The sequence below is a fragment of the Camellia sinensis genome, chromosome 10 (genome assembly GCF_055761805.1).
Source record: "Camellia sinensis isolate YWXY chromosome 10, ASM5576180v1, whole genome shotgun sequence".
NCBI lineage: Eukaryota > Viridiplantae > Streptophyta > Magnoliopsida > Ericales > Theaceae > Camellia > Camellia sinensis.
In genome coordinates this window covers 163,555,422-163,627,510 of record NC_138970.1, presented here as the reverse complement: position 1 = coordinate 163,627,510, position 72,089 = coordinate 163,555,422, and the positions used below count along the sequence as shown (strand labels likewise).

The 72,089-nt window shown below is 38.1% G+C and overlaps 2 protein-coding genes and 1 long non-coding RNA gene across 3 annotated transcripts; 1 reads left to right on the top strand and 2 right to left on the bottom strand.

Moving 5' to 3' along the window:
* Positions 1–34,549: 34,549 nt before the first annotated feature.
* On the bottom strand, positions 34,550–36,568 carry LOC145801778 (potassium channel AKT1-like). Its single transcript, XM_082893467.1, has 2 exons — positions 35,909–36,568; positions 34,550–34,716 (listed from the first exon to the last, which is right to left on the bottom strand). The coding sequence occupies exons 1-2, from the start codon at positions 36,327–36,329 to the stop codon at positions 34,604–34,606; spliced, it is 534 nt and encodes a 177-aa protein (XP_082749593.1). The 5' UTR covers positions 36,330–36,568; the 3' UTR covers positions 34,550–34,603.
* A 5,112-nt stretch (positions 36,569–41,680) lies between these two features.
* LOC114271809 (G-type lectin S-receptor-like serine/threonine-protein kinase LECRK3) lies at positions 41,681–44,395 on the bottom strand. The gene has a single exon (XM_082892754.1). It carries the CDS (start codon positions 44,340–44,342, stop codon positions 41,958–41,960), a length of 2,385 nt encoding a protein of 794 aa, XP_082748880.1. The 5' UTR covers positions 44,343–44,395; the 3' UTR covers positions 41,681–41,957.
* Positions 44,396–53,620: 9,225 nt separating this feature from the next.
* On the top strand, positions 53,621–55,990 carry LOC145801777 (uncharacterized). Its single transcript, XR_014343432.1, has 3 exons — positions 53,621–55,115; positions 55,179–55,688; positions 55,800–55,990. It is a non-coding gene; the product is annotated as an uncharacterized LOC145801777 (long non-coding RNA).
* The last annotated feature ends 16,099 nt before the right edge of the window (positions 55,991–72,089 follow it).

The window sequence follows — 72,089 nt, the reverse complement described above, 5'->3', positions numbered from 1 at the left end:
AACTTAAACAATCCAACCTTCACCCACAGGCATTCAGGCAGTAATATCACATAAGCACATTGCCACATGGTAAGCATGTTGTCATGTTAACATTCACACTCATGCGAGATGCTAAGGCATAAATACTTACATCGTACTCTGTGCCAAAGCAATGAACTAGTTAGTAATCATGCATGATCCTAGTTCAAGTTAACAAATGGCTAATGCATCGCATACTGAATGTCATTACAACAGGCTCGGCTAATCTAAGGATGGCATGTGAAATGCGACAACTCGATGCACGTATTCAAGTTTGGAATTGAAATACTATGCGGTTAGCATGATGCACCGAGCCAGGTGCATACAAGACTGATGAATGATGCACGCATGCATAGCACAAGGTATGCTAAATTAAACATGTCCTAATACTAACCATCAAAGCAGGTAAGTAAAAGGGAGAAAGAAGTGGAGGTTGGAAGACATGCACACACGCACCCACACTTATTACAAATTCACCCTCGCTCAGAGGGACCAAAAGAATAATACACTTTAATTAACCTACAAGCTAATTAAATAATTTACAGACCACCTAATTAATTAACAAATCAATTAAGCTAAGGAAAATATTAAAAGGCCTCGGGAAGAGGGATGCACGCGTGCTCGGATTGGCTTCGCCTGGAAATCCAATGCCATGCACAAGCTACCTCTGTTTTCCCTGCTCTGCTCTTCTGAAAATGGCACAATTCCCAAGGTATACCTTATGAACACGGGGGAATGCCACCGGCCATAAGGAATGGTCACCAGCCAAATAGAAGTGGTCATCGACCATATATGGAGTTATTGGCCATCAATAATTGGTCAGTTGGCACTTGATTTAGTCGACTGGCCAAAGTTTCCTACAGAACCTGTTTTGATAGCAGCAGAGGGAAAAACAATGCATGGCGATGCATTTTCAAGCAAAATGTGTGCACCAATACACCCCTTATCATATTTATGACTCAAAGGGGGGGTAGTACTCGATTCTCGGACCACCAATCGCGCATTTCAATGCGTGATGGCCCAAGAAACCAAGTTGTGCACTTTCATGTCAAATGAAATGCAAACCAAATAAGCACATAAAGGGCCAACCTCTATCACTTGATTTCAAGAGGCAAGGCATGCATGTTCAATGCAATGCACCCTAGGCGTGGAAACTAAGTAGGCCACATGAACATGTGGCAAGCATGGAAAGCATATAACAAGTATGCAAGCTAATTGAGCATGCAAGATGCAATCCCAGCATGCAAATATGCAAAACATGTGGCATGTTAAGCAATCAAAACAAAGATGAGAATGCATGCCAAATGCACTATGATTCAAACATGCAACACATGCGGTAGGTTAAGTATTCAACAACACACAAGGCGAGCATGCAACAACACGCGAACAATGGACTCGTACCAATTTGGGCAGCTCTCAAATAAGCCCAAAACAGTGGCCAAATGCCAAAGAAATGAAGGCAAAAATGACATACAAACATGCATGCACACATGGTTCAACACTTAGGCATTAAAGAGCGACTTTTAAGCACACTTAAAAGAGGACAATCATGGACTAATGGCATGCATACTAAGCTCTGAAATCATGTTATAAAAGGTGCCAAACTAAGTAAACAAGACAAGCTAAGCATTCAATGATGTCCAAAACTCAAGGTAAGCCAAGGGGCTTAAACCATGGCCATGCCAACCAAGCCTCACAAGGCTAAGAGGACTTAGAATAGTCCCAAGGCAGACCTAAACAAAGCTAAGGACACACCTAGATAGCATCTAAGTGGCCTACACATGGAAGCATTCAAAAGAGGCCAAACATAGAGCGCAAGACTACAACCTTTTAAAGCATTAAAGGAGCATCAAATGCAAGCATACAAGCATACCATGGGGACTGAAATGATGCTATAAGTGGTGCCAAACCACTGAAACGAGCCAAGCAATGTATGCTCAACACTCACACACCCGAGGCTAGCAAGCCAAAATGCAAGGTGGCTATACAAAGCATGTCAAGCATGGCCAAAGCAATTAAAAATAGAGCTAAAGCATACTAAAACATGCATAAAAGCTTCACAAGGCTTTGCCAAAATCATGCTAGAACAAGGCTCAAAGCACAAAGCATGTTAAGGCAAATTCATGGCATTACATGACAAGTATGCTAAGCATGCATGGTGTGTCTAAACCAACTAAAAACAGTGCTATATCATAACAAAATAAGCACAAATAACACTTAAGACATGGCCAACATGAACTTAAAAATGGTGCCCACACATGAGGCTAAAATGGCACTTTTTGAAGGCAACAAGGAGAGGGGATGGCCCTCTCCTTCTTAGGACCTTAAAGCACCATCCCCACCACTGAAATCCCTCAAGATTTCAGTGGTGAGGAGGCCCAAACAAGATGGTCCTGGAGCTCACCAGAATAGCACAAAATGGGGGCCAAACAAGGCCTAAGAGGGGTCAAACAACCCCAAAGCTCGAAGCAACCTAAACAACTATTTTAAGCAAGTAAAAACAAGACTTTTATATGTTATACACTAAGCTCAAAAACAGATGCAAGGTAGGCAAAAAGACTATGCAAAAATGGGGTATTTAAAGGTAAAGTTCTTACCCTTGTAGACCCCTTCAAGAACAGCACTCCAGCTGCTTTCCTTAGCTCAAAACCAGCTCAAAACTTCAAGAACAACCTAATGCCTCCTCAGCAACCAAGGTTAGGTGTAAAACTAGGTGTTTGTGCACAAAAGTAAGGACAAACACACACTTATACACAAAGAGAGGGAGATATAGAGATAGAATAGATACACTATGGCTAACCCTAATCCAGACCTCTGGAACTCAACCCTCTAACCCTTGAGAAGGGAGGAGAAGCCCTCCTCTTATAGAGGATCACTCTTGCAAAGCTTACAAGACAAGCTAAACAAGACTGAAATCCCTCCATACACGTGTATAGAGGGGGTGCAAAGTGTATGCCAGCTAGCACAACTGGCATAAAAATATCTGCGAAAGCAGATGCACAGTGGTCGGCCAGCCAAAAATGATAAAATGGCAAAATACATGGTCGACCGACGACAAAGAGTGCCGACCGACCAAACATATGGCCGATGGCAACAAAACAATGGCCGGTGGCCTCAAGCCATGGCCGGTAAGGTGTGGGGGTGGCCCACAAGCCACTCTCTGCCCCTCAAAAGCAAAACACATGTGTTTGGTGAAAAATCAAACACAAAACAGTCGTATCGAGAGATCCTGAGGCAAGGCGAGTGGCCAAGACCTCCGGGAACTCAAGACGAACACAAACATGGATGATCACCGAGTGTTCAAATAGTGACGTCCAAGTCTTGAAGACGATAAAAAATGAGGTGTCTACAGTTGCCCCTCTTTGACATAACTCGAAAGTCATAATAATGACGGGAGTGAGTGTCAAAGCCTAGAGACGACCCATTTTTGACAAGGCCGAAGACTTAGACAAAGCATACAAGACAATAAAGATATGCGCCCGAAGGCAGGGGCAAAATGCAACTGACAATGCAAGAAGCCGAGCATAACTTATGATCATGCAAAGAAAGCTGTAACGAAGTATATACATACAATAAAAGCAACAGTTTAAGCAATCTAACGTAAATCCAACTACACTACAATGCAGAAACGATGTAAGAGAATTATGTAATTCTCGCTACGTTTCACGCGGAGAATACAATACCTGTCCGGTTCGTCTGGTTGCACCAGCTTCAAATGAACTGTACATGCAATATCGCGCCTGTAAAAGAGAGAAACTTAATAGGTACAATACTGTTAGTAACATGTACAACAATGCAATTGAAAGCTGCGTGACAACGCAATGCACTAACAAGTGCGAATGAGGTGCGCAAGATAGCGCGATGCGTAAAATAGCGCAATGGAAATGCACGCGAAATGCGAGCAAGGTGCACAAAACAGTGCGATGATATGCAAATGACATGCAAAATTACAAAACAATGTAAAAACAATGCAAATGATATGCAATGCGTTTGAAACATAATCAAATCACAAGCGGTTCAAAACCACACAAATGTCATAAGGATGATGGAGATACAAAGTCCGTCTACCATTGAAAAGGTGCCGCAACCCTCAAACTACAATACCAACAGTGGAATAGGCGCGTACACATGCAGAACTATGAGTAATGTAGACGGACACAAGAACAAGTAATTGGGTGGAATGACATAAGCGAGGCATGCTCTGCTGAGGAAAGACCATGATCCTAAATGCTGGACATAACAAATTACACTATAATATAATATATACAATGGATAAGGCCTACGGCCAAAACATATCTTGCCTAGGAAAGGCATGGACACATACAAACCATGTCTAACACAGAAAAAGTGCCGTCACCCTCAAACCACAATACCAGCAGTGGAATAGGCGCGTACACATAATATCATAACTGTGCTTCGATGTGAAAAATATGGGCACGTATCAAACCAAGCTCAACATGAAAAGGTGCAAGCCGTGGATGGAGGTGATGCAATGAATGCATGCAAGCTACAATGCAATATTTACAATATGCAATGGAATGTATGTAAATGCAAGTAATATGCACTATTTACAATGATGCATGACAATGCAATATATACAATGATGCATGACATATGCAAAGTTTTTTTTTTTTTTTTGTTTTTTTTTGAAGATGTATGAAACGTGCATGATGATGCATGTAAATATATATATTTTTTGCTCTCTTTTTTGAAATGCATGAAAAGTGCATGATGATGTATGTGATCTTGAATGCATGACAATGTGCGTCTTTTGAAAGGCATGACAATGCACATGACCTTGAATGCGCGACAACGCGCGTCTCTTGAAATGCATGACAATGCATGTGAACTTGAATGTGTGACGACACGAGTCACTCGAAATGCATGACAATACATGTGAACTCGAATGTGTGATGACACGACTCGCTCGAAATGCATGACAATGCACGTGAAGTGCGCATGACAATGCGACATAAAGAAGATGCATACTAATGCAAGTATGGCATGCGCATGACAATGCGAGTGGAATGACGCATAACTGAACGTGCATTTACGACAAAGCGTTGTAATGTATGCACGTGGGGCAACTTTTGAATCTCTCAGGAGACAAAAGGATACAAAAAGGATACGCTGCGCACGTATTCGGGTGCTACGCACAGAAAACACCGTTCGGGGTCAAAACGGAGTCCGATTGAGCTTTAGAAATGCACTCTCTTGCACTGTGTTGAGCAATGGGGGCCCTAAATCACATCAAAGACCCAAACAAAGGTGTAGGAGGTTCACCGGCCATCAGAGGAGGTCACCGGCCATCCATCGGCCACAAAAAAAGTATATCGGCCAAATATTTGGCCGACGGGCCAACAATGTGGCTGACTGGCCAAATCTACCTGAATCGGGGTAGTTTGGACATTTTGGCACAGGTCTTTTAAAATAGGGGTTTAAACCCTATTTTGTTCACTTCTCCTTGCTCGAAATTTCTTCCCCTCTCCCTCTAGGTGTTTTTTCAACCTTCGATCCACGCTTTTGTCGCGTTTTTTAGAGCCTGCTTCGTCGTTCAATTCGCTAACTCCTTCGCGTTTCGAATACTTTGAACCAAACAAATCTCTGTTTCGGTGTACTTTTCTCGATTTCCACCACTTGGGGTTTGTTTCCCCCAAGTTTTCCTTGGTCTTCGTGCCTTTTCCATACCCCAGCTTTTCCGGCCATTTTTCACCCTCCCGGGGTTGACTTTTCGGTTGACTTTTCATATTCTTGCCCGGTTTTCACTCTTCCGGCCATTTTCGCACCATTCTTGAGATGGCGAATGACATTCCAGGTGGTGGGGCTCCCCTGGAGATAGATATGGAGCCAGAGGCTGAGCTCTTGCCGCTTCACGTCTGGCCGTTCGATTCGGCAACCTACAGACCGGTGATTCATGTGCTGCCTCCTGACGGACTTCGCCAGTTCAGGAGTTTTGACAGGAGGGTGGCACTAGAGCTACTTCTGCGCGAGCCAGAGGCGCACCTTTCATATGGCGCTTCTGAGGTATATTCTTCCCCGTTTCATTTTCTACAAAGTAGAATACCTAACTGCCATAGTCGATTCTGCATTTAACTGTTTGATCCGGATACACCGATATACTATATGCTGTAGTTGACTGTGAACACACCTGCATTAGATATCTGTTTGAATTGAAACACGCGCATACACACTGTATTTGCCCTGAACCACTCAAACACCCTGACACATCATACACTGTAGTTCATTGCGAGAACACCGGCACTCGATATCTATTTGAATCTGAACACGTGCACACACGCTATATCTGCATCAATTTTGACTGTTCTTCAAAACTATATATTGAGTATTGCTTCGCAATTGTTTACTTTTGAATACAGGGGGGTTCTCATGCCTTTCGGGGGTATAGGAACTTCGCCGCCCGAGATTGGTACATGGAGCTACCGGACGCGGTCCGCCGTATTATTGATCAGGTCGGCTTCGTCACCTTTTGCAGAGGACTCTCGCGCCTTACTGCAAGCTGGACTTTGCTTGCCGCTCTAGTGGAGAGGTGGTGGGACACCACCGATTCCTTCCACTTCTCTGCCACGGGAGACATGAGGATGACTCCCTTCGACTTCTCGATGCTCATCAGCATTGGAGTAGGGGGTGATTTGATCCCCTTTGACACGAACATGGATGAGTGGGACGCTGCCCAGTTGTACTTGCTCGGCACTCAGTCGCCTCTCGCTCGGGCAGGGTTCGTCAGATATTCGTGGTTGGAGGACCACTTCAGGATTCAGTCGGCCTTAGCCGAGGAGGCACAGATGACTCAGGAGGAGGCAAAGCGGTATGCATGCGGCTTTCTCATGTTCTTGTTGGGGACGACCCTCTTCGCCGACCGGGCTAATACCGTGCCTCTCTGTTTGCTGAGCGCTTTGGTAGACGTCACACGGATCCGCATTTATAACTGGGGTGGCGCTGGCTTGGCCACCCTGTACGGCTATGTAAGTTCATCCTCTCACCTCAGCGGACAGTTGCTCGGAGGCTACTGGCGGGCTTGGGAGGTACGTTCTCTTTCTTTGTTTTACATTTCTACTCTACATTATCTGTATTCTGTACGTGGCACACACTACGGTCTGCCTCACACTGACTGTATACTGCACACACGGCACACATATAATCTGCTTTACACTGACTGTATACTGCACAATACTTCAAATACTGCACAATCTGATGCCAACTGACTATACACTGCACACATTGCAGACATGCAATGCTTTACACTGATTGTATACTGCGCACACTGTACACTCTACACAATACACTACACAATACATGGTTCTGCCATTTTTGCTTTATTCTGCATTCTGCTTTATCTGATAAGCACACTGGTATTTGCCCTGCAGTTGTGGGTCTACACCTACATCCCGAGGCTTGCCCCAGTACCCGATGAGGAGACCCCTCTCGGCGTTCCTTTCTCCCGCCGCTTTGATGTGAGATGTGTGCGGAGACCCCGGGAGTCGTTCATATTCTTCCGCCACTACTTCGACACCATCACCGCCGTAGAGGTATGTTCAACTTTAGAGTTTATTTCAAGCTTCACTTTGCACTGTATTTTCAATAACAGTGGATAACTGACTGCATATCACTTTCAGATCACCTGGCAGCCCTGGGCTCCATTGCCAGCTGCGGTTCGAGAGCGGTTTGCCGATGCTGAGGAGACCGCCCGGTTTAGGATCTTGCTGGAGGGCCCGGTCTATCGGGCCTGGTACTTGGGCAAGCGCTTCCTGCGCCAGACCCTGGGTTTACCAGAGCAAATAGTTCCAGGTCCCCCCCTGTCCATATGAGGGACACAGAGAGGTACACCTTGGAGGAGATGGCCGATTACACGATCGACTAGGATGCTGAGGGCTTTAGGGGCGAGGGCGACTACACAGAGTACGTCCAGACCTACATCATGCAGCCTTTGAGCAGTGGCCGTCGAGCTGAAAGAGAGAGGCCAGCGGCGCCGACGGCTATGGCAGGAGCGGGAGTAGGAGCGCCGAGGGTGGCTCGGGTCCGTGGCAGGAGTGGGGCCCGGAGAGGACGGGGGGCTAGTTGGCCAGCACTGCCCACGATGATGACATGCCGAGGGCAGGGTGGGGAAACCTATCAAATCTCCTTCGCTCCCCCTCCGGCTGATCACAAGCTAGTCAGTTTCTATGACTTGCCTCTGGTATGTACTACTGCATTTTGTACAGCCATTTCATTTCATTCCGTTTGATATTCCGCAGAATACTGATGCACACTTTTGCAGGCTTCCTCCGAGTATACTCGCCAGTCCCTCGAGTTGAACGCCTCCATGATGGGGATGCTACAGCGGAGCTTCGACCTGCTGGCCATTTACAGTATCCCGGTACATTCTTTCGACCATGATCTCAAACTTTGCATAATCTGATGCATCGCACCATCAACACAGTACTTGATATACGGCCCTCACGGCATTCGATACACTGTAACCCGCAGACTGTTCACAGCATTACTCACGGCATTCATACACTGCACTCCGTTACTGTATTCTATATTCGTACACTGCTCACAATATTCACACACTGTACTCACACACTGCATTCTGTACTGATACACTGCTCACAGTATTCATACTCTGTTTTGCGTAGCATACTGATGTGTTTGCCATTTGTGTTTTTCAGCCTCCATTCCAGATTCCGGCTGCTGGGGGTGCTCCAGCTGGACGTTTTGTTCCCGCTCGAGGGGGAGGTCGAGGTGGCGTAGTATATCCCCGCACCAAAGCGGGGCGCACTCATGTTGGGAGCAGCTCTCGAGCACCAGTCCTAGATGATGATAATGAGTCCGAGGAGGAGGCGGAGGCAGAGTCGTCCGAGGAGGAGACTGGCGATGGCTCAGACTTGGGCTCGGGCTCGGGCTCAGATGGTGGTGCTGATGATGATGCTCCTGGACCCTCATCCAGGAAGAGGAGGAGGATAGATCCTCAGGCTTGAGACCACTGATGCTGATCCAGATTTTTACTGCTTTTCTTCTTTTGTTTTGCTTTACTTTTTGTTGGTAGCTTGAGTACCTTGTACTGCCGCAGGCAGGTTTTTATTTTCTCCAAAGCTATGTACTTGAAAAATGATGAAATGAAACAAACTTTTTGTCTAAAAAAAAGTGTTACATTTGTAAATTTCATACTTCGCATTGCATTGCATCATATTACACCTCAATGTAAATAAGATTGATCTCCTATCTTAAAATCAAACACTTGCATCGTAATAATCAAACGAGGGACCAGCCAATGGCAAAACGACTCATACAACAAAACTGCTCATTCTGAACACTCGGCTCGTAACACAGTACTCGGTTTACTCGGCACACAGCTTATACACATAGTTCATACAACGCACCGCTTGTTCTGAAAACTGCTCATTCTGAACTCACAACCCATAACACAGTATTCTGTTTATTTGCACACGGCCCATTCTGAACAAACAATTGACTCTTGAAGAGATGGGAAGTTCACTGTTTTCAAGTGACTGGGGGGTCGAACCCCTGTAGTTTTTACAAAAGAAACAAATCTGTTTTATACAAATGTGGAGAATGGCACAGCACTCTGAGTACAAAACGATTTGAAAAGAGGGTTTTCAACCGGGTGTTGAGCCTACGACTGAACACAGCGAAAACGACTCAACAATGAAAAAAAAGGTAAACGACCTAAACATGATGAGACAAGCTCGGAACGACTCAAAACAAGAGTTGAGATAAACAAAACAAAACAAAAGACACGACACAGACGTGTTGCAAAGACGAGAGACCTCAGATCACGAGGAGCCAGTTTCTTCGAGTATTATTTCCCACCCTCTTCTCATTTGTGATTCCCACATCACTCAGCCCTCAGACTCGGTTTTTCTCTCAAAACCCATTTTTGCTCACTTTTCTCTCGACTTACACCTCTCTATTCTTCACTCTCTCATTTTTCATCCCTCCCCAAGTATGGTCGGTAGATAAACAAGAGGTTGTGGGTTCATGCCCAACATTGTTAGCTTGCGGCTATTTCCTCCGGTGACGTCTCGTCGATGTTCTTGATAAGGGAGTGGAGTATCTTGATCCATTCCGGTTTGTGCTTCGCACTTGGCTCGATACCTCGTTGCTCGGAGGTTAAGAGAGCTTTCAGCCCTTTAATGACAGCTTCAGCTGTGCCCTTTTTGGCAAGTATGCTGGCAATGGGGGAAAGACAGGAAGCCTGACTCAATTGTGCCCCTTAGTTCAATATTTTGACCATTTTTTGCTTTGATTTCTACTAAAACAAATTTAACCAAAATGAGAGTTAGATTAACATACTTGTTCGATTTTTGATTTAAAATCATTCAAGTCAGGCTATGAGCACTGAAAATTTTCCTTTTTTAGGCCCAAGAAAATGGTCCGGTTTTGGAAAAGATGGAATAATTTTCACGAAAATTAGTTAACCTCAGTAAAAATTCTCAAAAATCATTTTTTTGCAAAGGGCCACTGCTCAACGAGCGCGGAACCTACTCTCGAGATGCACAACCTCGGATCGGAGGCAATGGAAAATTGCCCCTTGTCTCAAAGGGCACAGCACGACAATGGAAAGTTGCCCCTGGTTTGGATGGCGACTCATGGCAACGGAAAGTTGCCCCTTGTTTGGATAACGCCGCAACATACTGTAGTCAGCTCTCATTAGTGATGATTGCAACCAAACTCTCGGATACAGAGAAGACAAAGACAAAGATGGTCAAAACCAATATATGGACACAGTCACTTCGAAAGTGCGTGGGGCTGGACTTCAGGATGAAGTTGCCTACGTATCCCAAACATGGGAATCAAGCCTTACGTAGTTCGGGTTAAGGTACACTCGTGTATTAACCCTCACTTTTTAGGTTCTAACTTTTGCCAACGCCGCCCTTTGCAGGTTTTCAACCTTGCGGGCTTTATTCTTCTTTTCTTTTCAATTCCTCTTTTTTTTTTTTGTCTTTTTTTTGCATTTTTTGTATTCTTTTCTTTTCTTTTTCTTGCTCTAACTTTTGCCTGGGTCGCCCTTCCGGGTTTTCGGCCCAGCGAGCCTCTCAAAGGGTAAAAGTGTAACAAGTCCATGCCAAATGGTTTTAAGATTTTGAAGCCATCCGTATCCAGGAGTGTGGCTGTTGTATTGACTTGCAGAAGGATCCATCTTTGGCTCTTCGAGCACATCGGACATTTTTTGCCCCTAATTCGAAGGGTGCTTTTGTTCTAGCTTCGTAAGCTTCTTCTAATGAGGTATGATCTTCTTGATTTGACTTTCTTGGCCTCTTGTTCGAGGGTTGCTTCAAATTTGGCCACGCAGGCCTCATGTTGTAGTTGACCGTTGAACATTCTGAACTAAGGTCCAAGGTTTGAAAGCAAGGGCTCAAGTCTTGAGGCTGAAAGCGATCCTAAGCTGCACAATCTCAAGAGCGATTCCACACAGGTCATCGCAGGACTGCGCAAAACATTTTGTTTTTGAAAGTTTTTAAGAAAGCGACAAATCGCTCGCGCTGAAGATAGTGCGGAACCAATCTGGATCAAGCTAGGGTCCTTCTCAGTACTCACGTTAACAAACATGATTTCAATCATTAAGGGCTTAGCATGCCTCTCTTTCTCTCAAATGATCAAAGTTTTGCAAATCCCGAGGAATTCCTTCCTCTTCGTTTTCATCACCATAGTATTAAAAAAGTTTTGAAAAACTTAGGTCAATGTAATGAATTCGAGGTGCAGAAGAGTAAGTGAGATGCTCTGCCGTTTTATTCAAATGCTTTGGCACAACTAGCTCAAAGTAGCAATAAGCACGGAAACATGATAGCCGCAGCCGTTTCATTCAGATTTCCTGGTTGCAACTGACTCTACAGCAGAGACAGACTTAAAAGAAAGCAAAAGGATAATTACAAAACAAAATAATGATATCCGAGGCAACAACCCTGGAATCACCTGATTTCTATACAGTGGGACTGACTCGACATAACAAGACAGACCCTTAAGCAAAAAGACTGACTCAAGACAATGAGACAGACCCAAAACAAAACAAAGAACTGACTCAACACCCAAGCTAGAAATTACAAAACTACATTCACAAATGCTCCCGACAGTGCGTGCCAAACGCCACATCTGAAATACGTCGAGCGCCGCCCGCAGGTGGTCCAACCCCTGATCACATACTTGCAGTATCCTCGAAGTCCAACAACTCAATGGTGACAGACTTTGCTGAGGTAGGTGGGAGGATGACCTCATTGTCGATCAAATCTTGCACTTTGTGGCGAAGGCAGAAACAACTGTCAGTGCTGTGACCGGTTTACTGGTGGTATGCGCTGTACAAAGCAGCATCATGTGTAAGAGGGAGATTTTTTGGGAGAGGTCGAGGTTCGAGGGGTTTAAGATGCCTCTTTTTAGCCAAAATTTGAAATGCCCTAGACAAAGGCATGTAGAGGGCATGAAAGACTCTACGCCCTCGAGGCAGGTACTTCAAAGTCTGAGGGTTCTTGCTAGACGCACTAGCGAAAGGGTCGGCAGGCACTGCCTTGGCTATCTGATCTTTTCTTGGTGCAGGGTTGGGAGCGAAAGGAACTGTTCTAGCATGACGGGGCCTATCCCGATTTTCCACCTGGCTTGAACTGCCCTCGGCTGGAGTGGGGAAAGCATCATCCACAGCTTTAGTCATGACTGCGAATACTTGGTGCTTATTCATCCCCCCGGCTTTCAAAGCCTTGACTGCCCACAGCAGTTGTTCAACGGGATCAGCATCTGTTCCCACTTTATTCTTACCTCTAGCCTCAGCCTGATCGCGGGTTTGGGTTGCTATATCAGAGCGGAACCTGGTTGTTGTTGACATGCCATTACCATAGCTTGGGACAGCCTCAGGCTGGCTGAGCTAGATCACAATTCGTCCCAGTAACGGGGGCTTTTGTGGTATGAAATTCCCGGCATATGGTGCGACTGGTGGCGAAGCTGACATTCTATAGGCTAGATCGGCCACAGATCTCTGGAGGTCACCGATCATTCCCATCAATTCAAACGTGGTGGGCTCATGAGCTTGAAACAACTGGGGCTCCCAGATCGGGCACGTGGCAGGCGACCTGGGCGGATGTGGTATTTCGACATTGGGCTCATCCCGCAAGATGGTTCCTCGGTCCAACGCGGCTACCATGACCACAATCTCCTCTGAATTTTGTGTCATCATAAGTATGCTGAACTTGAACGGTGACTGACGTAACCAGTTGATTGATGGATCAGATATCTGTCTTGCCTCAGTAAGTGAGAACACTGGTTATTCTGTACAAAATCTCTGAACTGAAAGGGAAAACACGCAGCATTTTAGCCCAAACGGAACAGACACAGACATAGCTAAATAACTGTACTCTACTACTGATCACTGTTCCCCAAAATCACTGCCCCAAAAAACTGAATCTGATACCCGTAGATATAACCGATTCCCCAAAACACTGATACTGATGCCCTTAGGCCTGGTACTAAACTTGCAAACTAACATGTGCGTTCCTTGTAGAGATACACTCTGAAAGCACATAGCAAGTAAATGAGAACCAAAACACCCCTATGTTGGGGTAGGGTTTCCCTGTCCTATTTTGTTAGGAGCTAGGGTTTCACTATGCATGCAGCGGTTTCAAACAACCTATAATAGGGTAGCAACCTGTCTTAGCTTGGAATGGTCACTACGGATTCTGAATATGCACTAGGTCGAATGGTCAAAAGGGTGCCCCGATAAAAATCGAGGTTTATGTCCCCATCGTGGCAGAGCCCGTAACCGGTCAGCCTTATGGTACGCTTAACAAAGCGAGCCTCCGGCAAACTGTTCAAGAATAGCAGACAGCAAACACGGTGTCCTAGGCGCACCAATGCAAATGCGATGCAAAGAAACACATAAGTGTAATCAAAACAAGATATCACGAGTTCGAGTCAAGCTCTATAAATGCTGGAAATTTGGTTATTATTGCCTTGATTTAGTCAATATTCTAGGATCTGTTTTTTCCTATGTAAATATGGAAAGTAAAGGCTGTATAGAATCAGGAAAAATAGGAAAGTAGAAGCTGTCAAATATTAGCTTTAATTAGTTTCCTTTTCTGTTGTAATTGCTCTCTTTATAAGAGAGAATCATGTTCTCATTCTTTAAGTGATTAAAAATATATTCCTTCCTCATATTTTCTGAGTTGGTATCAGAGCAAAAAACACAGCAGCCCTAAAACCATCGTAGCCATGTCGGAAGTCACGTCCAAAACCACTTCAACCCCTGCCGCTACCATTCCGGTGAAAATGTCCAACTCTCACTCTGTCCAAATCACCACCATCCGCCTAAATGGTGATAATTTTCTCCGCTGGTCACAATCTGTCCGGATGTATATCCGTGGGCATGGAAAGATCGGTTACATCACTGGTGACAAGAAGGCTCCTGCTGTTAATGATTCACTGTTCGACAGTTGGGACGCTGAAAACTCCATGGTTATAACATGGTTGGTCAATTCCATAGAGGAGGATATAAGCTCTAATTACATGTGCTATACTACTGCACAAGAGTTGTGGGATAATGTTAGTCAGATGTATTCTGACCTAGGAAATCAATCTCAAGTTTTCGAATTGACTTTGAAGTTGGGAGAGATTCGTCAAGGAGATGATTCCATCACAAAATATTTCAATTCGTTGAAAAGGTTGTGGCAGGATCTTGACATCTTCAACACATACGAATGGAAATTGGTTGACGACTGCAACCACCACAAGAAAACTGTGGAAGACAGCTGTATTTACAAGTTTCTTGCCGGCCTCAACATTGAGTTCGATGAAGTGCGAGGAAGAATTATTGGCAGACCTCCTCTCCCATCCATTGGTGAAGTATTTGCCGAAGTCAGAAGGGAAGAGAGCTGAAGGAGCGTCATGCTTAAGAAAAAAGGTACAGGTGAGTCAATTGAAATTTCTGCTTTAATTAGCGATGTTGCGGCCAACAAGGCTGCAAATTACCAGTGCAGGTTTGATGATAAGCCACGGGTCTGGTGTGATTTTTGCAACAAGCCTCGCCATACTCGAAACGTGTTGGAAGATCCATGGCAAACCTGTCAACTGGAAAAGCAGCAAACAAGGAGAGAAGAATCGTGGCTTTCCTACTGCTAATGAAGCCGATTCAGGTCCCTTCAACAAAGAGCAGATTGATCAACTCTTAAAGCTGATAAAATCCAACTCCTCATCTGGTACTCCTAGTGTTTTTTTGGCACAAACAGGTAGAAATCCTAAAGCCTTCTCTTGCCTAAACTTCTCTCCGTGGATCATAGATTCCGGTGCCTCCGATCACATGACTAGTTTTTCCTATTTATTTAGTACCTATTTCCCTTGTTCTGGTCATGACAAAATCAGAATAGCCGATGGTAGTTTTTCACCTATTGCAGGAAAAGGATTTATTAAACTAACTGAGAAAATTAATCTCAATTCTGTTCTTCACGTCCCCAACTTAGCTTGTAATCTTTTGTCTGTCAGTAAACTATCTAAGGATTCTAATTGTCGTGTTACATTTTTTGAATCCCATTGTGAATTTCAGGACCAGAACTCGGGGACGATGATTGGGCATGCTAGGATGCTTAAAGGTCTTTACTACTTTGATGAAGTACTTTTTAGTAATAAAAAAGCTCAGAGCTTTAATAGTACTAGTTCAATCTCTGTTCTAGAAAAAATAATGCTATGGCACTATAGGCTAGGACATCCAAGTTTTCTTTATCTGAAACATTTATTTCCAGAACTATTTAAAGGGATTGATTGTTCTTCTGAAAGTTGCATTTTTGCAAAATTTCATCGCTCTACTTATTTGCCAAAACATTATCAGGCTTCCAAACCTTTTTATTTGATTCATAGTGATGTTTGGGGCCCTTCTAAAATCACTACTCTTTCTGGTAAAAGATGGTTTGTTACATTTAATGATGACCATACCTGCTTATGTTGGATTTATTTGATGAATAAAAAATCTGACGTGAAAACTTTATTCACAAATTTTTACAATATGATTGAAAACCAATTTCAAACCAAAATTGGTATTTTACATTCTGATAATGGAACAGAATATTTCAATGAGCAGTTGGGTGAGTTTTTGGCAAAAAAGGGGATTTTTCATCAATCTACATGTCGGGATACCCCTCAACAAAATGGCATTGCAGAACGAAAAAATAAACATTTACTTGAAGTAGCACGTGCTATAATGTTTTACATGCATGTTCCTAAATATTTATGGGGTGAAGCAATTTTAACAGCCTCTTATTTGATAAACAGGATGCCTACAAAGGTGTTGACATACAAAACACCTTTTGATTGTCTCAAAACTTTTTTCCCTGACACGAGGTTGTTTTCTGATTTACCCGCCAAAGTTTTTGGATGTACTGCCTATGTTCATGTTCCCAGTCAATTTCGTTCAAAACTTGACCCCCGTGCTATAAAATGTGTTTTTTTGGGTTATTCCTCAAACCAAAAGGGATATAAGTGTTTCGATCCTCAAACCAAGAAATTTCATGTGAGTATGGATGTGTCATTTGTGGAAACAAAATCCTACTTCCCCAACAATTCTCTTCAGGGGGAGACAAGTGGAGTAGAAGACAATTTTTGGGATATTTCTATCCCACTCCCCAATGTCATTTATCCTACACAAAAACCACATCTGTCTGATAATGATCACTTAGGAGAACCAAGTTTTTTGGTGCCTAGTCAAGAAGATTCTTGTTTAGGGGGAGAAGTACTACAAAATGATCTAAATTCTGAGCTTCAGGTTTATACTAGGAAGCGATTTCATCTAAGGAATAATGACTCGAATGTTCATCCTAATGATTCGAATGTCCACCCGAGTTCTGGCATCGAAATTTTAGGTAATCCTATTCCTTCTATTTCCGACCTTGATGTTCCTATAGCAATTAGGAAAGGTGTCCGAAATTGCATTAAACATCCTATTGCAAATTACCTCTCCTATCAAAGACTGTCTAAAAACCATAGAGCTTTCACATCTAGGATTTCACACTTGTTTGTTCCAAGGAATATACAGGAAGCATTGGATGATCCGAATTGGAAATTAGCAGTCATGGAGGAGATGAATGCTTTAAGGAGAAGTGGTACTTGGGAGATAGTTGATCTACCCAAAGACAAGAAAACAGTTGGGTGTAAATGGGTGTTTACGATAAAATGTAATGCAGATGGAAGCGTTGAGAGATACAAGGCGAGACTGGTGGCTAAAGGCTTCACTCAAACTTATGGGATCGACTATCAGGAGACGTTTTCTCCTGTTGCTAAAATAAATTCCATCAGAGTACTGTTATCTCTTGAGTAAATTCAGATTGGCCTCTACATCAACTTGACATTAAAAATGCATTTCTCAATGGTGATCTTGAAGAGGAGGTGTTCATGAGCCTACCGCCGGGATTTGAGCAGCGACTTGGTAGCGACAAACTATGCAGATTGAACAAGTCATTATATGGACTCAAACAATCACCAAGAGCGTGGTTTGAACGCTTTGGAAAGGCAGTTATCAGTTGTGGCTTCTCGCAGAGTCAAGCAGATCACACAATATTTTATAAACATTCAAAAGACAGGTAAATTGCAATTTTGATTGTTTATGTTGATGACATCATTTTAACTGGTGATGATAAAGCAGAGTTAGCAGCCCTCAAAGAGAAACTCGCAAAAGAATTTCAAATTAAGGATCTGGGAGCCCTCAAGTATTTCCTCGGAATGGAATTTGCAAGATCCAAGGAAGGTATATTCGTTAATCAGAGAAAATATGTTCTTGATCTCCTTGGAGAAACAGGTATGCTTGGTTGTAAGATGGTGGAGACTTCGATCGAGCCTAACTTGAAGTTACAAGCTGCTAAGGCTGAAGAAGTCAAAGAGAGGGAACAATATTAGCGACTTGTAGGGAAATTGATTTACTTGTCTCATACGCGGCCTGATGTTGCCTTTACAGTCAGCATGGTAAGTCAGTTCATGCACTCACCAGGGGCAAAGCACTTTGAGGCCGTTTATAAGATCTTAAGATATCTGAAAGGAACTCCAGGGAGAGGCTTACTGTTCAAGAAACATGGACATCTTCAAGTTGAAGTATACACAGATGCAGACTGGGCAGGAAGTGTTACAGACAGGAGATCAACATCCGGATACTGCTCCTTTGTAGGTGGGAACCTAGTTACATGGCGAAGAAAAAAACAGAATGTGGTAGCTAGAAGTAGTGCAGAAGCAGAGTTCGGAGCTGTTGCCCATGGAATCTGTGAAGTAATGTGGATTAAAAGAATTCTTGAAGAATTAAAGCTTTCTCACCCGACTCCTATGAAGGTCTATTGTGACAACAAAGCAGCTATATCCATAGCTCATAATCCAGTTCTACATGATCGCACAAAACATTTAGAAGTGGATAAACATTTCATCAAGGAGAAAATCAATGCTAGCATAATATGTATGACCTACCTTCCAACAGGTGAACAATTAGCTGATGTGCTAACGAAGGGACTACACAAGAAGCAATTTGATAAGCTAACTAGCAAGCTGGCTATGGAAGATATCTTCAAACCAGCTTGAGGGGGAGTGCTGGAAATTTGGTTATTATTGCCTTGATTTAGTCAATATTCTAGGATCTGTTTTTTCCTATGTAAATATGGAAAGTAAAGGCTGTATAGAATCAAGAAAAATAGGAAAGTAGAAGCTGTCAAATATTAGCTTTAATTAGTTTCCTTTTCTGTTGTAATTGCTCTCTTTATAAGAGAGAATCATGTTCTCATTCTTTAAGTGACTAAAAATATATTCCTTCCTCATATTTCCTGAGTATAAACTCCTCAGCAGAGTCGCCAGAAACTGTAGACGTCCCCAGACGTCCCGGGAGGGAAATCCGTTTCGTTCGTTTGGGCTTACTACAGTTCGGACTCAAATTGTCACGGTTCTTAATCTGAACCAAATAGTCCAAATCCGGCAAATCATTTTGGAAAACAAATTTTTGTAAAGAAGTGCCAAACATGGACTACTTTGCCAGATACAGAGTCGCCACCTAAATATTTTAATTTGGGGGCATTTAGGAAACCTTGACTCGTTTGCCTAAGGCCACGTGTCCGTCATCACCAGAGCTACCTTGGCTCGGGAACTTGAGTACAATTGGGGAAGGTCAGCTATGAGCACCCCCTCTCGCCCGATCTGAATATCGGCCTCTACTAACCATGATATCTTGTTTTGAAAACATTATGCATTCTTATTCCGGTTATTAGCCTAGATTTACTATGTGATGCGCACATCACAAAAGTATAGACTAGATCACCTAATTTGGAACAAAGCCTTGCATATCCGTTTGTTTGGAAATGATTTGAAATCTGCTACTCACGAGTAGGCTAAAACACGGATTTCAATGAGTTGTTCCAACTTAAACAATCCAACCTTCACCCATAGGCATTTAGGCAGTAATATCACATAAGCACATAGCCACATGGTAAGCATGCTGTCATGTTAACATTCACACTCATGCGAGATGCTAAGGCATAAATACTTACATCGTACTCCGTGCCAAAGCAATGAACTAGTTAGTAATCATGCATGATCCTAGTTCAAGTTAACAAATGGCTAATGCATCGCATACTGAATGTCATTAGAACAGGCTCGGCTAATCTAAGGATGACATGTGAAATGCGACAACTCGATGCACGTATTCAAGTTTGGAATTGAAATACTATGCGGTTAGCATGATGCCCCAAGCCCGGTGCATGCAAGACTGATGAATGATGCACGCATGCATAGCATAAGGTATGCTAAATTAAACATGCCCTAATACTAACTATCAAAGCAGGTAAGTAAAAGGGAGAAAGAAGTGGGGGTTGGAAGACATGCACACACGCACCCACACTTATTACAAATTCGCCATCGCTCGGAGGGACCAAAAGAATAATACACTTTAATTAACCTACAAGCTAATTAAATAATTTACAGACCACCTAATTAATTAACAAATCAATTAAGCTAAGGAAAGCTTGAAAAGGCCTCGGGAAGAAGGATGCACGCGTGCTCGGATTGGCTTCGCCTGGAAATCCAATGCCATGCATAAGCTGTCTCTGTTTTCCCTACTCTGCTCCTCTGAAAATGGCATAATTCCCAAGGTATACCTTATGAACACTGGGGAATGCCACCGGCCATGAGAAATGGTCACCGACCAAATAGAAGTGGTCATCGACCATATATGGAGTTATCGGCCATCAATAATTGGTCGGTCGGCACTTGATGTAGTCGACCAGCCAAAGCTTCCTGCAGAACCTGTTTTCACAGCAGCAGAGGGAAAAACAAGGCATGGCGATGCATTTTCAAGCAAATGTGTGCACCAATACACCCCTTATCATGTTTATAACTCAAAGGGGGGTAGTACTCGATTCTCGGACCACCAATCGCGCATTTCAATGTGTGATGGCCCAAGAAACCAAGTTGTACACTTTCATGTCAAATGAAATGCAAACCAAATAAGCACATAAACGGCCAACCTCTATCACTTGATTTCAAGAGGCAAGGCATGCATGTTCAATGCAATGCACCCTAGGCGTGGAAACTAAATAGGCAACATGAACATGTGGCAAGCATGGAAAGCATATAACAAGTATGCAAGCTAATTGAGCATGCAAGATGCAATGCCAACATCCAAATATGCAAAACATGTGGCATGTTAAGCAATCAAAACAAAGATGAGAATGCATGCCAAATGCACTATGATTCAAACATGCAACACATGCGGTAGGCTAAGTATTCAACAACACACAAGGTGAGCATGCAACAACACGCGAACAATGGACTCATACCAATTTGGGCAGCTCTCAAATAAGCCCAAAACAGTGGCCAAATGCCAAGGAAATGAAGGCAAAAATGACATACAAACATGCATGCACACATGGGTCAACACTTAGGCATTAAAGAGCGACTTTTAAGCACACTTAAAAGAGGACAATCATGGACTAATGGCATGCATACTAAGCTCTGAAATCATGTTATAAAAGGTGCCAAACTAAGTAAACAAGACAAGCTAAGCATTCAATGATGTCCAAAACTCAAGGTAAGCCAAGGGGGATAAACCATGGCCATGCCAACCAAGCCCCACAAGGCTAAGAGGACTTAGAATAGTCCCAAGGCAGACCTAAACAAAGCTAAGGACACACCTAGATAGCATCTAAGTGGCCTACACATGGAAGCATTCAAAAGAGGCCAAACATGAAGCGCAAGACTACAACCTTTTAAAGCATTAAAGGAGCATCAAATGCAAGCATACAAGCATACCATGGGGACTGAAATGATGCTATAAGTGGTGCCAAACCACTGAAACGAGCCAAGCAATGTATGCTCAACACTCACACACCCGAGGCTAGCAAGCCAAAATGCAAGGTGGCTATACAAAGTATGTCAAGCATGGCCAAAGAAATTAAAAATAGAGCTAAAGCATACTAAAACATGCATAAAAGCTTCACAAGGCTTGGCCAAAATCATGCTAGAACAAGGCTCAAAGCACAAAGCATGTTAAGGCAAATTCATGGCATTACAAGACAAGTATGCTAAGCATGCATGGTGTGTCTAAACCAACTAAAAACAGTGCTATATCATAACAAAATAAGCACAAATAACACTTAAGACATGGCTAACATGAACTTAAAAATGGTGCTCACACATGAGGCTAAAATGGCACTTTTTGAAGGCAACAAGGAGAAAGGATGGCCCTCTCCTTCTTAGGACCTTAAAGCATCATTCCCACCACTGAAATCCCTCAAGATTTCAGTGGTGAGGAGGCCCAAACAAGATGGTCCTGGAGCTCACCAGAATAGCACAAAATGGGGGCCAAACAAGGCCTAAGAGGGGTCAAACAACCCCAAAGCTCAAAGCAACCATAAACAACTATTTTAAGCAAGTAAAAACAAGACGTTTATATGTTATACACTAAGCTCAAAAACATATACAAGGTAGGCAAAAAGACTATGCAAAAATAGGGTATTTAAACGTAAAGTTCTTACCCTTGTAGACCCCTTCAAGAACAGCACTCCAACTGCTTTCCTGAGCTCAAAACCAACTCAAAACTTCAAGAACAACCTAATGGCTCCTCAGTAACCAAGGTAAGGTGTAAATCTAGGTGTTTGTTCACAAAAGTAAGGACAAACACACACTTATACACAAAGAGAGGAAGATATAGAGATAGAATACATACACTATGGCTAACCCTAATCCAGACCTCTGGAACTCAACCCTCTAACCCTTGAGGAGGGAGGAGAAGCCCTCCTCTTATAGAGGATCACTCTTGCAAAGCTTACAAGACAAGCTAAGCAAGAGTGAGATCCCTTCATACATGTGTATGGAGGGGGTGCAAAGTGTATGCCAGCTGGCACAACTGGCATAAAAATATCTGCGAAAGCAGATGCACAGTGGTCGGCCAGCCAAAAATGACAAAATGGCAAAATACATGGTCGACCGACCACAAAGAGTGCTGACCGACCAAACATATGGCCGATGGCAACAAAACAATGGCCGGTGGCCTCAAGCCATGGCCGGTGAGGTGTGGGGGTGGCCCACAAGCCACTCTCTGCCCCTCAAAAGTAAAACACAAGTGTTTGGTGCAAAACCAAACACAAAACAGTCAAGTCGAAAGATCCTGAGGCAAGGCGCGTGGCCGAGACCTCCGGGAACTCAAGACGAACACAAACATGGATGATCATTGAGTGTTCAAATAGTGACGTCCGAGTCTTGAGGACGGTCAAAAATGGGGTGTCTACAGTAGCCTTTATCCTCTGCTCAGTATCTCTGTTCTGTTTCTCTCAAGCAGTGATTAAGAAAAAGACAAAAAAGAAGAAGATGATGGAAAAGTAGAAGACAAAGAAAGAGAGAGTGAGAGAGAGAGAGAGAGTCGAAGCAATCGTTACAAAAAAAAAAAATCTAGAACGGTTTAGCTTTGTCGGCCGGCTAATGCAAACGTAGAAGCTGCGTGTCAGGAGCAACATTCAAAGGGAGAAAAAGTCAAAAACAGGAGAGGCGGAGAGTTGCATGCATATGTGTATATGTATTGTATTATATATATATATATATATATACATATTTGTTTGAATATTTTTTCACAAGAGTGGCTTGGTTAGGTGATTTGGTTCGACGGTTAAGGATGGAGAGGCAGAGCCTGAGGTCAGAGGTTTGAACTCCCATAGCAAAGAATGTTTCTTTTTTGTGTTTTGGTTTTATGTGTACATGTATTGTATACCTAGGTATTATATATATATATATATATATATTTGTTTGAATATTTTGTCACAAGAGTGGCTTGGTTAGGTGGTCTGGTTCGATGGTTAAGGACTGAGAGGCTGAGCTTAAGATTGGGGGTTCGAACCCCCGTATCAACGCATTTGTGTTTTTTTTTCCTTATTTTTGCATGTTTTTCGTACGTTGACATCAGCAAACGAAATATTTCTTGTCAATAACGGCATTTTCCCCGAATGTGTATATATATACCGTATGTACATATCTGTATATATTTTGTCTATAGATGAATATGTGTAGATTGTATATGTGTTTTTGTTCATATATGTGTGTGTGTGTGTGTGTGTGTGTGTGTGTCTCCGTATATGTATATAGCTTGCTTGTGTGTACTTGTATACGTATTTGTATTATGTATATGCTGTGTATATGTATACGATATTTGGTATTTATACAAAATAATAATAATAATAATAATAATAATAATAATAATAATAATAATAATAATAATTTTGATTTTTGAAAACAAAAGAAACAAAAAAGAGAGAAGTCATTCTACTATTTCTCCTCTCACGTGAGATGCGTTTGGATTTGTTCACCTTTTTTTCCTCTCGCGTGAGATGCGTTTGGATCTTAAGTTCACCTTTCACCTCTCGCGTGAGACGCATTTGGATTTGTTCACCATTTCCTCCTTTCGCGTGAAACGCATTAGGTTGTTGTTTCACTCGGTTAAAAACACCAGGTGCGGCTAGTGTTCACACCATCTTTCCTCCTTTGGTGCAAGACACGTTTAGGTTGTTGATTCACTCGGTTAAAAACATCAGGTACGCCTAGTTTTCACACCATCTTTCCTCCTTTCGCGCGAGACGCATTAGGTTATTGATTCACTCGGTTAAAAACATCAAGTGAGTTTGGTGTTCACACCATCTTTCCTCTTTTTGCGTAAGATACGTTAAGTTGCTGATTTACTCGATTAAAAACATCAGGTGCGCTTGGTGTTCACACCTCTTTCCTTCTTTCATGTATGATGCATTAGGTTGTTGTTTCACCTTGGTTAAAAACATCAGGTGCGCTTGGTGTTTACACCATATTTCCTTCTTTCGCGTGAGAAGTGTTAGGTTATGAATTTACTCGGTTAAAAACATCAGGTGGGGCTGGTGTTCATACCATCTTTCCTCATTTCACATGAGACGCATTAGGTTGTTTAGTTATTCGGTTAAAAACATCAGGTGTGCCTGGTGTTCACACCATCTTTCCTTCTTTCACGCGAGACGCGTTAGGCTGTTGATTTACTCAGTTAAAAACATTAGAGGGGCCTGGTGTTCACACTATCTTTCCTTCTTTCGCATGAGACATGTTAGGCTGTTGATTTACTCGATTAAAAACATCAGGTGCACCTGGTGTTCACACAATCGTTTCTCCTTTCGCGTGAGACGCGTTAGGTTGTTGTTTCACCTCGGTTAAAACATATCAGGTGCGCCTGGTGTTCACACCATCTTTCTTCCTTTCGCGTGAGACGCGTTAGGTTGTTGATTTACTTGGTTAAAAACATCAAATGCGCCTGGTGTTCACACCATCTTTCCTCCTTTCATGTGAGACGCTTTAGGTTGTTTAGTGACTCGGTTCAAAACATCAAGTGCGCCTTGTGTTTACACCATCTTTTCTCCTTTTGCATGAGACGCGTTAGGTTGTTTAGTCACTCAGTGAAAACATCAGGTGCGCCTGGTGTTCACACCATCTTTCCTCTTTTCACGCGACACGCGTTAGGTTGTTGATCCAATCGGTTAAAAATATCAGGTGCACCTGGTGTTCACACCATCTTTCCTCCTTTCGCATGACACACGTTAGGTTGTTGTTTCACCTATGTTAAAGACATCAGATGTGCCTGTTCTTCACACAATCTTTTCTTCTTTTGCGTGAGACACGTTAGGTTGTTGTTTCTCTCGGTTGAAAAACATCAAGTGTGTCTGTTGTTCACACCATCTTTCCTTCTTTCGCGTGAGACGCGTTAGGTTGCTGATTTCTCTTGGTTGAGGTCTTCTTTCTCTTTCTATATGCAACGCGAGGAGATGTTTCATATTGGTTACACAGTCTCATTATTCACTTACTTCTTTCCATATGAGACATGGCTTGCTTTTTGTTTTGATTTAAGCTTTTCATTCATGTTGTCACATTGCTTATTATGTTATTTTGCAAGATCATAAGTTTTTCAAAAATAATCGGCTTCGCGTAGCATATAAGTCCAGTTCCCAAACTCTTCCTGCATATATTAGCATCTTGCCCCTGAACTATGTTGTTTGATTCCTTGCAATGGGATACATAGGCAACCTTCAGGTTCAACCACTTGCATTGCATCTTGTTTGTTTGCCCAAGTCTTACGACCTTGTCAAAAGGGTCGTCTTCAGGCTTTGACAGTCATGCACGTCATGAAATGACTTCAAGCTCTGTCACAAAGAGGCAACTGTTGAGACTCCATTTTGACCAGCCCTAAGACTTGAGTGCTTTCTTTTGATCACCCTCTGATGAATAACAAGAAGGTGTTTCTCACAAAATCCTGAACAAGAAAAATGGAATTTGGTTTTCTCTCAAAAACCTTACACCTCATTTTGGCCAAACTATTTTAGATCTTAAAACCCTCTTTTCAAAATATTTTTCTAAATGTTTCTACGATGTTTTGAGGCTCCCATTTCGATTAAAATATTGCACTTTTAAGTAAACCAAAGAAGGACAAAGTGGAAATAAATGGAAGGGAGGTGAATTCTTTGAAAAATATTTAAAAATATCTTCTTTTTAGGTTTAGAGCTGAAGGAAATAGGAGGGGATGAACGAAAACTGGTTTAGAAAAAAGATGAACATCAAATCATTAAGAAGAAAATAAACAACCTTCACTTAATTAAGCATATCTCTTGGTTTGGTACACTTGGAATTTAGATGTGAGGCCACCATCATTGAAAATTAGATTTCTGGGGCTTCAATTTAGACCTAAAATCATCTAAAACCAAGTCCGGATAAGGGAGATATGCATGTTTGACGTTAGGCTTAAGAGTAGATTTTGTTGACCCGGCCCAAGAGAAATGAACAATCTTCACTAAATTAGGCATATTAAGATGTGAGGTCACACCATTGGAAAGTAGACTTCTGGAGCTTCAATTTAGACCTAAGAATCACCTAAAATCGAGTCCAAATAAGGGAGATATGCCAGTTTGAAGTTAGGCTTAATAGCAGATTTTGTTGACCCGGCCCAAAATAGCAGCAGACCTGTTTTTTTTTTTTTTTTTTATTTGGTTGGGACACCCCATTGACCCATTTTCTAATATATTCATCACCAAATGCATATACACTCAACCTCTATTATCTAGTGCTTGATCCATTTGAGATAAGGCTCCACTGTCTCCTATTAGCTCCATTAGTGCTCCATTAGCTCCATTATCATCCTTGTCATCCCCATCACCTTTGTCTTCCACCATGTCCCCCATTCCTTGACCTGTTTATTCCTTTATGGCTTATACAGTCAGATTAGAGATTGAAGAGGAAGATGGAATGAGGGGAGAAAAAAACCATTCGAGAGAATTAGAGAGAAAAGAGAGCAAAAGAGGAAAATTTGTCTAAAGTGCAACCTTGAGCCAAAACACTTCTAAGCTTCCATCGCTACTGAAATTCCTCATTTCCATACACCAAAACTACTTCAAAAATTCTGATATAGCCAAAGATCAATTGCCTTGATCATAAGGAAGAGTGTTTAGTGATTGAAAGTGAAAAAAACTAGAGAGTTAGCCACTTTCTATACCATAAACTCCATAATTTTGAATTGAAGATTTGAGAACACACTTTCTACACTTGAGGGTGATCAAGAGGGAGTTTGTGAACTAATGAATTCATCCTTTCCTTGGAAGGTTAATTTCACAAACTTTTCTTTTTCTTGCATTTCTTACTTATTTTGCTCTTTTGCTTTGATTTCTTGTTATATTATATATTATTGTAATCTAATTGAAGGTGGTGAGTTGAGACTCCCATATATATTGTTTTAGTTCTGTTTTTGTTGTGGAAATCTAAGAAAAGCAGAGTTTGGCCGAGCCTATCGGGTTACCTGGCCCATTAGTTGGTTGGGTAGCCACCTAAAAGTACACCATCGTGCCCGCGACCTTCATGACTGTGCCTGCAACCTCTAGGCAAAACCGAGCAGCCTTTTGACGTTAAGAAAATCAACCTCTAATCGTCTTTGAGGTGCTTGAAGCTGCTATTTTCTTATGTTTATTTTATTTTGAGTGTTTGTGAGGATTTTTATACTGTGTTGTAATATTTATTCATCTCCCTCGGATTTGTAATACTTAAAATGTTGTATTAATTCCCTGCCCCACTTCTTTCTATCATGTTCTTGTACTTGCTTTCTTTATTTGTGAATATGCATCATATTTTTTCATTATATCCATGCTGCATCCATGTTTCATACATCTTGATTCGGCTAAGTTTGCATTTGTAGATTTAATCAATTCCTATGTGCTTATGTGCACTACCTTATATTTTTGAGATGATTCACATGTCATATCTTAGAAGTCGAATCTTTAGTTGAATCTCATAAGTGAATTGCATTAGGATTTTGTATATAAGACCATGCATGTTTTACTAACTTTGTTCTGATGCTGTTCGCAGGACGTCGATAAATATGTAAGTTTTTATGCTTTAGCATCCCGCTTGTATGTGTTTTTTTATTATGTTTAATCATCCTACCATTGGCTGCTTGCCTACTTGATATAACTGTATGAATGCCAGTGGATGGAGGTTGTGTCGCTTAATTTGGAATGATGTTGATTTTTCATGTTTGTAAACTCAATTTATTTGGATTGTACATCTTCAAAACTCTTTCAAAACTATATGAAATCAAGTTGCTCCAAAGTGGGTGACATAGTCTAAACTTGTATGCTTCACATAGTAATTTTAATTAGGATTCATTAAATAATCAGAATATGAACATATAAAGGAAATAAAAATCATATCATGGTTAGTAAAGGCCGATCTTTTGATCGAGTGAGCGCGGGTGCTCAATTAATGACCTTCCCCATTCATACCTAAGGTTCCTAGCCAAGCATCCTTGGTTACGACGAACAGTGGCCTTGGCACGAGTCACGGGTTTCCTAATTTTTCTAAATAAATATTAGGTGCCGACTCTGAGATTTGATGATGCAGTCCATTTCTTGCAAATGGTTTTTGTAATAAAATAGATTTTCTAAAAGTTTCCAAATGTGGACTCTCGTTTATGTTTCACATTGCACTCGTGAGACTAGATCAAAGAGACCGAGGGTCTGAACTATTTAATGCGCACGAGTACCCCCCGGGCATGTTACACTTGTTGGTGGGGGGGGGGAAGGGGAGGCGATTTGGTCTGCTAACTTTATCCTTAACATGGTATCCCACAAGAAAATCAATCAAACACCTTATGAAATATGGAAAGGTCGACGACCTACCTAGAATCACCTCAAAGTGTGGGGGTTTTTTGGCCAAGGTGGCAATCCCTAGTTCCAAAACGACTAAGATAGGACCAAAAATTGTTGATTGTGTGTTTATTATTTATGCAAGTAATAGTAGTGCATACAAATTCTTAATTCATAGATTTGAAAACCCTGATATGCATGTAAATACTATTATTGAGTCAAGGAATGCGTCGTTTGTCGAACACATTTTTCCTTGCAAAGAAACTGAAAATGCAAGTTCAAATAAAAGAATTTTTTATACTACTATGGGTAGTAGTGAAGACCAAAATGATAGTGAAGAAGATGAACCTAGATGTAGCAAGTGGGCTGGGATCTTTAAATCATTTGGTCGAGATTTTCTGACATATCTATTAGAAAATGAGCCCGAGCCTTAAAACTTCAAGGAAGCAATATCAGGTCCTGAAGCTTTATTATGGAAAGAGGTTGTGAATAGTGAAATTGAATCTATTTTGCAAAATCATATTTGGGAATTGGTGGATCTTCCACTAGCATGTAAACCTCTTAGATATAAGTGGATATTCAAAAGAAAAATAAAAGCAGATGGTTCAATAGATAAATACAAGGCAGGGCTTGTTGTTAAGAGATACAGACAGAAAGAAGGCCTTAATTATTTTGATACCTATTCACCAGTGACAAGAATAACATCTGTTCGCATGCTAATATCAATTGTAGCACTGTATAATCTGGAGATATATCAAATGGATGTTAAAATAGCCTTTTTAAATAGTGAGTTAGATGAGAAAATCTATATGGGCCAACCGGAAGGGTTTCAAATTAGAAAAAAGGTTTGTAAACTTGTCAAATCCGTTTATGGATTGAAACAAGCTCTGAAACAATGGCATGAAAAGTTTGATCACGCTATGCTTTCATATGGTTTTAAGATAAACGAATGTGACAAATGCCTCTATGATAAAAGAATAGATAAAAGCTATGTCATAGTTTATCTTTATGTCAATGACATGCTCATTATTGGAAGCAATAATGACATGATTAAATCTACAAAGAAAATGTTGAACAAAAGTTTTGACGTGAAGGATCTGGAAGTAGTAAATGTAATTCTAGGAATAAAAATTACTAGAACATCTGAAGGATATATGTTTTATCTCAGTCTCATTATGTTGAGAAGATTCTGGAGAAATTTGGAAAGCATGACGATTGTCTTGCTAAAACACCTATTGACATTAGTCTTCATTTGTCAAAGAATATAGGTGTAGGCATATCACAATTAGCGTACTCTCGGATAATCAGAAACTTGATGTACTTAATGAGTTGCACTAGGGCGGATATAACCTATGTTGTGAACAAATTGAGTAAGTATACAAGTAATCTAGGGTCAAATCACTCGAAAGCGATAATTAGGGTACTTAGGTATCTAAGACATACCCAGAATTATGGCTTACATTATACCAAATATCCAGCAGTACTTGAGGGTACATCGATGCAAATTAGATATCGAATTCTAAAGACTGAAAATCTACTAGTTGATACGTCTTTACACCAGGAGGTGCTACAGTCTCTTGGAAATCCTCCAAGCAAACCTGCATAGCAAGGTCGACAATGGAATATGAGTTTATCGCATTAAATAAAACAGGAGAAGAAGCAGAATGACCTCATAAATTCTTAGAAGACATTCTAATGTGACCTGAACCTGTGCCAACTATATGCATTCACTATGATAGTGAAGAAGCAATAGAACGAGCACAGAATCATATGTATAACGGTAAGTCTTGACACATTCGTCGAAGACATAATATTGTTCGGCTTTTGCTCTCATATGGAATAATTTCCATAGAATATGTAAAGTCAAGGAAGAATATTGTGGATCCATTGACTAGAGGGCTAGCCAGAGAGCAAGTGTACCATTTTATCGAGGGGAATGGGATTAAAGCCTATTACTTAAAAGACACCATAATGACAACCCAACCTAGTTAACTAGAGATCCCATGATCTAGGTTCAAAGGGATGACCGAATTATGGATGACTTCACGTATCACTAAGGAGGTTTACTCTTACCCATTTCTATGATAAGAAGGGTAATACCAGCAGCGTTAGTAAGATAAGTTTTGCTTTTAATGATTCTTGTAGCTTGGCCATCCAAGTGGGATATGGCAGGATACTCTTAAGTAGTCACCAATATGAGTGTGAACTGGGCTGGTTCTATGAGAATTGAGAAGGCTAAATTCTCTAGAGCACTCATGAATTACTAGGTGTTGTTTAGGGCCAAAATGAACACAACCGTAAGAACCAAACTATGTCTATGGATACACTATGTGTAGTCTATTGTCTTGGCTTACACAAACAGCTGAACAGTTCAAGGCATCGCGTCCACTGGTTAGCTAATAAGTTCGATAGGCTTTCACTATAAAGGAGGTTCAAAGCCAAAAGCTACCTATCTCGATGTGGTGTATCTTCTTAATGTACTCCTTATTTGTCTACATTTTGTTACATGTCCGTTGTCATGAATTCCATTCAAGTGGGGGATTATTGGAAAATAGCTTTGTAAATATCTTATTTTTTGCTAACTTTGAGCATTAATTAAGTTAGGACCCAAGCGTTATTTTTGACGTTTCAAAATGGGCTCATATTTAATGCCACGTAGTGAATAACATTGTGTATTTGGTTGCTCAAAACCATTTCCGGATGAATGAGAATTCAACGCGCATTTTCGGGCTCGTGAACATAAAAGTTGAAGAGACAATGTGGGTTTACTCATTAAATGGCATGTCCCACATTGAAACAAAGAGAGAGTTTATATGAGTATATAAACTCTAAGTTGTCATACTTGGGTTGGGCCCCAATGGGCACTCCAAGTTTTGTAAGGAGGAGAGTTATAGACAAAGTCGAGTTGGCCCAAAACCACCACATATGCGCACTGCTGCCACAATTGTCCGTTCGACCAGCCGGGCACGGGTCCGTGGTGTAGGTCTGGTCCTAGCTTTAATTTTTTGGAAAAAAATTCGTTTGAATTTTTTGCAAATTCTTGATGGAAAATTTTGAAATCGTTACAGAAATAATTCAAATTTTGTGCCAAAATTTCAAATTTAATTTTTTCACCTTTCTGAACCGGTACCGTTCCGTTCACGACTTTCTGGCCATGGCCGAGCAGCCACCAAGAAGATGTTCCTACATTTGTCCAGCATTTAGTCTATAGGAGGAGAAAGAGAGAGTTACAACATTGTTTGATTCGCCAGATTTGATTTTGTAGTGCTGCAAATCAAGTAATAGTTGTTGCATCTTGGGAAGTAGACGCCAGTAAATCTTGAAGCATCGGAGCGATGGCGAAATCTATTTTAAGGAAACTGTGTCCAATACAAGCCTTGACTTAAAGGCCCTGTTTGTTTTCAGAGGTAGAATGGAGGGGATTGATAGTGAGGAGATTAATAATGAGGGGATTGTTAGTGAGGGGATTAAGTAAAATTGTGTTTGTTTTGATGATGGTTGTTAGTGTAGGGATTGATAAATTATTTTTATATAAAATAAATATAAAATAATAAAACAAATAAAAAAAATACAAAACCATTAAACATTAATGTTTTAAAAAAAATGCTCAACATGTAAAAAATTTTAAAAAAATAAAAATAAAATAAAAAATTTCCAGAAAAAAATAAAACAAATAAAATAATGATTTTTACTTAACAAAAAATATAAAAAATTAAACATTAATGTTCAAAAAAAATTTCCCGACATGCAAAAAATAAAATAAAAATAAAAAATTTCTAGTCCGCCGGACTATTTTTCTAATACCAAGTCCTGGAGGCCCGTCCGAATCCCCATTGGAAGGCCCATCCTAATCTGGAGCTTATTATCAATCCCCTTCTCATCTCTCAGAACAAATACAATATTAGTGGGTCTCACCTCACTACCAATCTCAATCTCCTCTCTAACTCTCCAAACAAATAGGGCCAAAGTTTCTGTAAGTGATTAATTCAAAATTTAATTTATTTAATTATTTTTTGAATTATTTAATTTTTTTTGTTTATTTTATTTATACATTTAAGTTACACACACAATCATTGGGGAATAACAGATGGTTGCATATACTTTTAGAAATACACCCTCTAAGATTTGCTTCTAACATGATTTGCCCCTATATTTTTAGAAATTACATTCCGCTCTTCAAGTTCCTAATTTCATAACAAATTATCATTTTTATTAATAAATCATTAAGTCAATTAATAGTTTTTATGAAATCATAAATTTATTTCAATTAACAATTCAAATAATTTTATTATATAAGAGAACAGTTAGAAATTTTATTTTTTCAATTAATTCTATTAAATAAAAAATTTTAACAATGAAATATTTGTAATTTATCAAATCACATAAAATAATTTATATTTTAAATAAATTTAAAAGAGTGTATTTTGTAATTTTTTTTATTTTTAAAACCCCAAGAGATTTCTCCTCAACCAATTGGAAAGAATCCACCGCTGGTTGATGTGTGGTTACACATTCAACGATACTAGCATTCTTGCTTCTTTCTGAAATAGTAGGATACCCAAATAATATAATGTATTCTATAATTGTTGTGCCGAGCGCTCCAAGAAAACTAAATCACACAAAAATAGTTGATATAGCTTTAAAAATAATATTAGAGATTCATACATTTATATTCACAATGATGTAGTATAAAAGTTGGGTCTATTATCATTAAGTGTGTAACAAATTAAAAATTAACACTTATCATGTCACATTATTATAAGTAGAATTGTGAATATTTTTTGAGAGTCTCAAATATCTTCCTAACTTTAAATATAGAGAGCAAAAGAAGTATGCAAATTCAAGTGAGATTTTGGACTCAAATTGAACAACTTGAAAACAAAAAAGAATGTATGAATTATTATTTTTATTTATTTTTATAATAAAAAAAAAAGATAATCCTAGAAAGACACTAGAAGTCACTGCTGGAAAAATCACTTTTAGCGGTGTTTAAAAAACGGAGGTTCTAAAAACGTCGCTAATTCTTTTTATGACGTTTAGTACCAAACGCCGACAATGCGGCCGTCGCTATAATTTTATGGCGTTTGAAAAACGTCGTTATATTAGTATAGGCAGCTTTTTTCAAAATGCCGCCAAATGTATTATCTAACGGTACTGTGACATCAATATGATATTTAGCGACGTTTTTAAAATGTCGTCATATCTTTTTTTGAAAAATCTGACCATTAGATTTAAAGTTTAGGTGGCATTTTAAGATACGCCGTGATATCATTTTTTTTTTTTGTGAAATTACGTTGATTTTATGTGATTGAACTAAAAAAATACTTATAATAAAACTGAATAACACTAATATAAAATAATAATTCCCATTCAAATACTAAAATCCTATGAAATGATAGTCTACAATCACTGTGCAAAAAAAAATAAATTAAATAAAATAAAAAATAATAATTCTTAATATTATTTTAAGCATATTAGTCACAGAAAATGTTTGGAATCCCATTTTGAGAAGACCCCTATAGTGATGTAGAACAATAATGTATTTGTATTTTTTTTTTTTTTTTCTCCTTCTTACTTAGACCAATTACAAGTGAGTGGAAGTTGTAGGAGTAATGTTTTTGGGGCTCTGAATCATTATTGTATTAGTCACAGCACTGAAAAAAGAATGGAATTTGAGTTCACCAAAATAGGATGCCCTTCTATTTGAGCCAAAATAAGAATCTAGACATTTGAGCCAACTTGATATTCATATTCTCATTCACAATAACCACATTCACACACAAATCCTTTTCCTACTATATCAACTTAGTTCACCAAAATAGGATACCCCTCTATGCAATGTCATGCGTCTCTGCAATTACATTAGACAAAGGCAAATAGGAAGAGCCATCTGTGAAATAAATTAAACATTATTGGAGATCAAGCGGGAACAATTTGTAGACTATGAATTGTTAGGTCGTAAATTCTCCTTTCCCTGAGCAACTAATCGTCAGTCTTGCTCGGTTATTGCCCGAACGATGCGGACTTTCGAAACTGTGTGAAGATGTAAAAGGGCCCTTCTCACCTGCATGATTTGATACAACTTAACAATTAAGAATTAAATTAAATTGGTCATTCCAACAGTAGCATTAACGTGTGGAAGTGTATATGTAAAGATATAAATTATCATATTCAGGGTGATGGTGAACTTGAATGATAAATAAAACACTAAGACCATTTTTAACGGTTTATCAAACTTGATATCAAATTTGAATTTTGGTAAAAAAGTCATTGTTTGGTGCTCCAACGGTTGCAACAAATCGGTATCAAATTGAGAATTTACCAAAAAATTCATCAAAGTGAGAACAGGCAACAGCTTTCACCATTTCACTGTGCTTGACCGTTGGGGAGACCAACGGGTCGACCAGCCGATTGACCGGCCGGTTGACCAACCGGTCCACCGGTTCCCTTACAAAAAATTTGATTCAAACAGGTCAAAAGGTTTAAAGAGGTAAAAAAATAAAAAATAAAAAAATATGCCTTACCGGTTGACCAACCGGTCGACCCCTGTTTTGATGCCACCGTTGGAGCAGTCTGTACCAAAATGAGAAAATGGATCTTTTTTAACTGAAATTTGGTGAAAATTTTGGTAAACGATTGGAGATGCTCTAATCAGTTTGTTTGGTTTGAGTTTTTTGAAAATTAAATCTTTTGATTTTCGTGTTTTTTTTTTTTGTTTTTTTTTAGTGAATATTTTTAAAATTTTAAACATTTTTTTTACTTTTTTAGATGCACCTTACGTAGATATATCTAAAAAGTAAAAAAATTGTGAAAAAATATTTTAAAAAATTAATAAATACATAAAAATACAAAAAAAAATACTGAATTCTCGTATTTTTTTATGTTTTTTATATTTGGTGAATTTTTAAAAGATTTTTTTCACAAGTTTTTTACTTTTTAGGTATATTTATGTTTTGTATGTCTAAAAAGTAAAAAAAAAAATGCATAAAATATAAAAAATTCAGTAAAAACAAAAAAAAAAACACGAAAAACAAGAAAGTAAAATTTTCTAAAAAGTGTTTTTGGAAAACAAGAACCAAGCAAAGTGAATTATTTTCCCTACTAAATTTTTGCCTTTCCTTATAAATTCAAGAAATATATGCTCAACTAAGTTTTGCAATGTATTTCCCAGTCCCCAACTAGTAAATTCGTTCTGAAACTAAATTTGAATTGCCATTTTTTCTAAATTAATGAAATATAAATCCATGCATACATACCTCTATTGGGTCTATTAGCAGCTGACATGATCCCAAACAACGAATTGTGAAATATGTTGGCCCTTCGTCTCCGATTATCATCAGACCAAGTAACCTCATCGGCATGTGTTTGTGTCACAACTTCAGGAATAAAAGGAGCTATTGTCAGCTCACTCTGGTACTTCTTAAGGTAAGGCGCACCTTGCAGCTCTGGAACCAAAGCAATAGGTTTCTTTCTAGTCTCTTCCTTGGTTTGGAATAGAGCTTTTATCTCTTCATGTCCCTGATAATCTGCCAAAGCCCTCGGGATCCATCCATGCACGTCTGGCTTGTCAATGTCGGCTCCTTGATCTACTAGGAATTTCACTATCTCAGTGTTCTCTTCAGAAATAACAGTGTGAAGTGCAGTAGTCCCAAGGAAAACTAGTGTTATTGTCAGCATTGCTGTGAAGGAAATCAAGTGGGTGACTCCAACCGTTTATTTCTCCATTATGACCATAATCCAAAGGTTCACGACGATGGATTGAATAAGTTCGCTGCAACCATGATCGTGCATGAGAACCTGAACCCCTTCTTCTGCAGCTCTCTTCCTTAGACATCTCTTCAAAAACTAATGAGGATAGTAGTGCTGAACTTCTTCATATTCATCATAAACGAAGGCCTAAACACGTGTCGTGGCATCTGATAGAATGTCGAAAAAATATGCTTAATTTTTTTTAATAAATAGAAATATATATATATATATACACTTGAATAACAAGAAGAACAAAGTAGACGCTTTCGGTCAATCAAAAAGAGCACATAAAAATGGTCTCAAAATCAACATGTCAGCCTTTCTTTCCTTTCCTTTTCTTTTCTTTTTTTTTTTTTTTTTTTTTGGGGGGGGGGGGGGGGGGGGTGGTTGCCTTATGATAAGAAAAAATAAAGGGGAATAAAAATATACAAATTGATATAAGAATTTAATTAATGCATGAAGTTGCCAGATAAAGCAGGTTTGAGTGAAAAAAAAAGAAATGAAGAGCTTAACTTAGTTATGAGTGAAAAAAAGAAATGTAGAGCTTAACTTTTAGAAAAAGTGAGATAGTAACTTGTGAAAATCCCCTTACAAAAGAAGGGCAAAGTTAACTCGACAATATCACACTTTCCAACTTGACAAGTTGTTGTAAATGCAGCTGCCTTATTCCAAGCTATTAGACTTAGGTAAACAACTAAGTGGTTTGTTCAGAATCATAATGAAGATTTGAAGATGTAGACCTAAATTAATTTAAACCGCAATTTTGGTTCCTTCAAAAAATTTCATTTTACAACTTTGACAGGTTACCATATGTTCTGGTCACTGCCTACATTTTAGAATTTGTTTGCAACTCTTCCCTTGGTTTAGGAAACGTACTCCCCCCAAACATCCAAAAATTATATTTACAGGGGCAATGCCAGCACAGAGTTATCTCAACAGATTGAGGATCAACAGAAAGATCCACAACATTTGAGAGGAGATAATTCATCAAGAACTAATCAATAATTCACTATTTTAAACATTTGGACGATGCCAAGTTTCTTAACTATTACCATGCAGTTTCAACAAAGAAACATGAAGTCCAGAGCACAACATAAAAACATGATATTGGTATGGTAACTTACATAACTGGAGTGCATAAAATGCAAGTAACTTGCACAACACAGCCAAATCTGGCATAAGTGTGTTTATCTGAAACCAGAGTAGCATGCCAGAGATCCCATGTTTTATTCAGGATTTATGCTATAAGGACTTAAAGTAGGGAACTGCTGCATGCAGCACATACATATAAGATAGGGTTTAAACAATATCAAATCCCAAACAAGTCTTGGTGCCTCATTTTGCCCCTCCTAGGTCCTTGTCCAGACTGGGATATGGTCTTATGCACTAAAATAAAGTGCTTTTAGTAAAGTGAAAACATTGCCATGATTGCAGTTATTACCTGTAAAATAGAGTCTACTGCGTGCTCCTTTCTCCAGTTGAGCATTTCTGCCCACATATGGACTGTCTTATCAAGGTCAAACTTCATTGCCTTTAAAAATCTGTAAAAATGCAGGTTACTTGTAACAACGCAATAAAAGAATAGAATAGGAAAAAGAAGTTTCTAACAGAAGATAATCTATCAAATTTCACAATTCAAGCTGCTTGAGATAAGCTTTTTTGAACAATTAAGCCTAGTCAAAAACACAATCCATAATCTTTTTATCTATTACTCGTTGGAACAATTAATTTCCATATTTATTTGTATGTAGATAATATGTTCATTTTACAGTCGCATCTTTCACTCTTATGTCCTACTTAAAGCCCCTAATGTTGTAACTGGAATAAGTACAAAAGATTCACAAACTTAACTCCTAAAAATCAGCTAGAACTATTAAACTTTGCAATCCCTGATTCCACAAAGCAGATTTTGAACTCTACTAGTACTACTCTATTCCAAATAAATGTCTAAACAAAATAAATAACTACTGATCACTCAATAGATTGACAAATATATACTACCACCGTCCCCTTTTTTCTAAAGTCAAGTGCAAGAGATTAATGCATAAAATACTTGAAATTATATATCAAAGTTTTCTTGTGGTGACAGTGGAGTTAGACATGAAATCAAAGTTTGATTATACCCACTTACATATAGTTTATTTATCAATCATAACAATAAGATTATATACCACATCTCATATTTAACAAACTCAAGAAGCAAAACTGAAGGGAAAAAAATGAGACAACATGTAACCTCGAACACCAAACCTAGAGAAGAGTTTACCCCTTAATTGCAGTATGAGTCTTGTTTCTAAATAAGACTTATCAATTAAACTAAAAATTGATACAATTTTAAGAAAAATCAAAGGGAAAATTGATGTATTAGAACATAGGAGATTAAATTGACACAGAGGAACAAATTACAAGAACTAGAGTATATATCAAACTTGTGTTTTATCTATCTATTAATTTAATTTTCTTACCCAAATACAATATCTACAGGAATCACATGCATGATCATGGTAGTGTTGTGAAAAAATCACATCAGAATTTTTTTCAAATGAACAAGTAATAGAACCCTCAAATCAGTCTTAGCACAACCACTAAGCATGGTTGGACTCACTCAGGTTTTTCAATATCAGAGAAGGAAAACAACAGGGAACAGAATACTGAACACAGAGAAGCCTTGCAATATAAACTTAGAGATGATAAGTACACAATAACTCAAGTAAATTCATGAGGAAGCAATCACTCAAGTTCAATATCATAGCATCACCGATTGAATTTCAGGATTTGACAACTATAAATTCATATTCAAATTCAAATCAAATGAACACATGGATTCAAATTCAAATGTCTCACAACAAATTTATAATTAAATATGAACTTCAAGATCAGAGAGAGAATTTACCGCCTGAAATCGCAAGGGACAAGTCAGGCGAGAGGAGGGTTGATCCAAGATTGTAAACCCTAGAAGAAGAATCAGCGTAATGAAGATCTTGAAAGAGAGAGAAAGAGAGAGAGAGAGAACTTCGACATCGAAATCGAGATTGTAGACAATAGTGCTCACCTTAGTAGACGATGCAGGTGGTGGTGGTGGTGGTGGTGGTGGTGGAGCTTTGAAATCGAGAGAGAGAGAGAAAGAGAGAGGGAGAGAGAGAAAGCTTCGAAATGGAAATCGCCTAGCTGAAGAAGGTTGAATTGTATCTTCCAAATCAAAATTGAAATCGATTCTGCTCTACGAAATCGAAATCACTCTGAGATTGGATCACCGAACTTCGAAATCGAAATCACCTTAAGTGTTTAGAGAGAGCGAGCAAGCGAGCGAGATTCACTTTAAGGTTGAATCGTAATCTCTAAAGGGTTTAGGGAGAGCGAGCGAGCGAGATTCATACATTTGTGTTTCTCAGATTTGAGTGAGTAAGAGTGAGAGTAAGAGTGAGCATAAGGGTTTTTCAGATTTAGAATGAGGGTTTGAAGAGGGAGAGAGTGCGTGAGAGGGGGATAACATTTGAAGGCGTTTTTAAACGTCTTCTATCAGTTAAACGTACCATTTTATTTAAACCAAAATGCGACGGTTATAAAACGTCGTTAAATATTAAAAAACGTGACGTTTAAAAAAGCGCCATTAAATCACACATTTCCTGTAGTGAGTAAAATATGATGGCATAAAAGAATAAGTCTGCTATCTCAGATTTAACCACTCAGATTTTTCTTAGTGGTTGTATGGTGGGGATGAAATTTATGGAGTGTGTGGTCTATAGATAGAATAAATTTGAATCATAAGATCATAATTTCTAGGTTGACAAGTCTAGGTTCGCAGTGTTACTGGGCATAAAAATAAATGCTATGAAATCTCGTAAGCATGATATCATGTTGTCATTAACGATAAAAGATCAAAGTTCATAGGGGAAATGTTTCGGTGTGCATTGTAACCCTATATAAAATTATGTAAATTTTCACAAATTTATATAAGTGATCATACAAAAATACTTAAGTTAAACACAAATTTGCGTAAGCTCAAAAACTTATGTAATTATGCGAATTTGTGTTAAACTTATGCATTTTTATTAAATCATTTATGTAACTTGGTGAGAAACTATGTAATAGTACCATCACGATCAATTAACTAGTTGTTGGCAATAGATATTTGTTGGTGATTAGGAAAATGCGAAGTATAAGTAACTACTGAATAGGGTTTCTTGGGGCTAGTTCATATAAGACGTTTGTTCTGACTTTAAACGGGATTTCCACAAGTGGACGGTGAGATTGATCTCTAGAAATTAGTCAAAGTGCAAACACCCGATTATCTAAAAAAAAAAGAAATGTAACTACTAACATTTGTTGAATGATGAAAAATAAGATGATGTTTGTATATATGGCTTAACAATAAATATTGCTTTTCCTTATAGATGCATTTCAAAAGCATACAACAACGATTTTTAAAAGTTGCTAAATTTTAAATTTTTTGTGGTGAAACTAGAGGTGGGGAGTATGTTGCGTTGCTGAATATGTGGGCTCACGTTGTATCGTTTGCGATTCGGGTAAAATCTTCTTAATTCAAACCCTACTAATTTATTTTTTTGTGTTATATATCTTGTTGTGTTTAATTTGGAGTCATATCATGTTAATGTGTCATGTCAATTTTCATTCTTAGTTAAAATATGAAGTGTATTGAATCATTAATTTTTTTCCCCCCTACAAGTTAAATTTCATGAAATTATTCATGAAAGTATTTATTTTGAACCTAATTCTTTTTCTTTTTTTTTTCAATTTCAAAAACTAAAACTATATTATTTAGAGAATTTATGTGCAGGTCTCAATAGATAAACTTAGGCCAAGTTTGGCTATCCTAAATAAGCACACACTTTTTATCTTTTTATCTTTTTTTCATCACATCATCTCTCTACTTTTCTGCACATCTTTTCGTAAAAAATAAAAAGTACACTTATTTAGGTCATCCCAAACAACCCCTTATTGCTCAATAATTAGTGATATTTTTTTATAAAAGCGTCGCTGATTATCACAGCACTTATTGGACAGTAAGTCTCCCTTATATCAAAAAAATTGTTGTTAGAGTAAAAATCAACATAGACTAGAGAACATAAGGAAGTGAAACAAATACACAACAAACATGATTTATTGAAGGGAAGAAACATGTATGCTTTTTCTCTATACATCAAACATGCGGAATGCTCAAAAAATCAAAACTGCATATCTAAAAATCAATGATTGAAAATCCAAACATTAGACTGCCATAGAAGGCAAGAAACATGTATGATTTTATATATACCACAAACTTGTGGAGTGCTTATCGGTAATGTATGTGAAGCATTCTTATTGCTGACAAAAATATCAATACAATAATGCCAAGGACAAAATTTTGACGCAGAAAAATACCTAAGAAAACAATTAATGTGTGATATAGATTAAACTCTTGTATGATGAAGCCCATATTAAAAATTAGTTTGGACAAAACATCAACAAGAACTTATTTCTTCTTCATTGAAGGAACTAGACGGATCCTAGATGCATCAAGGGCCTACTTTATCAATTCATAACAATGAGAAAGATTTATATGGCACTTAGAAAGGAAGTAGGACTGGGAGGAATCGGAATGTCTACAGTCCCTTCTAGCATTAATAAAACTTTCTTCATTGAAGAACGGAGCGATGGCTCATCTTGAATGCACCAAAGGCCTACTTTAACCATTCTTTCAAGTTTTCTCATGTCCACATCTTCATTACCCACCAGCTTACCAAGTTCCTTGGTCTGAAAGCAATCATAAACCCATTCTTCAAGGACAGCTTCTTCCTCGCTAAAGCTCAACTCCAAACACTTTCGACAACATATGATCTCCAACAGCAAAACTCCGAAACTGTAAACATCTACTTTGACTGTTACTGGCAATTTTCGGTGCCACTCAGGTGCAACATAACCCCTTGTTCCTCTAATCATTGTAAAAGTTTTTGTTTGGTTCGGCTTCAAAAGCTTTGCCAAGCCAAAGTCACAGATTTTGGCGCACCCGTGCCCATCAATCAGTATATTTTGTGGCTTTATATCACAGTGGGTGATCTGTGGCTCGCACTCTTCATGCAAGTAGAGTAAGCCTCTGGCAATGTGCAGAGCAATTCCAATCCTTTCATCCCAATCTGGCCGATTTTCATTTTCGGGTGTGAAAAGAAAATCTGCAAGGGATCCGTTACACATGTACTCGTATACCAGAAGCCTGTTAGGTCCTTCGAGGCAATAACCAATCAGTCGAACTAGGTTCCGATGATGGGTTCTCCCAATTACTCTTATCTCTGTTTGAAATTCGTGTTCACCCTCTGTCAACACTTTCTCTAACCTCTTCACAGCTACATCGTTTTGGTTGTCCGACATGAATCCTTTAAAAACAGTCCCGAACGCTCCTCTACCCAATTCTTGGTTGAACCCATTTGTAACTTGTTCTAATTCTTCGAAGGTAAAAGTTCTGAGATTAGCTTCCTCGCCCAACTCAACATTCCTTTCTCCAGAAATCATTTTATATGCCCAAACATGTTTTCTGTACGCAAGTACACCAGAAATCGCCAATGTCATCAAAGAAAAAACAACAAGTGAAACACTGATGATTAGGAAATCTTTTTTTGGTTTCTTGGGTGGATTGTCACTATGAGTCGTAATACCTTCTGTGTTTGGTGAAAAAGATTCACCCACCTTGATGAAGGCGACGTTTGAATCACTTAGCAATCTTCTTCCGAATCTCAAAGGAAGCCGTTGCTTTTTGCACTGCTGGTCTTTGTATAGTGCAGCTTCACAGTTACAGTCTTGCAGACAGGCATCTTCACATTCTTTTCTGGAACTCAATTGTAGCACCGAATACGAATCATCTTCCCATATAGAATTTTCTAATGGGCTCATCTTGTAATATTTGGTATTGCCGTCCCCATTTGTGATTTTGCAGCTTTCTGCAGTGTAATTTCTCACGCACCCAGAAGACCAACTACTCGGATTAACGTAAGCAAATCCCGGAAGACATCTACAGTCGGCCTCTGTATTATTTGAATCACAAAACCCATTAAGCCCGCATAGACCTTTAGGATCACACTTATCCGAAGAAGAGTTCCACCAAATCGACCACTTTTCTTTGGGATCCAAGGCACGTCGTAATGAATACACTCTGAAGATTCCGTCCACATCGACTGTCATCCTGTAAATCTTTTCTTCCTTTGTAGGTTCTGCATCAGATAAATCTTTTATATTGGTGGTGCCTGTCGCATTGAGCATGTAGAGATGGCCGTCACCGTCGAGATGCAACGAGCAATTATCTCCGTACATAAATGTGCCAGATGCCCAATAAGCGGTAGAAGGAGATGACTTAGAAATCGGGTATTGGACAAGGTTCCCATCACGTTGCATGGAGAGACGAAAAATCCCCGTCGAGTAGTCAGTTTCTGAAGCCCTAGAAATCAAATCCTGCCCAGCTAACAGAATCTGGCTGGACAAAATAGTGTCTGTTGGGTGATCAAAACTTTGCCAAATTATGTTGTGAGAATAATTATAGAGCACGAAGTTGCCCGAATCGAGCATAGATGCATATGAAGCAGGTTGGGTAAGGCCAGTGACGTCAGTGTCCTGGCTTTGAGGTTGCTGTAGGACGAGCCATCCACCACTAGTTAAGACTAAGGTTGCATTGCTTGGGACTGGGGCGTTGCCTCGGTTGGCTGTCCAGACTACAGTCTTTTCTAGAATTCCAGCAAGAAAGACACCGACAGCATAGCCATTGCCTTCTTGGTAGAATCCGAAGGCATACAGACCAGAAACTGACAACCATGAGGAGTTGGTGGTGGGGGTTAGAGTGGAACCCAAGGTTATATTTGATTGTCTTCGTTGTTGAGCTTGTACTGTATTTGTATGCAAATGCAATGATGCAGAGAGAATTACGAGGAAGAAGATTAAGGTAGTAGCAATAGCCATGGAAGTGAATAAAGCCTTTGCTGCTGAACCTTTTTGTTTGATTTCTTAGAAGAAATGCAATGCACAAGTTCTTGTATTTAAAATCCCAGTGTGTACTCTTATGTAATAAAAAATGAAGGGCACGAGTAAGTCAATGTTCAGGATTTGAACGGGTCCCTTTGTGAAAAAATTATTTGGTGTTCTTGGGGCGTTACGTGGCGGCGCTCTTTAGTAATCATAATTAATTATATCCTCTTTTATTCGGTAATCACTCAATACAAAATCGAGAGACTTATCTTCTTCTCCAATCACAACACTTTACCAACAAACAACTTCTCGTTTGTTTGAGTTTGTAAAGTTTATTACGAGTCTCATTTCAACAATTTAAATCATTCATCTTATAAGTTTTTCCATGTATACCATTCATAAAAATTTTTAAAAAAATTAAGTCAATCCGATTATTATAACTTTTTATTTTATCATATTTGTTTTAAAAAAAAATGAATGATGAGTGTATTTTTTAAATAAGCTATCCATTTGTTTTGATGAAAAAATCGATAAAATGAAAATATTATGATTATCAGATCGATTTAATTTTATTCGTTGATATTATATATAGAAGACCTTACAAAATGAAATGTTCGAAGTATTGAAATAAGACTTATGGTAGACCCATACTTTACACCAAGGATCCTCTAGAGTGTTTTTTTCCTAAAGTTTCTTAAAGTAGTGTATTGTGTGGTTGAGATTTAATGCTGAAAAATTGATATGACTTGTCATTAAATTTCAACCACACAATGCACCACTCTAGAAAACTTTAAGAAAAAAGAACTCTAAAGGATCCTTGCTCCATACTTTATGTCTAATTATTACAAATGAACTTGATATAGAAAATATAACTATAAAAAAATAAGAGTTCATTACATTTTTCACCTTTATATTTTGACTCAAATTTTATTTTAATTTTTATAGTTTCAAAGTGAATAGTTCATTCCATACACTTAAGTGTAATTTTAATTTAGTCTTTTCATCTAAATTGAAGGTTAAAATTAATAATTTTAGAATATTTGTTAATTTTCTAACATGAACACGTAGATAAAAATTAACAACAAATTTAACAGAATGACTAAATTGAAGCTGGATGTAAAGTATAAGTATTAAATTTTAAAAATTGAAACAATACAGATTAAAATAAAATTTAAATCAAATTATGAGAGTGAAAAGTGTAATTAACCTAAAAAATAATAATATGAAGAATATTTTAAAATATGGGTAAATTACTAATACATTTTTTGAGGTTTACTTAAAATATAAATTGTCTTATGTGGTTCTGAAAATTACATCTTGCTTGGTGAAATTTCTAATAAATAGTCTATTTTATCATTAAATTATCAAGTCAATTAATATTTTTTCATAATATTATAAATATATTTTAATTAATAATTAAAATAATTTTATTATTATATAAGAGAGTAGTTGAAAATTTTATTTTTTTGTTAATTTTATTACATAAAAATTTTATAAAAGGAATATATAATTTTTTAAATTATTAAGAATTATTCGTGTTTTAAACAAATTTTAGAAATGTATCTAAAAATATTTACAAGTGATCACACCAGAACTTGCCCCAACCCGCATGTTACGCACAGAAGATTCTCATAGAAAAGTACGCTAACCTTTCAAAAGAAGTGCCTCGTCCACCAACGACTTGACTAAAAAATTAGGAGAAATTGATTGTCAGGGAAAAAAAATGCAAACGATAATGAAATTGTTTTAAAATATGAATTATCTTATGTGATTTTGAAAATTATATCTTATCTGGTGTAATTTTTAATTTCATAATCAAAAGTCTATTTTGTCATTAAATTATCAAGTTAATTAATATTTTTATGATATTATAAATATATTTTAATTAATAATTAAAATAATTTTATTATTATATAAGAGAGTAATTAAAAATTTTATTTTTTAATTAATTTTATTAAATAAAAAATTTATAAAAGGAATATATAATTTTTTAAATTATTAAGAATTATTCGTGTTTTAAATAAATTTTAGAGATGTATCTAAAAATATTTTTAAATAAATTTTAGAGATGTATCTAAAAATATTTACAAGTGATCACACCAGAACTCACCCCAACCCGCATATTACGCACAGAAGATTCTCATAGAAAAGTACGCTAACCCTTCAAAAGAAGTGCCTCGTCCACCAACGACTTGGCTAAAAAAAAAAATTAGGGGAAATAATTTAACAGTGATTGTTAGGAAAAGAAAATGTAAACGATAATGATTATAAATAGAAGTTATTGGGTGGCTTTGGGTATTGTTTGGTGGTGCTTCAATTGTGATTAGTGAAAAGAAGAGTTTCATGATTTTATATTAATAATTAAAAATTAAGAGAGAGCAGGATGCATTGTGATTATTGAAGAGTATCATCACGTGATATCTTATGAGCACTAAATAATTTTTTTATAAATACATGTTTTTACCTAACATTGATGTCAAGAAAAAAAATACAAATTCATTAGAAAAATTATAAATTTAATTATTAACATTTATGAAATTTCTTATTAATTTGTAATTATTTTTTCTACATCCTACTGATGTGATATTTTTCCCTATAAATATTACTCTAATAATTATATTTATAATTTTTTATTAATGTTTAATAATTTTTAAAAATTACTACGGAATGGTAATTTTTCAAAAAAATTATATCTATCATTGATTAATTTTTATATTTTGAAGTATTATATGATATTATTTATATTATACTTCTAACTAATAAAAAATTGTAATATAAATTAGGTAGGTTAACCTTGACAGTTGATACAGCGGTTAAAACTTTCCTACATCTCTAGTTTGATTTTCCTCAGGGCTATCCACTTGTGCATTAACACAAAAAGTTGGTAGGATTAGTCTTCTAGGATTGGAAAATTATATCCATTATCGGAATGTGAGTTCGAATCCTTATGTACCAGTCCGTGATTTACAACGAGATATTTGAAAATTTTTGTTGTATAGCACTATCTTAGGCGACCTCTGAAACTGTAGCTCTCTTAAAATGAAGTTATAGAGGTTTTTTTGCCAAGATTATGATATATTAATTTGTTAGTTAAATTAAATTATAACTAGAAAATCATCATTATTTTAGCAACTTGAATTCTCGAGCTTCACCTCACCACACCCTAAGATATATCTACACAATCATTGAATCAAAACCCAAGTAGGGATGGCAATTTAAAACTGGCCCGACGGGGACCTGCTCCCCCCGACCCTGATTAGAGCGGTTTTTCCTCGAAAAATACGACCGACGGGCCGGGGATGGTATTCAAAAATAAATCCCTGGTGATTTTCGGGCCGGGGACGGAGATACATTTTTCAACCCTGGCCCGTCCCCGTCCCCGGCCCCGGGTCCCCTGAAGTAAAATTACTATTTTAACCCCTCCATCATTAATTCACATATATACCCTCATATATATCTCTCTCTCAGAAAGACCCTCCTCTCTCTCTCTCTCTCTCCCTTCTACTCTCTCACACCCTCGCACACTCCTCCTCCTTAGCGGCGCCACTGCCACTATCTAAGACACCAGAGTCGCCGTATAGCTAGCACCGCCGCTTCACTCTCGCGTCTCTCTTTCACCTCTGTCCGCGTCGCACCGCCGATCCACGTTCACCTCCTCCATCGTCCATCACTGACACACCTCTGTCCACCTCGAATCGCCACTCCACCTCCTCCATCATTCATCATCACTGTCGATCTCCTTCATCGTTCGTCAGTCACCAAACCAGATCTGAGATCTATCGTCCTCTCTCTCTGTATGTGACACAGATCTGTTGATGTTTGATTTAGCTGAGATCTCAGCTCTGTTGATGTTTGATAATTTTGTTGATGATGATCTGTTGATGTTGTTTTTGTTTTTGTTTTTGTTTTTGTTTTTGTTTTTTTTTTTTTTTGGGTCGGGGAAATATCGGGGTTGGGGAAACCCGATCCCCGTTAGGAGACGGGGATGGGGACGGTAATAACTTCCTTGTCAGGGATCGGGGCTGAAGACGAGAGGGTTTTGCCATCGGGGATCGGGAATGGGGAGTGTGATCCCCGACTCCGCCCCGCTCCGTTGCCATTCCTAAACCCAAGGTCGGATGTTGTAAGTATTTTTTATACTAAGTGGATAATATTGTTTGACTTGTAAAGTTTTTAACCACCTAGGAGGAATGAGGAAAATTCTACTCCCTCAAAGAAAAAAAGTGCCATTTTAACTTGAAATACCATCCAGTGTTATTTACGCGATATTTATAGCTAAATGAAAATTGCAACACATATTAAAGCCCTGTTTGACATCTAATTTAAAAAACATTTTTTTTTTTAAATTCTTTTGGTTTACGGAATTTTTTTACTTTGTATAATTTTTTTTTTTAAAAAAAATTACTAATCCATCTAGTGTACATGCAGAAGAATTTAAAAATAAAAATAAAAATTTAAAATTAAAAAATAAAAAAATTCATTAAAGACAATAGAATTTTTTTTTTTTTTAAAAAGAAAAGGAAGTCAAAAAGGTTAATTATTTTTGACCTTTTCTTAGTGATTTTTTTTTTAATTTTTAATTTTTTTGATTCATCTAGTAGAGTAGAACTTAAAATTTTATATTATATGTAAAAATTAAAAAAATATATAAAGAAAGAATAAAAATCAATAAAAAAATTAGTAAAAACACTAATCCTATAGCGAGTTAATTATTCGTTATTTCTCAATTAACTAATAAAATGAGTTAACATTTTTTCACTCTTAAAATTACTTAGTTATGATATTTATTGAAAATATTATATGAACAATATGATATTAATTGAAAATATTATATGGACAATATTATAGGATACTTAGATCATCCAATAATCAACCAAGGAAGGAAGAAAATTATGCATCCAAAAAGGGAAGTGGCCCATACTGCAACAACGACTAGACAAAGTCTTCGTTTCACATTGATTTTTTAGTTAGATTTTTTGTGTTGAGATTTTTTTAGTTTGACTTTTTTAGTTTCATTTAGTTTGATTTTTTTAATTTTTGTAATTTTTGTAAGAGAAAAAATATAATGATTATAATTTGAATGTGATATTTTATTTTGTTAACTTAGAGCATCTCCAACAGTGACTCAAATTTTTCACCAAATCTGAGTCAAAAATGACCTATTTCACCAAATTTGATACCACTCACTCCAACGGTTCACCTTTCACCAAATCTATCCCGGGATAACCGGGTGGTCGACCGGCCGGTTGACTGGTTAGGCAAAAAAAAATTTTTTTTTTTTTTCGCGAATTGTCTGAACTGTTTTTTTGAACTTTCTGAACTTTTTTCGGGACGACCGGGTGGTCGACCGGCCGGTTGACCGGTTAGGCAAATTTTATTTTTTTTTACGACTTGAACTTTTTTCCTGAACTGTTTGAATCTTTTACTGGTCGACCGGTTGGTCTCCCTCCAACGGTCACCAACAGTGTTTTGGTGAAATTAGTATTTCGTCGTCAGTTTGATAAATTTTTTGATGAAATCTTAATTTGATATTCATTTGGTGCAACCGTTGGAGCAGTGAACAGCAGCTTTTTCATCAAAATTTGAATTTGATATCAGTTTTGGTGAACCGTTGGAGATGGTCTTAGAGTATCTCCAACGGTGAATCAAAATTTTTATCAAATTTGAGTAAAAAAAAGTCAATTTTCTCAATCTGATACCATTTGCTCCAACCGTGCATCAAAAGAGAAGTAGTCGATCGGTTGGTCGACCGGCCAGTCGACCGGCAAGGCAATGTTTTTTTTTTACCTGTTTGAACTTTTTTTACCGGTTTGAACCTACCTATTTGAAAGGGAACCAATTGACCGGTTGGTCAACCGGCCGGACAACCGGTTCGTCAACCGGCGGTTGGTTGACCGGTTGGCCCACCTCAACGGTAACGCACAGTGAAATGGTGAAATCTGAAGCATGTTTTCACTTTAATGAATTTTTTGTTCCATTCTCATTTTGATACCAATTTGATGAACCCATTAGAGCTTCAAAAAGTTATTTTTTTACCAAATTTCAAATATGATGCAAAATTTAATTCACCGTTAAAGATGGTCTTATATATCTAATTTTGGTTTTTTATATTTTTTTTGACCAAAAATTTAAAACGAAACGAAGCTTAAAAAATTATGTCTAGTGTATGCTTATATTTTTCCTCTTCCATTCTAACTTTTCACATTTCATCCTTCACAGACATGCACAAGAGGTCAAGAAATAATTATTGGAAGCTGCTAGCATATGGTCATGTGGCAGTACAGAGTTAAATCTATAATTTTATATTAAGTGGTCGAGAAATATAATGAGACATAATATATGATGATTAATATTTTAAAAATATTAAATAATTTTTAAAAAAAAGGATAGGCAGACATTGGTCATATCACATACTTGTAATAATGAGTAATGTTATGTATATCAAAATTTTTACTAAATGTCTAACATGAGGTAGGTCACACATAAGTATAGGGTCCATATCTATGTAAGATACGTGATAAAATATCTTGTAAAAATTTTAGAGCCTCCAGCATTTTCTTTTAATAATAGGATAAGTTTTTCTTTAATTCACTTTATAGTTTGGTTGTTCCGACGTGTGAAATCTATTACGGATTTCATTGTAATGATTTAAATTATTTATTTTTTAGGTAATAGAATTTAAATCATTTATAAAAAAAAATTAAATTGATTTAATAACTGAACCGTGCTAATTTATAATATTTATTTGTAACAAAAATAATGATTAATATTATTTAAAAATTAAACTATTCAATTTTCAAGAGACAAATATGATAAATTAATATAATTATGATTCTTGATACGATTTAATTTTCATATGAATAATTTATATGTTATGATCAAAAAAATAAAGAAAAATGTTATATGTCCTAAATTTTCTACCAAATAAATGACTAAATGTCTCACATGGGTATGAACCTCACATTTTTGTGGATCTCATACCATGTGAGACATTTGGTCATTTATTTAAGGGAAAATTATTCTAAGGTTCCTCTCACATTTTTAGTAATGGAAGAGATCCACAATATTATTTTTTGATATCTAAGGTCCCTAAACTCACACCTATATATCATATCAGAGAAATTTGGCTCTCTCTCCTTCCGATGAAATTCTCACGCTTACACCAACTGTCTCATTTGTTTCGCTGCAAGTCAGACTCGAATCCCCCATTGTCTTCCCTTAATCTTACCTTGAATATACCTCAATGGCTGTTTTTTACGATATGAGAGCTTTGATTTCTTCAATCAAAGCGTCAATTCAACTCAAGACGCTATGAATTGTGCTATTACTGTTGTAAGGAAGTTGGGTTTTGAGAGTAGGGTTGGGGAGGTGATTAGTGATGTGATTCAAGAAGCAGTAGTGAACGGAGGGTTTGCGGCGTGAGAAGGAAAAGGGGTTTATGGATTGGCACAATGTTGGAGGAGTGTGAGTAGTGGTAGCTGTAGAGAGTGTTTGGAGAAGGCAACGTGTGAGGTGCGAAACTGTGTGACTTGCAAGGAAGGTAGAGGGTTGAATGATGGGTGTTATTTGAGGTATTCCAATACAAAGTTCTTCAATGGAGGTAAGAAATTGCAGAGAAGTTCTGGTTAGTCTCTCTCTGTCTCTCTTTTTTAAATTTGATCATATGAGAGTTTGTGAGTGAATGGAGTTTAATTTTAGTATTTTTATTGTTGAAATCTTGGGTTTAAGGTAAAACTGCTTTTGGAAATTTGAGAGAAATTCTTTCTAGAGAAATTTTAGATTTTCCAAAGAATTTCTCTAGGTTCAACCCAGAGAAAATTCAAATTTCTCTGGATTTATTTTAACTAATTTTCTCTGAATCGTAAAGACACATTATTTTATGAAATCCCGAGAAATTCCCTAATACATCTTCAAAAAACCAATCATTACATAAATTTATTCCAACAATTGTTCATAAGTTAAAACAAACCAAAAATCAAATCTGAACAAGACTGAAATTACCTACTACAATATTCACCATTGATCAAATGATCCACAAATTTATGAACTAAAAGTTCTACAAAAATCCAGAGGAATTTTCTCTGGGGTTTTTGTTAATTTCTCTGGGGTTGAAGTGGATTTCTCTAGACTGAGAGAATTTCTCTGAATTGAAGTGAGTCGAGAGAAATTCTGGTAAGATTTTCTCTATGAAGTTGAATTTTCTTTGGTGTGGATTGAATTTTTGATTAAAGTTCTCTGGTTTGGACCAGAGAAATTCTCTGGTTTGGAAATCTATAGTTTGTTTGTGTATATTTCTTGGTTTCAATTCTCACCAACTATGATGTGCAATGGTTTGATTTTGAGTAAATTTTAAGCTCATCATGAGACTACAGATGTTTGGAGTTTGAAGGGGTTTGAAGGATTCTGACTTGTTTGCAATATATGTTAAAAGAGTTTGAATCCAGCGAAATTTCAATTTTCTTTGCCTTGTTTGGAATTTTCTCTGTGATATGTCCAGAAAAATTCTTTGGATCGAATTTTCTCTTGATTAATGTTGAGGGATCTTAAATATTATAAAAATATTGAGTGTCCTTTATTTTATAAAATCTTAATACCAAGGACCTTAAAAAAAATCCCCTTTATTTCATAGAAAATTTATTATCTCCAAAATTACTCAAAAATAAATAATTCAATTAATCAATTTGAGACCCATAATTAACTTTACTGATCCAATCTAATTTACAAAACAAAAAATGATGGAGAATTTTAAATAATGAGCCCTAAAATCAATTTAGAGCTGGCAATGAAAAAAAGGAAAAAAAAATCAAATTATCACATCAATAAATGAGATCCAATAATTAAAGTTCTTTATATTATATTTGATTAGGAGATTTGAGGAGGAATTTAGAAAGAAAAATAAAAAATAATAAGTAAAATATAAATAACACATGTCTAAATTTCACTTAATTTTATATATCTATTACTCTTTTCTTTTTTTTTAAATTTCCCTCTAAATTTAGACTCTGAAATATTTTTCTTTACAAAATAGATTGGAGAGAGAAACTGGCCCATATAGCATTAACGACTAGAAGTCATGTCTACCATCTAACGCCTCCCTCCTCAAAGGAAAGTGGCCCATACAGCATTAAAGACAAGACTAAAAAGTTATGTCTATCATCAATGTATGCTCCTATATATATATATATATATATTTTTTTTTTAATCAAAAAAAATTTATTGATGATAATTATAAAAGGTTCAAGATACCTGCATCAATAAATGGAGGAGGAGTCTGCTCATATTTTTCTTTGAAAGTGGGAGCATCAGGAGTATTAATGGAAAATGAGTGGGAGTACTAATTAGTGCTATCACTAATGATGTGATAGTAGGTTTTACCATGAATGATTTGATGTTTTAGCTTTGGTGTTGTATTTTTTTTCTTTTTTTATTGAGTGTCATGTCATTATTGGTCTTTTTAGAGCTCCAAAATTAATGGTCTCTATCATTGTTGGAGTATTAATAATGGGAAAAATTGGTCTAGGGTCCCTCTCCCACTTTTCGTAAGGGAAGAGATCCACAAAATTATTTTTTGATGTCTAAGGTCCTCCCATCTATCACAGAGAAATTCAGCCCTCTTCCTTTTGTCTACTCTCACTCGTCACCACGATCAAACACGCACAGAGAGAGAGAGAGCCATGTCGCCGGAAGATGTGTCGGTGGAGAGGTTTAGGGAGGTTCTCGCGGAGCTTGATCGACGGAGAGAAGCTCCACGGCACAATCACAGTCTCCGACGGACAAAGTTCTCAATCCATCTACAACCGAGATTGGGAAAATTTGCAAGGAATTGAATATTTAGCTACACACAGATGCTACGCAGGCTTTGGGGAAGATTGCAATTTCTCTCTCTCTCTTTCTATATATATATATATATATCTTCATCCTCAATCTCCATCTTCCTCTATTAACTGGTTCATTCCATATCTTGTATAGTTCTTCATCAAGCTCAATTACTATATTTCCCATTTTGAAGAACTTTACCAGCAAATGCTTGCAAAGGCTTTATATTCATGATGTTTATCTGAAATATATATTCATGAATTAAAAAGGTTGACTGAAATATATATTCATGATTAGGAAATTTCAGATAAAAAGCAACGAAAATGATTTTGACAAAATCTAAGACTATTTTAAATCCAGACAGAAATTAATAATAAGAGTTTTAACTTATATACGAGTAATTAATATGCCACTACCTTATTGTGTATAAAAGTGCAGTGTATTGAATCAACTCCTACATCTACTCAATCTATTACATAGAACTTGGCCTGAACAATCTCTCATTAAATCATGAGAGAAAGACAGAGAGAGAGAGAGAGCCAACCCATTTTCTTTGTAGAGAATTTTTGTCCAGAGAAATTCTCTGAGATTTTGGCTACTGTGTAAATTTTCTCTGGGAAATTCTCTGGGAGGTTCTAGAGAAATTTTTAAACAAAATTTCTCTGGACAGAAAATTCTCCGGTCATATTTGCCACTTACCAAAGTGCTCTGGTGGTATGAAGCTTTTAAAAAATTACATAATTTAAAACACTTTTTGTCTATTGAATTTGGTGGCTTGCTGTTGTTTTTTCTGGTTTTCTATGTACTAATGTCATGTATATTTGCTATAGGCAAGGGTGAGTCCTAGTGTTGTGGTCTATGCTCAACTTTCAAAGCTTGATGGGGTTCTGGGAAGGTTCCATGCCTTACACTGCTTGGAAATGTTAGGGTGGCAAAATGGTTTTTCCACTGGTATGTATTAATGTGTTTCATGAAATTTCATATTGAATGTTCTGAGCTATGATATTGTTGCAGGAAATGTGTCGATGGAAGCATATGGAAGGGAGAGAAATTTGAAATTTCTCTGGAGAGTCCATGAAAGGCCAAGGAGGCCAGAGAAATTTTAAATTTCTCTAGAAAGGTAATTTTGTGAGAAGGCCAGTGAAGTCAGAGAAATTTTCAAATTTCTCTGGAGTATTGAGTCCAGGAGGGCAGAGAAATTTACAGTGGGAGGTTTAGGGAAGGTCAGCTAAGGCTTGAAAACGTTTCTGGAAAGTACTTGGCAGATTGCAACGAAGCTTCAACATCCAAATTGGGATCCAACTGTACCGAAGCTGCAAGGTTGTGGTCTGTCTTGGAGCTCATGCCCCAAGAATTTCTCAAATTTCTCTGGATTCAACCCAGAGAAATTTGAATTTTCTTTGGATTCAACCCAGAGAAAATTCAAATTTCTCTAGGTTCATTTTGACCGGTTTCTTTCGAGGCGAGCAAGGGGGTCCAACTCTAAATTGCCTCTTGTTGATCCAACTCTACCGAAGCTGCAAGGTTGTTGTCTATTATACATATAAAAATTAGGCTAGAGTGGCAATTTTTCTGATTACTCTCTCTCTCATGCTGTTGCTTGGTATATCTAACATGAAATTTTTGGTTTTTCAGGTGATGCTGAAGCTTCTTTGAGTTGGTGTCCCAATGTTTTTTGAATTCATTGATCTTCTTTTCAATTGTTTGGGCTTGATTTTCTTGGCTGGTTTTGTTTTTTAATTTATTCTTCATTCATCCGTGAATTAATAGTTGTAAATGCTGCCAACACCGCCAATCTATAAATATAACTATCTTTTCTTGTTGCAGTACACAAAACATAAAGGTCAGAATGTTGAGTTCACAAGTTTTATTGAGTTTTCACAGGTTTGATCGTGTCTAAGATGAAAATATTGCACTGAAGAGAGGAAGAGAATTTCTCTGGATTAAATTTTCTCTGGTTGAATTTTCTTTGGTTGAATTTTCTCTGAATTGAATTTTCTCTGGACTGAAATTTCTCTGGATTGATGTTGAGAGACCTTAGACATCATGAAAATAGTTGATGTCCTTTATACTATAAAATCATAATATCAAGGACCTTAAAAAAAAGGGGTATTTTTTTTAAGGTCCCTGATATTATGATTTTATAGTATAAAGGACATCAAATATTTTCATGATGTCTAAGGTCCCTCAACATCAATCCAGAGAAAATTGGTCCACAGAAAATTCAAGTCAGAGAAAATTGGTCCAGAGAAATTTTGAATTTCTCTGGCCTCCTTAGCCTTTCATGGACACTGCCAGAGAAATTTCCTTAGCCTTTCATGGACTCCAGAGAAATTTCAAATTTCTCTGCCGTGGATTTGATCCTCCACCAAATGTTGTTGAAAGCTTTCACTGTGTCACAGATAGAAGGTTCTAAAAACGCTCCCAAAGAAAATTACTTCTAATCCAGAGAAATTATGAACTTCCCAAAGAATTTCTCTGGGTTCAACCCAGAGAAAATTGAAATTTCTCTGCAGAGAAAATTGAAATTTCAGCTCAGCAATTAATTCAGTTAACATTAGTCACTCTTACAGTGACACGCCACATTTCATAGCATTCTAATCAAGGGTTACTAAATGGGTTATTTCTTGGTTTTTATGCAAGAAAAAAATAATGATCGTAGTCCCTGGGGAAACACACTAACCTGTGGCTGTCTCTAGAGTTGTAAACGAAAAGTGTGGCAATGAATATGCCATATCACAATACAAATCTGAAGATAATAGTATTTTCTCTTTTTCAGCCAAACCCACCTGTTGCATAAGAAACTTAGAATGGAAAGCAATAAATTGGAAGAGAGTTAAAAACCACATGCAAACAAGGACAAAATATATATATATATAACGTTTGCCAAAAGTACATGATGCTCATACTTCTGCTGCAAGTCGAACAATTTTTACTTTTGAAGACGCTGGTGTGGCTGACTAATTATAATAATTTTCCCTAAAATTATTATAATTGAGAGAGAGTAGAGTACTTTCTAATTTTCCCTAATTTTCCCTAAAGTGAGAGAGGGACCCTTACTAATTAAACAAATTTCTCTGAGTTTATTTTTTTGAAATTTCACTACTGAACATAACATTTAGCAATAATAATAGTAAAAAGCTTGGGGGAAAGCTAAACAAAAGAAAGAAAACTTAGCTCTCTCTACATTCCTAACCCAACATTAAAGCAACGAATAATATCTTCTCAAAACACAATTATAGAAAGTACATACGTACTATGGGTGTCTGTGTTTTTCTAAACAGAATCCAAATCTAAATCCAAACCCAAATCCTTCGGCTTTTGGTTTTGTTTTTTCAGCCCCGTTGCCACTTCGCGGAATAGTTGCAGTAGACATAGGCTAAGCTAAGACCTCCCTTGGAAGATTGTAAGTTTGATGAGACCATGGATGGTAATAGTGAGCATGGGAGGTGTTCTCTCAATAGTATAAAAGAAGTAGAATAGCAGTGGTAGTGACTTTCCACCAATTGAGGCTTGGTTTTTTATACTTCAACATTGAAGGTGCCGACGATCCAACAGACCTGTTGCAAGATACTACATACATAAATACTACCATTGAATTGATTAAGAAAAGCGAAACAGTAAAAGAAAATTTAAAAACTTGGTTAGTTTAACAATGTCAACACCATTCACTTACTCTGATGAGGCATAAACACACTTCCCATAACCTGTAATCCGACAGTAAGGATCAATTAGAATTAATAGTGACTTTTGTATAAACAGCTACCTCCACCCCACACAAAGACACGAAGTGAATGGCCCAACAGAGCTATACCCAGGCCCCTTGTGGCGGTGAGCGACGGCGATGGAGTGGAGATTCCAAGAGGAACGAGCTGATGAACAGATGGATTTGGTGCAGCGAATCGCCATTGGCAAGTAAGCTTCGTATCTGAGCTCTAAGACTTGGTTGCCATCGAAGGTGTCACGGGTGAACTCTGTGTTCAGCTCTTCAATCAGAAATTTACAGAGAGGCAGGCCGGGTCGCGGATCCGGGCGGCACAGAGGGAGGAGTCGGAGGAGAAGGTGTTGAGGAAGAGGTCGTAGAGGAGAGTGGAGGAGCAGAGAAGAGAGAGAGAGAGGAGAGACAAAGTCAAATTTGTCTGATATATGTTTAGGGACCTTAGACATCAAAAAATAATTTTATGGATCTCTTCCATTACAGAAAGTGGGAGAGGGACCTTAGACTAATTTTTCCTAAAAAAAATACCCCTGAATAATGTGCCAGTGAGCTCCCGTCTACCACCTATGTTTTTTTTTTTTTTTTTTAATGTATTAATATTATTAGTGATATTTTTTTTAATGATATAAATCATTGTTATTTTTCTTCTTCCATTACAACTGTTCACATTAAGTCTTCAAAGACTTGCACAAGAGGTCAAGGAGTGATTATTGGGCTTCTCGAATACATTTATGTGGCCTTATGAAGGGCGTGTTTGACAAGAAAGTTTTTAATTTTTTTAGGTTAAAATTTACAAAATGATAAAATAAGTTAAAATAATTAAAAAAATAAAATTTTATATTAAATATATAATTATTTTATTTTTTTTCTTACAAATATCACATCCAATTATAAAAAAATCTAATTATCGTTTCAAATATAAAAATTTTAATAATAGGACAAGTTTATGTTCAATTCACTTTATACAGTCTAGATTGTATTATTCGAACATGTGAAATTTATTACGATTTTTATTTTAATAATTTTAATTTTTTATTTTTTAAGTAATAAAATTTAGATCATTCATAAAAAATGTTAAATTGATTCAATAATCGAGCCGTGTTAGATTATAACATTTATTTGTAACAAAAATAACGATTAATATTATTTAAAAACTAAATCATTCAATTTTTGAAAGATAAATGTAATAAATTAATATAGTTATAATTATAAAAGCGATTTAATTTTTATATGAATAATCTACCCGTTATAACCTAAAAACTGAATGATTCAATCAATCCATTTGACACCCATGGTTAATAACTCTACTGATCCAAGCAACACCATCTAATTTAACGTAGACTAAAGGGAGACACTGCTCCACAATATACTAGTTTTCAGGACTCGCACAGGAGGTCAAGAAGAAGATGGACACTACAATAAAGATGCTATAAAAATTCTTCCAAAAAAAAAAAATTTTTTGTTTGGTGAGTTTTTTTTATGTTGTGTTTAGTTAGGAGATTTGTAAGGAAATTTAAAAAGAAAAAAGATAAAAGTGGATAAAATATAAATATATTTATATTTTACCTAATTTTACATATTTTTTTCTTTTCTTTTTAAATCTCTTTTATCTCCATGCAACCCTCCCAACCAAACACACAATTTCTAACAAAATGCATCCGTTGAAAGCTGATTTAATTGAAACTGCTCAGTCAAGCTTCTAAAATGACATCACCAGAAGTTATTGGCCTTGTATGGTAAAGTTTTTTTTTTTTTTTTTTTTTTTTTTTTTTTTTTTTTTTTTAAATTTGTTGGGTTAAAATTAAAAAAATAAATAAAATAGGTTAAAATAGTTAATAAGACAAAATGTCACATTAAATTCATAATTGTTTCACTTTTTTTCTCTCACAAACATTACATCTAACTACGAAAAAATTCAACCATCTTTTCAAATACAAATACTTTAACCTACTAAAATAGTTAAAAAGTAAAATAATCTACTAAAATAACTAACTTTCCAAACGAGACCAATGAATCACATAAATGATAAGTACTAAAATCACGATTTTGCACGCAAATTTTATTACACTAGGGCATTATTGATCAAAGTGTTTCTTTCGGCCACTAAATTCGGCAACTCATCAATTATATTTCTCAATTTTTCTTTTTATTTGTTTCAAAATATTTTTATACATCAAACAAGTTTTCTATTTTTTTGTAAATTGAAAATTGAAAGTTAAAAATGTTAACAAACGAGACCTTAGAAATATTGGTTTTTTTTTTAATCAAGTTTTTTAGTTGAGTTTTCATAACTTATTTTTAAATTATTTTTTGAAAAATTAAAAATTAATTTGACAACAATAAATAACAAAAAATATATTTTGAAAATTTTAAAATTATTTATTCTCCAAAAGTGAAAATCAAATGAAAATAATGTATTTTTTATTCCTTTCGCCAAATTAGTTTTTAAGAATTTTAAGAAAACATATTCTTAAAAATTCAACCAACATATTTGTATTTAAATTGGACTTTTTAAAAAACATCTAAAAACCCAAAAAACAAAAAATGTTCATTAAGTGCTTTTACAATATACATTGCCAAACACAATTCTATTTAAGAAAGACTTTTTGTGAAGGACTTTGGTTAAAGTTCTTTTTTTAATTTTAATGTTTTCAATTTATCCAAATTTATATAAGAAGAGACTTTAACCAATGGACTTTAAAGTCCAATTCTATTATCCAAAATTTTTGACATGGACATGGGAGGGAGTCATCTATATATAGAAATATATGAGATTATCTTAGAAATATCGATACAGACACAACTGATGCAGTGCATGCATCTGTAGAGACAACTGGCACAGCTGGCAAAAAGAACTGAACTTTTACACAAGTGGCCAGCAGGCCACTAATAGTGAGCGGCATGCCACTAGTGTGTCTGCAGGTCCTTAGTGTTTAGGCTTGAAAAACTACTATTTTGGTCCAAAAACAAGGCACAAGGTTTGTAGGTTCAAAACTGAGGTTCCTTGTTGAGGAAATCGAGTATTTGGATAAGCGTATAAATTTATCATTGGGTGATCCATCTGTGGCCCCCAAGTCTTAAGGGCCGTAAAAAATGGGGTGTCTATAGTCTCTTTGACAGAGCTCGAAATTATGAAATGACGTGAGTGAATGTCAAAGTCCAAAAACGACCCATTTTGACAAAGCCGTAAGACTTGGGGCAAGCAATCAAGACATAAATTAAATTGGTAGAGCTCGAAAGCTACCTACGTATCCCTTTGCAAGGAATCAAACCAGCGTAGTTTAGGGGCATAATGCAAATGACATGCACAAAGAATATATTTTGAAAGCTGGACTTACATGCTTTGTTAAGCCAGTTATTTTTAAAATCCATGCTCATGCAAGATGATGCAATAAGCAATAACAAGAGAAGTCCAACAACATTTCACACGGAAAGAAATAAAAATACATTCTAACCACGCCGAAATTGTGAGAACAGAAGAAAAACAACTTAGGGTCGTACTTCTGCACATCCCGAGATGATACTATAGATGTAACAAGTATGAGATTATACGATAGATGCATAAAGCAGTAAGCGTGTGCGACAGATGTACAAAGTGAATGAGTGCGATAGATGCACAAAGTGAGTAAGTGCAATAGATGTACAAAGTAAGCAAGTGCAATAGATGTACAAAGTGAGCAAGTGTGATTGATGTACAAAGTGAGTAAGTGCGATAGATGCACAAAGTGAATAAGTGCGATAGGTGCACAAAGTGAACAAGTGAGATAGATGCACAAAGTGAGCGAGTGCGATAGATGCACAAAGTAACCACGTACGATAGATGCACACGGTGAACAAGTGCGATAGATGCACAAAGTGAGCGAGTGTGATAGATGCACAAAGTGAACAAGTGCGATAAATACACAAAGTGGGCAAGATTGAAAATCAATACAACAACAACACATGTTTCATACAAACGAATAGATAACATACATATAATATCAATTGAAAGCATATTCTATACAAGAATCGAAAGCATGTTCTATGCAAGATACTTGAAAGCATGTGAGTTACGAACAATACAATGGACGCTTGCAAGATATGAACTACGTGAGAGTGCACGTTCTATGCAAAAGAAGGTAATCGATATGTAAATTGAAAAAATGAACATAAGCGATGTTTGACAACAAACTCCAATGTACCCCTCCTTGGAGGTTTTGCAAAATGCTCAAAAGGATACACCTTGTTCACATTTGAAATTGGGCACGTTCGCTCATCGGAGTATAGCGGGTATTGGAACGGCGCAATCGGAACACAATTTGGAGCTTCTCTGAAATCAATCCAGACCCGAAAAAGGACCTCTCATACACTGTTAGGGAAAAAAAGAAACAAAACCAGCACTAGGCCACAAAAGAGGCCTGCCGGCCACTAATGCAAACTCGAGGACACTTCGGTCTTTTTGGCACATATTTCTTTAAATACACCACCAAACCTCTTTTCCTCACACCCACATGACCAAAATCACTCTCCCTCTCTCCCTAGGTGCTTTCTCTCTCTAGATTTGTTCTTTGTACGCGTTTTCCAACGCCCTATGCAAACTTTATTCGTAAATCCTCTTTGGTCCTCTTCACTTTGAATCTATCAAATTTTGTTTTCGTTGATTTTTATGGGCTTTCAACACTTTGGGCTTGTTTCCCTCGATTTTTTCTTGAGTTTTGTGAATTTTCTCAGGTTTTGACTTTTCTTCCATTTTCTCTCTCATAGGGTTGACTTTTTTCAAGTTTTCCCTATTTTCTCCATTTTTTGCATTTTACACCCACTTTTCACCCACTTTCTAGATGGCAAACGATGTTCCACACGACGGTGCTCCTCCCAAGGTTCCACATGTACTTTCACCCCTTACCGAACTCGAGAAGCCAACGGTTGCTGAAGCTGGCGGGGTAACGGAGGACATTGCTGCCGATTTCGAGGCAAAGTTTGCTCCAGTGTTCGAGCCTGAGTTACCACCAATGAGGGTGAGGCCCTTTGATCCGGCCACTTACCATCCCTGTACGCACATGATGGCGCTTGGAGGAATTAGGCGCTTTGATGATTTCGTTAATGGCGTGCCAAAGGATATGTTGCTGAGAGAGTTAGACTCCCATCTTTTTCACGGCGCTATTGAGGTACAACCTTTATTTTCATGCTTTCATACCTTTAATTTACCTGTATTTCTTTTCCTTGCCTTTCGTCTGACTCATCTTTTATCACTGTCTTTTATCTGATTCGCTCTTTCTTTGCCACAGGAGGACTCTCGCTCCTATAGGGGTTAGGGGCAGTGACAACCAGGGATTGGTATCACAAGTTCCCCCTCCCCCCCGAGGGTCCGTGACCTTGTTGATGAGGAAGGCTTTGGCTAACTCTACACCAGGCTCACGAGCCACATGGCTAGCCAGGCCTTGCTCGAAGCATTTGTGGAGAGGTGGTGGAATAACACTGACTCCTTCCACTTCTCTTCCATTGGGGAGATGATGATGACCCCCTATAACTTTTCGATGATCACAGGCTTAGGAGTAGGGGTTATCTGATCCCTTTTGACATGGACATGGGCTAGTGGGAGGTGGCCTAAATTTACCTGCTCGGAGCGAGCCTGCCTTTATACAGGCCAGCTATGGTACGATACAGTTGGTTCCTTAAGCACTTCTGCAGGAGTCAGCCTGAGACTCAGGAGGACGTAGGGCAGTACCCAGGGCTTCTTGATGTACCTTCTTGGTACCACCTTGTTCGCGAATAGGTGGAACACCGAGGGTTTGTACCTATTGGGCGCTCTTATAACCCTATCACAAGTCTGATTTTACAACTGGAGTGGAGCTGACCTTGCCACACTTTACGACTACATGAGCTTTACTTCCCGTAAGAAGGGAGACAGGGTCGGAGGCTACTAGAGAGCCTGGGAGGTATGCACTACACCTTTTATTCTGTTACTTCTTCTTATGCTTTTTGCTTTGCATTTTTAGCTTTGTATCTATTCATGCATTGTGCTTTCTGCTTTGCACTTTCTGTTTGTACACTGATCACACACTATGCTTTCTACTTTGCACTTTTTGTTTGACATTTGTTCATACACTGTTGATATACCCTGTTAATCTTTTCTTGTAGTTGTGGGTTTACGCCTATTTTCGGGCCCTTGCTCTACAGCCGATGGATGAGATCGCTCTAACAGTGTCCCACTCGCGATGGTATGATGGCAGATGCCGCCGCTAGAGCCGCGAGGACATGACCTTTGCCTTCTATCGGTTTTACTTTGACACTATGGTTGCCCATGAGGTAATCTGAGACTTATAGCTATTTTCACTTTATTCCCATTCTGATCCATATTCTGACTATTCTAATCCATATTCTGACAATTGACAGTAACTAACAACTTGTAAATTTTCCATTCGTAGATCACTTGGCAGCTATAGGCGACGATGCCAGCTGGAGCCAGGGACCAGTATGCCAAAGCTTGGGCCACATGCCGATATCGAATTTTGCTGGAGGGTCTATTCTACCGGGGCTGGTTCTTGGGAGAGTGGTTTATACGCCAGACACTAGGCTTGCCCACCTCGGTTATTTTTATGTTGACCCTAGCATCCATAAGGACAGTTGATAGCTTCTCAGCTGAGATCATTATTTAGTATATCGTGGGGCTGGACACCAACTATTTCAAAGAGGCGGGTGACTACACAACCTTTATTAGGACTCACCTTATGCCACCCCTGACTGGAGTTCACGTAGGCGATGCAGCAAGTGCTCCCTTGGCTGGAAAGGCTATTCAGGAGGTCGAGGTTGGCATTGGAGAGTCCCCATCCGTTGCACAGGCTGCCAGTTGGCCGGAGATTCCTACCGCGATTCCCTACGGGTAGCCGAGTAGGACAGTCTATTAACTCCCAATCGAGCCACTGGAGACAGGACACGGGTACGTCAGAGCCCTGGGCACCTGTTAGGTACGGATCACACTTGACACTTTGTATCTCACATTCTCCTTTTTCAGATACTGATTATTCAACTTCACTTGCAAGCACCGATAGAGTACACAGAGGGCCTCCTTCAGCTGGTTGCCTCCCTAGTTCACATGGTGCAGATGAGAGAGATACTGCTCGCTTTGCACGGTATCCAGGTATACTTTTCTTTCCCTCATGCCTTGTATTGCTTCCCACACTGTACTGACAGGCCATATTCCCACTGACACACGATACTCATATGGTAAACGGACATGCATTCTGATACACTGCACCCATGCTACATCTGTTTTCTGTATCATACTCATACTATATACCCCATTCTACAACAATACATACATTGTATCTGATATGTTGATACTTGTTTTTTCAGGTTCCACTTGCACTAAGGGCACTAGCAACGGCTGCACCACCTCCAGCAGCAGAGAGGATAGGTAGACATGTCCCAACACGTGGCCAAGATGAGCATTGAGGCCGTGGCAGAGGTGCTCAAAATGGAAGCAGCTCAGAGCCGATTTTGAGTGGGGATGATATTAAGACTAGCGACTTCGAGGAGGCAGTGAGCTGACATTTTGAGTTTGAGAGCGGAGACGATGATGCAGGCTCAAAGTTAGAGAGCAAAAAGGACACTAAGGCTATCTTTGAGCTAGGGAGCAACGATGGTGAGACTAGCTCTGGCTTGAAGTCCGATTCTGATAGCGGCGCTGATAGAGACAGTGTCCCTGAGTCCCCTCCGAGAAAAAGGACGAAGAGAGCCTCTCAAGCTTGATACGACTGGCGTAAATTTTTGTACTCTTTTGTTTATTTTCTTTTATTTTGGTAGCCTAGCCCATGTATAGCTTTAGATAGGCTTTTTACTTTGCTTTTGAAAACTTGTACTCTCTTTTGTAAAAACCATGATTAGAGGAAAAGCCTTGCAGTTTTATGAAATGAGGTTTATTTTGCGTCATGCGTACCACATTTGCATAAAATGAAAATGGAATTGGGTTTGAAACCGAGAATGCTTGTATTGGAACGATATTCTTAATCGGATAATGAACCGACTAACAACCAAAATACGAAATACAACTCGATAAATGGAAAACAAGGTAAAAACAACTTAAACACAACTATGAACACTTGCTAAAAACAAAAGACTCAAAATAAAACCCCAAAACACAAAGACGAAGACAAAACCAAAATGCCAAACTGCCAGGCCACAAAGTGGACGGCCGGCCACAAAAAGTGGGCAATTGGCCACTAAAAGTGGGTGGCCGGCCACTTGTGGTGATCCACCAAATGGCTGACAGTTGGTCTCCACTCATAACCCTATCTTCTACAAAAGGTCTTCCATCGTAATTTCTTCATCAGAATCTCATTTTAGCTGCTGTTTCTTCCATAAATAGAGATATTCCTTGCCAAGAAGCTCACGGGTTGGATAGCCACCTTGGACGACATGGAAAAGGTGAATTTTTGAGGTTTCAGCATAAACACACTTTTTCCATTGAGCCGTACTTCACTTTGTTTTTCGTTCCGCCATGCCGCGGTCCAATGTTGAGACCCAATTACACATGTATTCCGTTTTGGAGCATAAGAAGTATGCCCGACTCTTAAAGACTTTCAAGCATTGCTGGAATTTCAACGCGACGAGGAGATCATGTTCAACCCCGTTTTGGCCATGCCCTGGCTTTAGGATAGATGTGTGGGCTTACTTTGCATGAAACTCGATCTTTGGCTCATGACGGGGAGCTAGATGTACCCGATTTGATCCATCGATTTTCTGACATCGGAGTTAGAGGTGACCTTCTCTGGTGAGGCTTTCGACAACATGCCCTCTATTTACGTACGCTCACACATTTTCTTCTTGCCCCTGGTCGCGGCGGAGCCAACATTAAGCTCATCGAAGTAGCCCAATTCCTGAAAGAGGGTAAGAGCTACATTGGTTTAGCACTGGCTGAGACCTTGATGGGTTTAGATGCTTTTCATCGATGAGAGACCACCAGGTTTGCTGGAAGTCCACTGCTTCTTCAGGTATTGTTTCCCACCCTTTCTTATATATGTGATTCTTACATCACTCGGCACTCACACTCTACTTTCTCTCAAAGCCCTTTCTTTCATTTTCTCTCAACGTACATCTCTCTATTCTTTAGTCTCTCTTTTTTTCGTCCCTTCCTAGGTATGGCTCATGGATAAACTGAAAGTGGTGGACCCTTGCCCTGAATATTTAGCCCGAGCTTACTTCTACCGCCAATGACTAGTAGACTTTCTCAATGAGGGATGGTGGTGCAACTGGATGTGTAGTAAATCTACGATTGACATTGCCTGCCCCTAGCTTAACTTGACCGAGATAAGCTATACCATGTCCCGACAACCAAGTATTCAATTGATTGGCCTCACGTACTGCGTGTTCTACTTCCCCTTTTGATTTAGACACTAGTATGGACATGATCACACCTGTCTAGATGAGGGGGTAGAATACCCAGCTTCATTCCCACTTCGTGGTTCACACTTGACTCGGTACCTCGCTGCTTGGAGAATGAAAGAGCTTCTGGCCCCTACCCCTAGTTTCAGTTATGCCCTTTCTGGTGAGTGCTTAGCTTAGCTAGAGAACGAGGCACAGGTTGGGCCAAGTTTGGTTGCAGAGACTTCCACAAGCACAAGAAAAGGATGAAGGAACACCTGATCTCACCTATGCCTTTTCTTTTTAAGTTTTATGATCTAAAAGAAACTTTGATTTGTATCAGAGAGTTTGGAGAATGTACTTGTGTTAAAATCAATGGAATTAAAGTTGTGAGAAATAAAAATTTTCCTTTTGGTCCCAAAATGGTCTAAGTTGTACAAAGGTAAAATTTTGAACAAAACCAACTTTTATTAAAACTTTTCAAGCAATTTTCGGGAATGATCACTACATGACACACACGGAATCAATCCTCAAGATGTACAACCCCAAATTAGAAGATTATAACTGCCCGTAACTGTGTTTATCATCGCTCCATCTTGCAATTGGCCCTTTTGCCAAAATAGAGGTATCATAACCAAGCTAGACAACAATGGACCAAGATAGCCTGATCCAATAGACAAAACAGTTGAGCTGGAGATGATTATAGCCGAACTTCAGGATGAAGTTGCCTACATATCCCAAAGATGGGAATCAAGCCTTACATAGTTCGGTTCAGGTTCACTCGAGTATTAACTCTCTCCTTCTGCGCTCTAACTTTTGCCAAAGTCGCCATTCTAGGTTTTCAACCTTGCGAGCTCAGTTTTTTTTTTTCATTTCTAATTTTTCATGCTTTAACTTTTGCCTAGGTTGCCCTGCCTAGTTTTCGGCTTGGCGAGCCTCTTAAGGGTAATATTTCTTTAACTTGTCCATATTGATCGGCTATGAAAACTCCATGCCATCTAAGTCCATAAGAATAATTGCCCCTCTTGATCAAATAGATTTGATATTGTAAGGACCAGTCCAATTGGGTCTGAACTTGCCCCTAGGGTCATGGATGGGAGCTCGGTCGTCCTTAAGGATCATGTCTCCCTCCTTGAGATTCTTGGACTTAACTTTCTTGTTAAATGCCTGTGCAATTCCGCACTGGTAGCCCTGACCGTGATACAACGCTTTCAGTTTTCTTTCATCAAATAACATTAGCTCCTCAAGCCTGCTCTGTTGCCAATCCGCCTCTGCTATCTAACCCTCAGCCATAACTCGTAGTGACGATATTTCCATTTCAATTGGCAAAACGGCTTCCATCCCATAGACGAGAGAATAGGTGGTTGCCCCTGTAGAAGTTCGGATTGAGGTTCTATAGCCCCAGAGCACAAATGACAGTTTATTTGGCCAGTCCCTGTATGTTTCCACCATCTTCTGCAAGATATCCTTAATATTCTTGTTGGCAGCCTCAACAGCACCATTGGTCTGTGGCCTGTATATTGTTGAGTTGTGAAAAGCCACATTGTATTTCTCGAGCAGATCCACCACCTCTTTCTTGAAATGTGAGCCGTTATCTGATATGATCTCATTTGGAACTCCGTACCGGAAGATGATGTTGTTTCGAATAAACTTGGCTATATGCGGCGCTTTCAACACTGCATAGGACTGAGCTTTCACCCATTTTGAAAAATAATCAATTGCCACCCAGATGAACTCATACCCATTCGAGCCTTTTGGCGAGACAGCACCAATAACGTCAATTCCCCAAACTGAGAAAGGCCATGGCGAAGTCATGTTGTAGAGCTTTAACGGCAGGACATTCATGCGATTGGTATGGATTTAACATTTGTGGCATCACCGTACAAAACCAATACAATCCTCCTCCATGGTTAACCAGTAATTACCTTGTCTGACGATTTTCGTGGCTAGCATTACATTGTTCATATGTGCTCCACACTCTCCCCCGTGGATGGCCTCTATAAGACACTTCGATTCCTCTCTGTTAACACATAACTTGTGCATTCCTCGATGGCCACTTTTTTAGAGCTTACCGCTGCAAATGATATATTGGACGACTAGACCCCGTATGCCCCATTTGTCCTTGGCATTTGCCCTTGCTGGATATGCCTCTTTTTCTAGAAAGTTCCAAATGTCATAATACTAGGGGTTTTTGTCTTGAATCTCATCTATCGCAACGGTGGTCTCATAAACCGGTGTGTATTTTTGTTCGATAATAATTGGACGCATCTTTACCCCTAGCAAGATGTCTACCATAGAAGATAGAGTTGCCAATGCATCAACAAACTTGTTCTCTCTTAGTAGATGCGTAAATGTTTGCTTTTCAAACCGCAGAATTATAATATCTAGGGCATGATGGTAAACCTTCATTTTCTCCTCTTTAACTCACTAATCTCTATTAGCTTGCAAGACAACCAAATTCGAATCTCTGATAACGTCCAACCTTATTACCCCTAGTTCTAGGGCAGTTTCTGGACCAGCATTACACGCTTCATATTCTGCTTCGTTGTTGGACACTTTGAATCAAAGTTTGAAGGCTAAGGGTATATGGGAATCATCGGGTGCTATCAGCAACACACTGATCCCATAACCGTATTGATTACACGTTCCGTCAAAGTACACCGTCCATGTTTTCTCTTTCATTTGCAAAATGTCTTCATGTGGGAAAAAATATTCCACCGCCTCATCGCCCTCTACGTGGTGGTCTGCCAAGAATTTCTTTACAACTCTTCCTTTAGCTGACTTACGTGTAACATATTTGAGATCAAATTCGGAAAGAAGAAATAGCTAACAAACTAGCCTACCTGTAAGTGCTAGTTTCTCAAAGAGATATTTGATGGAACTAATCTCGAAAGCAGGATTACAGAATGAGCTAACAAGTAGTTCCTCAACTTGCTGGTAGCCCATACCAAGGCTAAGCAAGCTTTCTCTAAGGGAGTGTAGCAAGTCTCATAGTCTAGCATCTTCTTGCTCAAGTAGTAAATGGCTTTCTCTACCCTATCGTCAGATTCTTGAGCTAGCATGCACCCCATGGTAGTATCGGTCACTGATAAATATAGAATCAAAGGCTTTCCCGGCTCTGGTGGTGACAACACAGGCATATTTTGGAGGTACAACTTGACCTTTTCAAGGCAAACTAACATCAATCATCCCATCGAAATTTCTTTCCTTTCTTCAGGAGACCAAATAGTGGTTCACAAGTCAAGGTTAATTTGGAAATAAACTATCTTATGAATTACATTTTACCCAAAACGCCACGTACCTCCTTTTTAGTCATCAGTAGTGGCATTTCTAAGATGGCCTTGATTTTAGAAGGATCTACTTCAATTCCCCTCTGTGTGATCAGAAACGCCAACATTTTCTCTACTATCACCCCAAAGGTGCTCCTCTATGGGTTTAACCTCAATCTGTATTCTTTAATTTGTTGGAAGAACTTTTCCAGTGCGGTATAGTGGTCTTCTCGTTCTTTGGACTTAACAATCATGTCATCCACATACACATCAACCTCTTTGTGGATCATATCATGTAGAATGATGGTCGCAACTCTTTGACAAGTAGCCCCAACATTTTTCAATCCAAATGGCATAACCCGGTAGTAGTAGGTACCCTACAGAGTGGTGAATGCGGTCTTTTCTGTGTCCTCGAGTGCTATCAAAATCTGGTTATACCTAGAAAATCCATCCATAAATGATAGCAATGCATGGCCCGCGAAGAAGTCTACCAACTCATCAATATGCGGTAGTAAAAAGTCATCCTTCGGACTGGCTTTATTTAGGTCCCAAAAATTGACACAAACTCGGATCCTGTCATCCTTTTTCGATACTAGGATGATATTGGCCAATCAGGTCGGATACTCGGACACTAACAAGAATCTTGTATCAATTTGCTTGGTGACCTCTTCCTTGATTTTCAGTGCCAAATATGGATAAATTCTGCGCAATTTCTGTTTGACTGGTCAAGCCTCAAAGTCAAGAGGGATCTGGTGCTATACAATCTCAGGTCCAGGCATGTCTTCGTAGGACCATGTGAAAACATCTTTGAAATCTTTTAATAAAGTGATTAAATGTTCACGTTCCTTCGAAGACAACGTGGACCTGATGGGATTGTCAACCACCACTTCTCCTTTGCCGGCCATTGATGTGCATTGCCTGCCATCAATGAAGCCTTGTCAGCCGCCACTGATGACCGGCCGACCACCTTTGTTTGTTGCAAATATTTTGTGCCAGCTGTTTGCACACATTCATGTATCTTCTTACACGTGTGTGGCTGGATGTTTATGAGGGAAATTTGTGTTTTTCTATATATAGGACCCCTCTTTTGCATGTATAGAGGTTAGAAAAATTTGAGACATAATTTTTTTCTCTCTCTAGATTTCTCTCTCTCTCTCTCTCTCTCTCTCTTACAATTTGTGCTTAAGTGCTTGTTTTCTCTACACTTTTACATACACTACCTTAACCAAAGTTGCTAGTCTTTGAGCTGAGGTAACTTGGGACCTTCTTTGAGCTCTAGAAGGTGGCTTTAGCTTGGTTTTGTGCCTAGAATTGCCCTTTGCTTCAAGAGGTAGTTTACTTGCCTTGTTTACTTTGTTTTGTAAGCTTGTTTTACCATCTTTTCTTACTATTTTGGGGCTGGTTTTGATTTGTAAAAGGCTCTATTTTTGTGGTTTAAAAATGGTGGTTTGAGCCGTTTTTAGTTAGGGGGTGGTTCACCCTTCTTGTTTCTTTGTGTGCAAAGTTTTTGTGCCTTTATTCATCACTTTAAAACCAAATTTTTTGGGCCTTTTAACTACTGAATTTCAAAGGTTTTTCAGTGGCAAAATCTCATTTTGA

Bases quoted from the DNA above. Each gene is read 5' to 3' on its own strand.
- LOC145801778 (XM_082893467.1), bottom strand. From the start codon at position 36,329: ATGCTGACAATAACACTAGTTTTCCTTGGGACTACTGCACTTCACACT. The intron at 34,717-35,908 runs GTATGTATGCAT...CAAATCATGCAG, and splicing joins TGCTAATAGACCCAATAGAG to GTGAGAAGGGCCCTTTTACA.
- LOC114271809 (XM_082892754.1), bottom strand. From the start codon at position 44,342: ATGGCTATTGCTACTACCTTAATCTTCTTCCTCGTAATTCTCTCTGCA.